Below are 72,089 nucleotides of genomic sequence, written 5' to 3' on the forward strand. Positions count from 1 at the left end.
CTTATTAACTTCATTGTGGTGATGTGTTATAAAATGCAAATTGCAGAAAGGGGGCAGTAATCTGTTAATAAATATGTTAATTAGGCAGAGTAAATGCCATACTGCATGGTGGGGAAAAAAATTCACTGATTGTAAACTCCGTGCACAGCAGATTTCAGAGGGCAAAATGTAGTTAATAAAACTACCTTTATGTTTTATATTGCTGCTCTTTAGCATAAACAGCTAATAACCAATTTACATTAATGGTGTGGGCACAAATGTAAATTAGCCCCTTTTTGGTTTATATTACTGCAATGCAATCCTAATGCTAAAGCGCTGCATTGGCGATTTCATTAAGGGAAAGATCTGAGAACCCAATACAGTCCTAGGGCCCACCTCAAGGAATTTTAACATGAAACCAAAATGACACTGCACATCCTTGTTCACCACGTGGGAATTTCCAGAAAGGGCTCTGCTATCAAATATTTTTCCTATCCATGGCTACGTCCACAACCCCGAGCTCCTGTGGGTGTTCAAAATGTCCCGCTTGCCAAAAAAATGCCTCCCCAGCCCGAGGCTGCAACAATACGGTCTTGTACAAGTGCAGTCTGGGCTCCTACTTGACTTTCTTTGCTCGCCGACGGGTAGCAGCCCTGACTTGACAACAGACAAAGAGACCCTTGTATCACATGGACTTTCTCAGGTCCAGGTGGCTGGAGGAGGAAGAGAGGAGGACCTTCAGGGCCTTCTGAGCCTGTGCTCCCAGTAGCCACAGAGATCGAATGCAAATGCGAACAACACGCATTTGTGCTCCCTGCGCCAGTGGAAGTTTTCCATTTCTGGCCTCATTCATCTGCGACCTCTCCTCCTCACAGGCTCTTTCTTTAGTCATGCTGTGCAAGCAGCTACTGTATATACCAAAAGTTAATTTTACTACACACTTCAGTGTGTCGCCAGAGGTGCAATAAATCACGAACCAATTTCCAATTTTGTTATGCCCTACTTGATAAGGATGTGAAGCATTCTTTTCCCCCGATATACATGTTTTTAAACATGAGGTTGAGAAGGAGGGACACGTCTCTGGACGCGCAGTGAAATTTTAACCTTCCTTTTCCAAGAGAAGTTGACCCCGGCAGGTCCTATTAGAATAAAACATCAACTTAAGCTTTCTTTAGTTTGGATCTTGGGTCCAGAAGCTGCCTACAGGTCTTTATGTTGCAGAACACTTCTTAAGAAAAGCTGTGAGGTGGGTTGTTTTTTTTTTTTCTTTTTGCAACTTCAGCAAATGAATTTTTCAGATGAGGTACAAATTGTTGGGACAGTTTTATTCTGAATTGGCTGCATGTTTTTAAAGGCACAGAGTAAGATTTGTATGCGTTTAAATTTTCATACAATCTTTCATACATTCTTGGAGATGGATAAAGAGACTTGAGTATTCCTTCTACAACTTTTAATTTGAATATTTCAGCGTTAGCCCATTGCAATTGTGAAGTAAACTAATGCTAATATGGGGTGCCTGGGTGGCTTGTTGGTTAAGCGTCTGCCTTCAGCTCTGGTCATGGTCTCTGGCGAATCTTTCATACATTCTTAGAAATGGATAAAGAGACTTGAGTATTCCTTCTACAACTTTAATTTGAATACTTCAGCATTAGCCCACTGCAATTGTGAAGTAAACTAATTCTTATGTGGGGTGCCTGGGTGGCTCATAGGTTAAACGTCTGCCTTCAGCTCAGGTCATGATCTCCGGGGCCTGTGATGGAGACTGAGCCCTGCCGCCACCACCCCAGTCGGGCTCCCTGCCCAGTGGGGAATCTGCTTCTCCCTCTCCTTCTGCCCCTCTGCCCGCTTGTGCACTCTCTCTCTCAAATAAATAAAATCTTTTTAAAAAATAAATAAACTAATTCTAATGAGTTTTTTGGGGTTTTGGTGGAGAGGGGGCTGGGAGCTATTGCATAGTAAGTGAGAATTCAGAAGTTAAAAGATAACAATTAGCCTTTCATGCTAATTCCTTTGCTGCTTTGTCTATATGCACAGTAATGATTGAATATATTTCTTGAACTTATTTTGAGGTTTGAATAAGATTATACATCACTAATTGGCCATCACCACAGTATAAAAGTTTTAGGCAGTAATCATTGCTGGATGCTAAAACTACTAGTAGGCGAAAGTTGGATGAGAAATAGAGGACAGTTGACCCTTGAACAACATGGGTTTGAAGTGTGTGGGTCCACTTACATGCAGGGTTTTTTAATAAACACAGTATGGTACTGTAACTGTATTTTCTCTTCCTTATGATTTTCTTAATAACATTTTCTTTTCACTAGCTTACTTTATTATAAGAACACAGTATGCAACTATATATATATAACATAATACAGTATACAACTTATACAAAATAAAATACATGTTAATCAGCTGTTTATGTTATGGATAGTTTCCAGTCAATGGTAGGTTATTAGTAATTAAGTTTTGGAGGAATCAAAAGTTATACGTGGATTTTTGACCATGCAAGGGTCAGCACCCCTGACCCACATGTTATTCAAGCATCAACTATACTACATAGTCTTAAAGAATGCCCCCACTAGACATTTATCCCTGGGCTGCAAGGCTGGTTCAACAACCACAAATCAATCAACGTGATACAATACATTACAAATGTACAATACAAAAGAAAGAACAAGAATCATATGGTCCTCTCAATAGATGCAGAAAAAGCATGTGACAAAGTACAGCATCCTTTCTTGATCAAAACTCTTCAGAGTATAGGGATAGAGGGTACCTACCTCAATATCATAAAAGCCATCTATGAAAAACCTACAGCGAATATCATTCTCAATGGGGAAAAGCTGAGAGCTTTTCCCCTAAGGTCAGGAACGCGGCAGGGATGTCCACTCTCACCACTGCTATTCAACATAGTATTAGAAGTCCTAGCCACAGCAATCAGACAACAAAAAGAAATCAAAGGCATCCAAATCGGCAAAGAGGAAGTCAAACTCTCACTCTTTGCAGATGATATGATACTGTATGTGGAAAACCCAAAAGACTCCACCCCAAAACTGCTAGAACTCATACAGGAATTCAGTAAAGTAGCAGGATATAAAATCAATGCCCAGAAATCAGTGGCATTCCTATACACCAACAACAAGACAGAAGAGAGACAAATCAAGGGGTCGATCCCATTTACAACTGCACCCAAAACCATAAGATACCTAGGAATAAATTTAACCAAAGAGGCAAAGGATCTGTACTCAGAAAACCATAAAATACTCATGAAAGAAATTGAAGAAGACACAAAGAAATGGAAAAACGTTCCATGCTCATGGATTGGGAGAACCAACATTGTGAAGATGTCAATGCTACCTAGAGCAATCTACACATTCAATGCAATCCCCATCAAAATACCATCCACATTTTTCAAAGAAATGGAACAAATAATCCTAAAATTTGTATGGAACCAGAAGAGACCCCGAATAGCCAGAGGAACGTTGAAAAAGAAAAGCAAAGCTGGCGGCATCACAATTCCGGACTTCCAGCTCTATTACAAAGCTGTCATCATCAAGACAGTATGGTACTGGCACAGAAACAGACACATAGATCAATGGAACAGAATCGAGAGCCCAGAAATGGACCCTCAACTCTATGGTCAACTTATCTTTAACAAGGCAGGAAAGAATGTCCAATGGCAAAAAGACAGTCTCTTCCACAAATGGTGTTGGGAAAATTGGACAGCCACATGCAGAAGAATGAAACTGGACCATTTCCTTAAACCACACACAAAAATAGACTCCAAATGGTTGAAAGACCTAAATGTGAGACAGGAGTCCATCAAAATCCTAAAGGAGAACACAGGTAGCAACCTCTTCGACCTCAGCTGCAGCAACTTCTTCCTAGAAACATCGCCAAAGGCAAGGGAAGCAAGGGCAAAAATGAACTATTGGGATTTCATCAAGATAAAAAGCTTTTGCACAGCAAAAGAAACAGTCCACAAAACCAAAAGACAGCCGACAGAATGGCAGAAGATATTTGCAAATGACATATCAGATAAAGGGCTAGTATCCAAAATCTATAAAGAACTTATCAAACTCAACACCCAAAGAACAAATAATCCAATCAAGAAATGGGCAGAAGACATGAACAGACATTTTTCCAAAGAAGACATCCAAATGGCCAACAGACACATGAAAAAGTGCTCAACATCGCTCGGCATCAGGGAAATCCAAATCAAAACCTCCATGAGATACCACCTCACACCAGTCAGAATGGCTAAAATGAACAAGTCAGGAAACGACAGATGTTGGCGGGGATGTGGAGAAAGGGGAACCCTCCTACACTGTTGGTGGGAATGCAAGCTGGTGCAACCCCTCTGGAAAACAGTATGGAGGTTCCTCAAACAGTTGAAAATAGAGCTACCATACGATCCAGCAATTGCACTACTGGGTATTTACCACAAAGATACAAGTGTAGGGATCCGAAGGGGTACGTGCACCCCGATGTTTATAGCAGCAATGTCCACAATAGCCAAACTGTGGAAAGAGCCAAGACGTCCATCGACAGATGAAGGGATAAAGAAGAAGTGGTATATATACACAATGGAATATTATGCAGCCATCAAAAGGAATGAGATCTTGCCATTTGCAATGACGTGGATGGAACTGGAGGGTGTTATGCTGAGTGAAATAAGTCAATCAGAGAAAGACATGTATCATATGACCTCACTGATATGAGGAATTCTTAATCTCAGGAAACAAACTGAGTGTTGCTGGAGTGGTGGGGGGGGTGGGAGGGATGGGGTGGCTGGGTGATAGACATTGGGGAGGGTATGTGCTATGGTGAGCGCTGTGAACTGTGCAAGACTGTTGAATCACAGATCTGTACTTCTGAAACAAATAATGCAACATATGTTAAGAAAAAAGAAAAAGAAGATAGCAGGAGAGGAAGAATGAAGGGGAGTAAGTCAGAGGGGGAGATGAACCATGAGAGACGATGGACTCTGAAAAACAAACTGAGGGTTCTAGAGGGGAGGGGGATGGGGGCATGGGTTAGCCTGGTGATGGGTATTAAAGAGGGCACGTTCTGCGTGGAGCACTGGGTGTTATGCACAATGAATCATGGAACACTACATCAAAAACTAATGATGTAATATATGATGATTAACATAACAATAAAAAATTTAAAAAAAAAAAAAGAATGTCCCCACTAGAAACTAGAATGATACCCACCCCAAAATTGGGACTGGTTAGTCTGGCAAGCACAGTGAGAGTGGAGTAGGGAGATTTTAATGGGCAACATGCATTCCTTGAGTCTCACAAAAATAAAAAATGGTGTTAAGTTTTAGAAAAAAGAGGAGGATAAGGAGGAAGAAGAGAAGAAATGCTCCAATGCATCAAAGATCAAAGAAAGTCAAGCAACAAGGTTCTCTTCTATGACCATGGAGACAAAGTACAACCCAGCTACACGTGAACTTGTATTTTCATTTACACTCAACTTTTTGCCATTCAAAGATGCACATACACAAGGAGGTCGGATGTCTTCAGGTAAAGAAGAGAGAGACTATGATGCAACAGAAAGTGCACAGGGTTCAAAGCGGAAATCTTAGTTTCAAATCCCAGATCTACCTCTTGCCAGAATCACATCTTTTCAAAGAAATGGCTGTTGGTAAGTAAATCAATAGAATTCCAAAACCTACAGATTGCCTATTATACACATATATTACCCTAGGACAAGTCCTTCTATTATTTAAAAATAAACTTTAAGAGAATACATTTACAGTCACCTTAGAGAACAGTTTGGCAATAGGTAGAAAAGTTTAAAATATGTATATCCCATGACTGAGCAATTTCATTACTAGGTATATACTTCACAGAAACTCACACACGTACATAAGGAGGCACACACAAGATTTCTCATTATAGTATTGTTTGTGGCAGCAAAAACTAAAAACAATCTAAATTATCCATCAAAAAGAGAATTAACATATACATTGTGTATGTTCATGTAACAGGATATCGTTCAGCTATGAAAATGAATAAACTATAGCTATACATATCCTTATGAATGATGGTTATAATACTGAGTGAAAAATCATGTCACACAAGAATACCCACACTATGGGGGCGCCCGGGTGGCTCAGTCAGTTAAGCATCCGACTCTAGGTTTCGGCTCAGGTCGTGATCGCAGGGTCATGAGATCAAGCCCTGGCTTGGGCTCTGCACTCTGTGGGGAGTCTGCTTGAGAGGCTCTCTCTCCCTCTCCCTCTGCCCCTACCTCCTCTCTGTCTCTCTCTCTCTCAAATAAATAAAATCTTTTTTAAAAAAAAGAATACCTACACTATGATTTCATAGACAAATTGTTTAAAAGCATTACTATATAGTGCTTAGGATATAAATGTATTAGAAAAGTATAAGAAGTAAGCATAGAAACCAAATTCAGAAGAGCAGTTAGCTGTTGGAAGAAGATGGGAACCAGGAAGGGGCATTTAAATGCTCAAGTGACAGGGGTAGTAAGGGTAAGGATGTAGAGATACAAAGAGCATTTATATTTATTGGCTTTATTTATTAAATTGGAGGGTGGAAACATACATGTTTGTAGCATCATTCTTCATACTCTTTTGTGTGTCTTAAACATTACCTAAATGCTAATTACCTAATTTTCAAACAAAACTATATACATACAAATACATGTATAGAAAATTTCTGGAAGGAATCAAAAGAAATTATTGGCAGTGTTTGCCTTTAGAGAATGGACCTGACACCTGGGGTGGTGGCAAGATTCACCTTTACTATTACAGATTCACTACTGTTCAGTTTGAATTGTACTATTTGAATGCATTACCATGTGAAAGTGATATTCTCATAATAATGATAATTTATCTAACAACTTAGCAAACATGGGCTACTTGATAATATCTACATGTGGCTTTTGTGTTAAGGATGGTCTAGGTCATTACCACGTATATTTAAGCAGTTGAGGAGCTCAACTCCTCTTCTCAGGAAATGTGATGTGAACTCCGCAGTGTGTTATGGGCCACAGACTTCATGAACTCAAGGCACACCATTACTGCATTTCCCCCTAAGGGTCATATTTTGTAATGCCTCCATAAAATCCCATGTATGTGATCTTACAAACCTTCACAATAGTGGAAGAAAGATTCCCAGTACGTTACTTTGGGATAATGACCATTAATATTTTGGGCCATAGAATACAGCCTACTGCCACTTAAAATTCAGGGCAATTCAACACATATTTATTGAATTTCTACCATGTTACTTACAGGCTAGGGCAGAAACATGAATAAGACAAGTTCCTGCCCTCTAGGATAGAAACTTGTATTCTGTGAAGCACTTGTATTCATCTTGCTTTATCTTCAAAACTCATCATCTAGGTTTATTGGGTTTGGGAGCAGATACTAATCATCATTGCTTTCTTTCTTCCTTCAACCCATCAGTGCCTTTCGATGTTATCTCCATTGTTCTCCAGGTGTGAGAAAATGTTCACACTATGTGAGCAACTCATAAAGACTAAGCAGATGTGCACAATGATTAGTATTGCAATCAAATAAATCTTACAACCAAGTTGATCTGGCACACATTTGATGATATGCATAATCATTATCATGCAACCTGGTAATTAAGGATAATTGGTAAATAATTCATGTAAATTACTGTAATTGATGCAGTTCTGCAGTTAAGCCAAGATTTCTGGGGTCAACTAAGTGGAGTTCGAAGAGGTTAGTTGACCCAACTGAAAAGCCCCCAATCAGCTAGCACAGGGGAAACTGCTCTTGCCCTATCAGGAGCTCCCACTGTCTCATGTTTCCCAGGAGCCCCACGCTGACAGCTGAGCCCACTCTCCCAGGGATTCCCAGCTCTGACACTTCTGAAGTTTGCAGTTGCACTTGGCTTCCTTCAGGGATTGGGGTTTTCTTCCATTTTAGAAGGAGAAAAGATCAACAATATTAGTTCAGATCTCAGGCTTCATGCCAAAAGCCTGTAAAAGCAGGAAGTAGGATTAACTCTACCCTCCAGCACTGGAGGGACCAGAAGTGGGTTTTCTGAGGGCTGTGACAGTAACTTTCTTTTACCACTCCCTTTTTTTTAAAGATGTATTTATTTGAGGTGGGGAGGGGCAGCGAGAGAGGGAGAGACTCTCAAGCAGACTCCACTCTAAGTGCGGAGCCCAATGCTGAGCTCAGATGTGGGGCTCGATCCCAGGACTGTAAGATCATGACCTGAGCCAAAACTAAGAGTTGGATGCTTAACCAACTGAGCCACCCTGGTGCCCCACCACTCCCTTCTGAAGGCCAGGCCCACAACGGGGGAAGGAACATGGTTTTTTTAAAAAGGCCTCCTGCCTAAAGTTTCTCCCCTGAAATTCTCCTGATTAGAGCAGGAAGACTAGTACCCTGGGAATGCAAAGGGGGCCCTCAGTCAGTCACATCTCCATGGTTTTGTTTACTCATCTTGGTTTCCCTTCCCCAGCTAAAAACAGCAGTAGGAGCTCTGATGGGGGTGGGAATCATAACTGAGAAATCATTCCAGAGCAATGGAATGTAGCAGAGAACAGGAGCCAGGACAAGGCAAAGTGGTCACCAGGTACCTCCACAGCAAAGAACCAAAGAGCCCAAACGGTAGAAAAGTAACTAAAACTTTTCTTTTAAGAGAAAAACCTTTTAAGAGAATGTATTAGAACACATAGTCAGGAATAGAGTGATTTTTGTCTTGATCTTGTGGCCCAGGCTTACCTCCCTTCTCAGCTCAGGGTATAATGAAAACCCCTACAAGTACCGTTTGCTGAACTAAGAAAAAGCCTCAGCAGGCCTTGTGTCCCAGCAGTGCTGAGGCCAGTGCCGGCCTTGCAGCTATCCTAATGCTCATCTGCTAGTCTTGGTTATTATCCCACATTTGGTTAATCTCTCCACACGGGTAAAACATCCACATGTGCGCTCAGGATGTGTATTCTAGGAATACTTCAAGTGCCTAGTGCCTCTGGGCTCTTTGCACTGATGATGCCAAGTCATTTGCCTGTGTTTTTGATGCCTAATGGAATAACTACAGTGAACTCAAGTCCATGGGAAGCCCCCAAGGAAAGGAAAACCACTGTAGTAATGTTGGAGGTCATAGGACTAGAACGCTGGAAAGGTATTAGGGAGTGGGTCCAGTGGCGGGTTCAGAAGAGATGAGCTCCATTAGACAGACATGAGTGTTGTCCCTATATGAGAAAACACCAGAACCTGTTCCTATAGTTTCCTAATCATGGACAGTAATGGGTCCACACAGAGCTACTAAAGATTCCTAAAGAGCATTTCCAGAACAGTAGCTCTGTGGGATGTTAATAGATTCGGCGATCAAATAAATTTTGAAGCCTCTAGTTCAAATAAATATAAACACATTTTCATATTACAGGACTTCTCAGAGCCTTTGATATGTTAATATACACTGTGAAACCCAAGAAAGGAACAGGATATGCAGTGTTTCCCAATCTCACATGGTAAAATTATTTTGTGGTATACACATTCACATTTTCTCCCCATCCTGCCCTTTTTCCCCTTCCCCCATTAGAAGAGAAAGGTTCTACTCTTTCTTGCCTCAGGGTAGAGACATGGCAGAGCTTCTTGATTTTTGTTTCCAAATCAAACAGGGTTAGAGGAAAGAGAGGTTTGGGGTGGGGGTCGTCTCAAGAGCAGAGACACATGCTCCCTATTCCCTCACAGTTCCCAAAGTCAGATCTCTCACTGGAGTTTCCAACCTCACCAAAGACCACGTGCCCCAAGCACAGCACAGCAGTAGCAGGGAGCCCAGATAAAAGGACTATGCAGATAGTGAGCACTTCCACAGACAGCAGTGTGGATAGACGTCACACCAATGCCTAAGCATTCTGTAAGACCACAGAATCCTGGCACAACCCCTTGGAGAGAGAAGAGGAAGGAACTCCAAGTATGTCCAAGTATGTCCCATCAACCTGGAGGGATGGCAGATAAGAGTTAAAAATCAGGTTGATTCACAGAAAATAAGGAAATGCAATATTTCCCTGTACCACTGTTTGTGCCCTGAGATTCATACCTGCAACATATATTTGCCTATGGAGCTTCTTTTTGGTGAAGTATCTCACAAGACTAGTTCCTTGCAAAACACAAGTAAGAAGATGCTGAAGTAGATTACCCCACTTACAAGAGACAACCCCTGATCAATATTCTTGATTCAAGGATTGTTACCTTTATTGAAAAGCTGTGGTGTCTGAGTAAATCAGGAAGAGAATATCCAGAATCATTTTTGTTAACACCCTAAATGCCCAGAGAGAAGTTGTAAGCCCTTCAAGGAAACATGTTTATAGGAATTGTGATGCCTGAAACCCCATTCTTTGAAAAAAATAATGTGAATGCTTAGTAAACAACTGGAACGTTTAACAATAATCCTAGGAAATACCAAAAAGATGCACAGTGGAAGGGAAGGAAACATTCAAGGACAAAAGTTGTTCCTTCTGACAGCTCACTGAGCCAGCTCCCCTCAAGTCCGTGAATGCCGACACAAGGAACAGAACTCACTCTGTGCTGGTGAAGGCTTTTGGCTTTGGCTGCTCCATCATTCATGAGCAAGCGGAGATTAAATGAGATGAGTCTCAGAAGGCATTTGGCAGAGGACCTGATATAAGGCAAATACACTTGCCCGTGGTGGTTGTAGCGGCTGATAGTGGAACCACGTATAACCAAAACGGTAGGTGGATTTTCTCTTGTAGCAAACTTTCAGGGGACAGGGGCAGTTATAATTTAGGTATGTTGAAACTGGAGTGTTGTTATAATTATAGGAAGAGGCAAGGTATGTGAGCTGGTAGCCCACCAGCCCAATTCAGACCCTAAGTACAGGAAGGAGAGCTTCTAATTAAATTTCTACCTTACAAGAAGCATTTCAGGGTATTAGGCTATCATTACTAATGACTTCAGATATTATCACTCATTTGTCAGAAATAAATCTTCCTTTGGACGCCTAGAAACTGCAAATGCAGAAGAGGTTCTAATAAGATAAACTTGGATGTTTTTGGATGACATCCCAAGCCTATACAAGATATGACAGCATAAATACCTCTGACCCAGTAGCTATAGAGCTGATACTTTTAAAAAATTATTTTATTGGGATACCTGGGTGGCTTAGTTGGGTAAGTGTCCAACTCTTTGGTTTCAGCTCAGGTCATGATTTCAGGGTTGTGCGATTGAGTCCCAGGTCGGACTCCACGCTCAGCATGGAGTCTGCTTGAGACTTTCTTTCCCTCTCCCTCTGCCCTTCCCCCACGCTTGATCAATCTCTCTCTCCCCTACATAAAATAAATAAATCTTTAAAAAAATCAATTTCTTGCTCTTTGGAATCTCTCAAAAGTACAGCATTGTCTTCCCCTTTTCCAGATTCAAATAACTCCTAGAAAATAATCCTTCTATAACTGTAGATCCACTGAGTATTAATCCTATTTTTAATAGGCATTTTCCCCTCTTTTCCCACCTTCTCTCACGTCCCCCAGCAGTTTTTCCTGCTCTAACAAGCCCCCATTTCCTGCTCATTTCCATATAGGGCAGCCGTCTAGAATGAAGTGGTGAAGAGAGACATTGCTCTCTCAGAAATCTCCCTCCCACACAAGGTGTGTGAAAGGCAGAATGGATATTTTTAGCTTTTAAGTCTCTTTATCAGAAGTCTCTCATTATCTAACTCATCTGTTCTGAGGAACATGCACCCACATCCATAACTTTATGGCTTCCTTTGGAACCCAAAGTAAGTTTAAAACATCTTAATTTTCTTCTGTGACCATTTCTCCTCAAATTTGACAGCCTCAGAGTCCTGCACAGATTGTCTACAAAACAGTTCAACTACTAACTCTTTCTTTGTACAGAATCTCAGCTAAAATACTGGGTTTAATTTAATCTTATCTAATATTTGTTCCCTTGAACACTGACTACTTTGTTGAAAATCAAACATGTAAGTTGGTATTAGATGATCCTTTATGAAAAGGCAGGAGAGCATCGCAGCCAAGAGATCAGACCAGGTCTGGGCACATCCTAGACCCACCACCTACAAACTGAAGACCTGAGCATGTTACCTCACCTCCTTGTGCTTCACTGTCCACATCTCTAAAATGGGAATCTGAAAGGACCCACCTCAAAGAATTGCTGTGGGAATTAATCATGTGCTAGTAAGGGCTAAGTAAAATACTCAGAACAGTGTCTGGCCCAGAGAGAGCACTCACATTTCAGCTGTAGGAATATTAATACTAGTTAGAGTGATTGTACCTATAATAATATTATTAATAATAATAGCAATAATAATATTCCCGAATGCATGCAACTACCAGTTATTCTATGGGTGTTTGTGTAAATTGTTCTGTTTTTTATACAGTTACTAATTTTCATTAGTGTAGACTGTTGCTACACCCCTGAATTGATTCTGCCTGAAAAATGCCAATACTTCAAATCTCCCCATCTTTACCTATTTGCTTCTTGGTTTCCATGACAAGAACATGCACATGTGAACAGCAAATGCCAAAAGCCCACACCTCATAATGAGAATGTAGCTTTACAACATTCAGCACAGGCCTTGAGAGAGGATTCTACCTCTCATTCATTGACTTTAGGACTTATTTCCTGAGCATGCATTGCCCCTCACAGTAAGGTTACCTGTGCTAATTATCAATGCGATCATGCCATGCACTGTATGCATCTCCATAACAATTCTTTCTTGCAGAGGCTGTCCAGTGCTTTGCTGAGCATAACACAATGGAGGCCAAGTTCTGTAGACTTATCTACTAATTCTCCTCCTGTGAATAAGGAATTAATTCAAAATAAGGGGGAAATTTTTATGTGTAGTAGAAATTTAAAATTCTCTATATAAGTAATAATATATTAATAATAATATACGAACATTTGTTGCCTGTGTAACCAGCCATAGGAAGACAAATAAATGATGACGCATCAACTTGACAAACCATCATGGCACAATTGTAAAATAAAGATGACTCTGTAGCAACATAGAGTTGTGCGAAAAAAGCAGAAAACAATTTTTATCTAGTTTATTCTTTATGAAGGAAAAAATGGGAAACCTAAATGTCAACAGGGGAACAAACACACTATAACACATACCTGCTAGCAAAATGAGGCAGCCCCATTGAAAAGAATGTCTATGTACTAAATGGGCAGAAGACATGAACAGACATTTTTCCAAAGAAGACATCCAAATGGCCAACAGACACATGAAAAAGTGCTCAACATCGCTCGGCATCAGGGAAATCCAAATCAAAACCTCCATGAGATACCACCTCACACCAGTCAGAATGGCTAAAATGAACAAGTCAGGAAATGACAGATGTTGGCAGGGATGTGGAGAAAGGGGAACCCTCCTACACTGTTGGTGGGAATGCAAGCTGGTGCAACCCCTCTGGAAAACAGTATGGAGGTTCCTCAAACAGTTGAAAATAGAGCTACCATACGATCCAGCAATTGCACTACTGGGTATTTACCACAAAGATACAAGTGTAGGGATCCGAAGGGGTACGTGCACCCCGATGTTTATAGCAGCAATGTCCACAATAGCCAAACTGTGGAAAGAGCCAAGACGTCCATCGACAGATGAAGGGATAAAGAAGATGTGGTATACACAATGGAATATTATGCAGCCATCAAAAGGAATGAGATCTTGCCATTTGCAACGACGTGGATGGAACTGGAGGGTGTTATGCTGAGTGAAATAAGTCAATCAGAGAAAGACATGTATCATATGACCTCACTGATATGAGGAATTCTTAATCTCAGGAAACAAACTGAGTGTTGCTGGAGTGGTGGGGGCGTGGGAGGGATGGGGTGGCTGGGTGATAGACATTGGGGAGGGTATGTGCTATGGTGAGCGCTGTGAACTGTGCAAGACTGTTGAATCACAGATCTGTACTTCTGAAACAAATAATGCAATATATGTTAAGAAAAAAAAAAGAAGAAGATAGCAGGAGGGGAAGAATGAAGGGGGGGAATCAGAGGGGGAGATGAACATGAGAGACAATGGACTCTGAAAAACAAACTGAGGGTTCTAGAGGGGAGGGGGGTGGGGGGATGGGTTAGCCTGGTGATGGGTATTAAAGAGGGCACGTTTTGCGTGGAGCACTGGGTGTTATGCACAAACAATGAATCATGGAACACTACAGCCAAAACTAATGATGTAATGTATGGTGATTAACATAACAATAAAAAAATTTTTTAAAAAGAAAGGTAGTATTAAAAAAAAAAAAGAATGTCTATGTACTGACTTGAGAAGGTCTCCAAGATATTGTCTCCATCTATACTATTAAGTGGAAAATGAAAGACCCAGGTCAATATGTGAAATAAGATCCCATTAAATCCAGCTGGGGTATGTGTTTACACGTGTGTGTGCAAGTGTATATGTAAAAACACAGAAGGTCTGTAAGGATACACACTCAGTGCTAATAGAGATTACATCTGGGGAGCAAACTTAACATAAAATGGTTAAGGAAGACTAATGTCTACTCTATATCCTTCTGTATTGTTAGAACTTTTCACTATGAGTGTTATTATATTTTTAATAATTTTAAAACTTTGTATTATTATTATATCTAGGTTAAAAAATAGATGTGGACTGGGGTGCCTGGGTGGCCCAGTTGGTTAAACATCTGCCTTCAGCTCGGGTCATGATCTCAGAGTCCTGGGATTGGGCCCTGCACTGGGCTCCCTGCTCAGCAGGGAGTCTGCTTCTCCCTCTCCCTCTGCCTCACCCCCCTACTTGTGCACTCTCTCTCTCAAGTAAATAAATAAAATCTTAAAAAAAAAATAGATGTGGATTGGAGAAAAACGATGTTTGTGTACAAGACTGTTGACACTTTTTTTCTGTATTCTAGTTTATTTCCTTCACAGTTAGCATATTATTGGATGGGAAAATAAATTAAATCATGAGAAATAGTAATGGCTACTAGTTATTAATTGCCTACTGCACTGGATGCTATTGGTGCCCATTCAGATCTTTACCAGCTTGTATTCCCATCCCTGGGCTGCAGGGAGTACCAGCAGATAACTCACATGTGGCCTCATCTCCAGGAAGCTACCCCATAACCCTTACTCCACTCTCAGAGAGGACCTCATGAAATGACTAACTCGGGAATACTAAGGCCAGCCCCTGGCCTCCAAGTGGAATCTATTCTGTGATATAATTTATGATCCCATAGGGATCAGGCAAAAGCTGATATCCACTGAGACCACATCCTGACTTAGCTTTTTTCCCTGCTGTATTAGTCAGGGTTCTCCAGGGAAACAGAACTGCAAGAGAAAGGGAGGGAGAGACTTTTATATTATAAGGAATTGGCTTATGCAATTATGGAGGCTAAGAAGTCCCAAGATGTGCAGTTAGTAAGCTGGAGACCCAGGAGACCAATGGTCTCAGTCCATTCCAAGTCTGAGTCTGAAGTCAGAAAAAGACCAACGTCCCAGCTCAAAGACAGTCAGGCAGAGAGAGCAAATTCACCCTTCTTCCACCTTTTGCTCCATCCAGGGCTTCAACAGATCTGATGAGGCTCACCCCCATTGAGGAAGGCAATCTGCTTTACTCAGTTACCAATTCAGATATTAATCTCATCCAGAAGCACCCTCACAGACACACGCAAAATAATGTTAAACAAATATCTGGTCACCCCGTGGCCTACTCAAGTTGACACATAAAATTCAACATGACATCTTGCCCTGTTCTTTCTACTCTCACATCCTTCTCCTTAGAATACTCCCACAGTAAACCTCTTAAACAAAAATCCCTCACAAGCTCTGCTTCTAGGGAATGACTTAAATCACCTACAGTGTGTCAGGAACTTAAACATCAATCTTCATTCGTCAATCCTTCTGGCATAAGACTGTACAGAACAGTGAGACGCAAGCTATCATAAATTAAAAACAGACTTTGTAATAAGATACACCTTATCTCAAGATCTAGCTTTGACATCTATATATATATATATATTAGCTGAATAACCTTAGGCCAGCTACATAACTTATCTCAAGCTCAGTTTCTTCATCTATAAAATGGGGCTATTTATTTAAGTATTAAGTCAGTACTTAATTGACTTGTAAGGATTAAACTGGTCCCTCAGGGGTACCTGGGTGGCTCAGTTGGTTGAGCAACTGCCTTCGGCTCAAGTCATGATCGCAGGGTCCTGGGATCAAGCCCCGCATTGGGCTCCCTGCTCAGTAGGGAGCCTGTTTCTCCCTCTCCCTCTGCCGCTCCCACTGCTTGTGCTCTCCTGCTCTCTCAGTCTGTCAAATAAATAAATAAAACCTTAAAAAAAACTTTATAAAAAAATAAAAAATAAAAATAAACTGGTCCCTCAATAGGTATTTGTTGAGTGAATAGGAGACAATGCACACAATACTCCTATATTGGCATCTGGCGCAGAGTGAAACTTCAATAAATACTGTCTACCAATGCTCAGATATCAGTTAAAACCTGCCCCCTTGAAATCTACATCAGCTTGGAAAGAATAACCAAAACCTATGAAAATCCGTAGTCCTTACCAGCTTTCTGCAAATTCCCAAAGGCTTCCATGCTCATGGTTTCTGTTTCCTGGGCACCTGTGTCACCTCACTCTAGACATAAAATCTAGGGGAGCACTACCCCCCTCCACTTGTGTAACACACACACAACTTAACTGCCATGAAACACCAGTGAGCTCAGCCGACTTTATCAAAGATTAGGACAGGGAAAGGCAGATCATGGAAAATTGAGACCATCATAGCAATACACATACAGAGAATCAGAGTTCTTTTAAATGTCCTCTGGCCCACCACCATTGCCTTGATGCTTCCCTCCTTCTTGCTGGCTCCTCTCCTCCTTGCCCCATTCTTTTCCCTCTTCTACAAACAGTGGAGTTTGGGGGGCCTGGGTGGCTCAGTCGGTACAACTCTTGATTTCGGCTCAGGTCATAATCTCAGGGTCGCGATCTCAGGGCTGTGAGATCGAGCCCCACGACAGGCTCAGTGTTGAGCATGGTACCCGCTTAAGATTCTCTCTCTCCCTCCCCCTCTGCCCCCACCCGTATTTCTCTCTCAAAATAATAATAATAATAATAATAATAAAATAATAATAAAAACAGTGGAGTTCTCCCAGTACCCACCTACCTCCCAACTCTTGTTCCCACACTTTCACAGCAAAATCTAAAGCACTAGGCAGGAAAGAAGCTTACCTTTATCCAAACCCACACTCCTTAGAAAAGAATGTTCATTTTAAAAATGAAATCTTGGTTCCTCTATGGGTAAATCCCAATAAGGACAAATTTTTAACCTTATTATACAAATGAGAAAATTGAGACTAATAGAGGTTAGATTCCTTGCCCAAATCAAAGGGCACAACTAGGATTTGAACCCAGGTCTGCTTAATTCCACAGCCAGTACTCTCAAATACTGCACTAACAAAAATAAAATACCAAGAAGCCATTTGGCAATTTGCAAGTCTGTGGTCATAGTTCATACCCTAACTTCAGCCAGCTGTCCCTCAGAGATATGCCTGTGCTTTCAAGGGACTTGGGCAGAATAGCATGAATTATTCAGCACAAACCATCAGAACCATTACAGAAACAATGCAACGAACATAATCCACCATCTTCTAGAAAGGCTGTTTTTCATATTCATTTGAGATGCCATATTCTTTTGATTTCATTTCTTCAGACCAGTTGTTTGCGCATACAAGCTCTTAAAGTCTCTTCTACATGGAATTACAGAATGTATAAGTCAATGCATAACAAAATAAGTGCTCAATGAGTATCTGGTGATTAACTAAATGAATGACGATGTTTCAGTAGTTTGCAGCAGATGCTGGGTAGTAGGGAGTGCCATTGTTGAAGGGATTTTAATCCCAATTTCACTTGAACCCAAAGAAGGTGAATTCATTCTTCTGCACAATGGTCCTACCAACTAAAATTCATGTTTATCTTATCGCTCTTCTGTGAGGATTAATTTATTCCAAAGGAGGGGCCCCTGGGTGGCTCAGTCGGTTAAGCGTCGGCCTTCAGCTCAAGTCATGATCCCAGGGTCCTGGGATCCAGCCCGGTGTTGATCTCCCTGCTCAGTGGAGAGTCTGCTTCTCTCTCTCCCTCTGCCTCTTTCCCCGGCTTGTGCTCTCACTTTCTCTTTCAAATAAATAAAGAAAATCTTTTTAAAATAAATGTATGCCAAAGATAAAACATTTTTCTTTCTTTCTTTTTTCAATGAAATTCCTTAGTCTTTGAGTTATTTCAGGCCCTAACAAAAAAAGAAGGAATGTTCAAATGACGAGCTGAAAGCTTCAGTAGTATTAATCTAAGATCATCGGCTTTGAAAACATTAGGAAAGAAGCATTTTTACCTCGACAAAATAAAATCTGAGAGTCAACCCCAATCTTTACCACACATTGTATTATACTGTGTTTAGAAGCAATCACCACAACTCTGGAAGCATTTGCAATAAGAGAAACATTCAAAGGCAAAAATTTAAATTTTGAGGGCCCAAGATGAAATTTCATAAAGGGTCCTCCCCTTAAGGCCGCTGCTCCCTAAAATATCCTGAGTGCCCATCACACCCTTTGGTGAATTTCCTGAGAACTACAAGAACCTTTTAGACAGTGACCGGCTTAAAAGAATTTTCCAATGACATTCAGCCTGTTTTCATCTCAAATGTGCCACAAATCAGCAGTGTGGCTTTGAATAAGTCATTAAAGGGCTGGAAGCCTCAGTCTCCTCCTGGGAAAAATGAGAGGCTGGCACTTGCGCTCTCTGGGGCTCCTACTGCTGATATTTCATGATCCAATCAAACTCAAAAAGAAAATGGCCAACTGTAACACGTAGGCTTGAGAGTAGGTCTAAAGGCACATTTCTCTGAAATTGGAACCAGTGGGGGGAGGGAGGAGGGAGGAAGGTCAGCATTTCTCCATCCCTAGACTCAGGTTCCCTCCTAAACCGCATAGGGTGGGTCCTGCTCAGGGAGCAAGGGCAGAAGCTGCCCCCCAGGCCGTGTGTGTGCACAGGCAGAGCAGCCTCCACCGAGGCCTCCTCTTAACTCACTCTCCAGAACCATCCGGGCTCCTTTGGTTTTTTTGGGGGGAGGGGGTTTGTTTGGTTTTTTTTTTTTTTTAAGATTTTTATTTATTTGACAGACAGAGACACAGCAAGAGAGGGAACACAAGCAGGGGGAGTGGGAGAGGGAGAAGCAGACTCACCGCTGAGCAGGGAGCCCGATGTGGGGCTCAATCCCAGGACCCTGGGATCATGACCTGAACCAAAGGCAGATGCTTAACCGACTGAGCCACCCAGGTGCTCCTGGGCCCCTTTGAAAGGAAAAGCAAGAGTTGGGTGAAAATGTTCCTCCAGGTACTAGCCTATCTGATGAGAGAATGGAAAGCACAGATCCACCTGTGACCTTCTCACTCATTTCTCTCATCTGAACAACAGCAAAGCCATCCTTAAAGAACTGAAAGAACTGCCCCCCTCCTTATAAGGACTTGTGAGAGAAATCAACATGGGACTTTAAGGATGTTTATTGGTAAACAGGCCTCAGAAGATACTGAGTTGGAGTCAGATGATACATCCGTAATTTTGAAGGTTTTTCTAAGGCGTGTCATACAGACCTTCTGCATACTCAGCCTCCACAGTCTCTCCTGTTGGCCTTGCCATCACTCTTTCTTCCTGTTTTGAACCTGGGTGCCACAGATAGACTGGGGCACACTCAGAAGTCCAAACTGCACAGTGGACGAGCCCAGCCTCCCTCGCCTTAGACTAGGACGTGGAGAAGTCAGGAGACCAGACGGGGAGCAATGGAATGGTCACATCCACCCCTCATGCTGCTTTTCATCTCACGCAATTTGGGGCCAAAGCAAGGAGAGTCAGACACCCTGCTCCCACACTTCAAGCTCTCTTCTAAAATACCAGGAAAGACCTCTTGAGGGGGTGACATTAAAGTGGGAGCCTAACTAATGAGGAATCAGGGCTGGGAAGTGTAGGAGCGGCACATACCGAGAAGTCTAGAATACTTAGGAAACGTAAAGAAGAGCAATGTGGCTGGAAGACAGCGTGTGGAGTACAGCAGCTCTAAATGAGTTAGGAGAGGTGGACAAAGGCCAGACCAAACAAGACCCCTGGCCTTGCTGGTTTCGCCTGAATCAGGCCACTAGGACAGATTGGAAAGCAAGTAGTTTATTTGGGAGCAAGCAGAGAGGGAGCAGAAAAGTGAGACAGGAAGGGAAGGCAGGACAGGGTTCATTTGGTTTACAGCTGTGGGCAACTGGGGCTCTATCCCATGGGGGACCTCTGCCCGAATGCACACAGCACACCTCTGAGGTCTACCACCCAAAGCCAAGAGAGTTGGAGCATTTATCCACCAACACTCGTCCATCATTGGTTGAGACCTGCTACTGGGGCATTAACTCCCAGGGGCTTCCTGGTGAGCCCTCAGACTGAGAGTTGCAGGTGACTGCAGTAGAAAGCTGCCCAAGGACACAGGTACAATAAGTCCCCAGGCCTTGTGGGCAGGACACTGGCAGCACTTGCTATAGCCTTGTAGACAAAAGTAAAGACTTTGGATTTTATTCTAGGTGCATAAGAAGCCACTGAAGGGTAGTAGACCAGCCATCAACACTTTCCAGTTGACAACTTACAATGGTTGTTCTTACCACTGGGTAGACATGGTTTGGAGGCAGGGTGGCAGCACAGTGGAGGTGCCATTTATTCTAAAGCTCAGTGTAGCTCAAGGTCACGTAGTTCTCCCCAACCTCTCTCATGGATGCCAACCCCCAGCATCTGCTGACCTTATCTACCCTTTCAGCCATCCCTTCCTTGTGAGAGAGGCTTTACCCCCTTCCCTTTTCTTGCCCAAAGGTGCTTAATCCTCTCACCTTTGACCATTCAGATTCAGGCTCTTTCAGAAAGACACATTGCCCCAGCTTCTTCCTCACCTAACTGACCCATGAGTTGTCATTTACAAGAGGATGAAGTGCCACCTCACCTCCCAGCAGCACTCAACATCCACCATCAAATGGAGGACATGAGGAAAGAATGACACTTTCAAAAACACTCAAAGCTATATGAAGCCAGACAGCCTGGGTTCAAATTCTGGATCTCCCACTTACTTCCCACGTGACCTGTGACAAGCACTGAGTCTTTAAGATGGGGATAAAATTTCTTCCATGGAGAGCTGTGAGAAATAAGTGAGCTATTATGGTATCTGGTACAGAGGGGCGCCTGGGTGGCTCAGTTGGTTAAGCAACTGCCTTCGGCTCAGGGCATGATCCTGGAGTCCCGGGATCGAGTCCCGCATCGGGCTCCCTGCTCAGCAGGGAGTCTGCTTCTCCCTCTGACCCTCCCCCCTCTCATGCTCTCTCTCTCTCTCATTGTCTCTCTCAAATAAATAAATAAAATCTTTTAAAAAAAAGTATCTGGTACATAATAAGTGGTCAATAAATAAGTGTTCATTACTATCATTATTTTTAATGTACAATGAATATTCAAAAGTGCCCTTACCACAGAGTCACATTTTGGGGTCAGAAAAAAAATAAAGCTGAAACACACACACACACACACACACACACACACACACCTTCATTTATTCTGATAATCTGTCTGGTTTGGAGTAATCCAGGCCAAGGTTTTCACCCATTATCCTGAAAAATTACACATTGGCTGTATTCACTGTTCCCTGAACATCTAAGAAATCATTTGACTTATTGCCCGGGCACTTCAGAATGTCAGCACAAAGAACGCCAAGCAAAATTTAAGGAATACTAAGCAAATACCTGATATCACAAACTAGGAGTTCTCTGTTCTTATTTTAAAGCTATTTTATAGGGATAAAATAATGATTGGGCCTGGAAATTTAAGAGTTATGGGCAAAAACTATGACTATGTTGTAGAGGATTGGATCCCACCCGCTCTTCCCCATTTATGTGAACAGCATGACTTTTGCAGCAATTAAAAGTTAATGGCTTGTCAATGAGGAGCTCTTCCGTCAAAAAGATAAATTAGAGACAATTTGGGACTTGTGTGGTTTTGACATCCACCCATTCCCTAATGCCCACAATTAAAAATGGACCAATCAAATCTCACATTCCTCACTTATTTAAACAGAAGTGGAAAATTACTATACTGACCCACATACAGATTGACCTTTTTAACAGGTATAATATCTGAAAAACTAGTGAGAGAAAAGAGCGGCTAACTCCACTACTCCCCTTTTCCATGCCACACCCACAATTACGAAGCTCACAGACAGTGTGGAGACACTTCCATTGAGCAGTTTAAAGAGCACAGAACTTGGAGCCAGGAAACTCCCATCTCCAGACCTCCATTTTGTCATCTGTAAAATGAGTGTTGAATGACGGATACGAAGTCTTTGGATTTAAATATCTACGGTGTCAGATGCTGCTAAGGCAAGTCAACCAATGTTTCCCTGCCTAAAAGGAAGGGGAGGGGCTTCTAAACTTTTCCAGAAAGGAGCAATGGTGATGGAGAAGGAGCAGGGGCAGGGCATGGACGGAGAAAGACACAGTAGCCATTCTTGCTCAATAGCTCTCTGGAAACCACCATGAAGAGTGACATGGAAGGAATGAGGAGTAAGTGAGGTGACACACTTCCTACCCCTACTGGAGAGATGAAGAGAAAAGTCGATGCTCTCCACAACTCTAAAATACCCAAGCTTTACATCACATACTCAACTTTCAAAGGACAGATGATCCTTGAACCACACGGGTTTGAACTGTGCAGGTCCATTTACATGCAGATTTTTTTCGATAAATATAGCACAGTTCTATAAGAGTGTTTTCTCTTCCTTATGGTGTTTTTGATAACATTTTCTTTTCTCTAGCTTACGTTATCATAAAACAGTATAAAATACATACAATACACAAAATATGTGTTAGTCAACTGTTTATGTTATCAGTAAAGCTTCTGGTTGACTGTGCGCTATTAAGAGCAAAATTTTTAAAGAGTCAAAAGCTATACATGGATTTTTGACTCTGCGGGGGGTCGGCACCCCTAACCCCCACATTGTTCAAGGGTCAAGTGTATTTTCAAAATCATTTCAGATTTGTCAACACTCTAAGCATCCTTCTGAATATTTAATAAATTTTAGCATCTTCTCTTAGAGTTTGTATGTCAGAGCACAATACCTCTCTTGGTGTTTTATTTCAATGAGTGTTCTGCCTCTGCACACTCCAACATTACAAGGACTGTGGGGTTTAGGGACTGTATTTAACCATTTCTTCTACCAGCTTCATGCTCATGCAGACCCACTATAGTCTTTTGTCAATTCCATACCCCGCACCAGAAAAAAAGCAGAAAGTCCTAAAAGTTCGGAGGGACGGTCATCTTTAGCAAATTCTGTCTTCTCCTCTCTCAACAAATGCACAAAGACAGGACACATACAGAGGTGTCGCCAATGTGTGCCTGAGCGGTGCTTGTCAGCCACACTGCAACATGATTATGTCAGCTGTCACCATGGGGGTTTTGTTTCTGCCGTAATGAAGTTAATATAGGGCAGAGGTGGTCATACTTGAGAGTGCATAGAACCACCAGGAAGATATTAAACCACAGACTGCTGCTGTCCCCCCCGTTTCTGATTCAGTCTACGACAGGGCCTGAGCACTTGCATTTCTCACAGGTTCCTGGGTGCCTCTGAAGTCAGCAGTCCAGAAACCACACTCTGAGTACCACGGGTGTGGGGAAATCTCTGAAATCCAGTAAGGTGGATCCTATGCATCTCTGGGATCAAAAGAAGTCAGAGAAGGAAATCTGGGTTCATTTTATCTCTTCCTTAAATTCAGATCCAATTAACATTTACCGAGTTATGCGAGGTGGGGGATGAAATGCTTTCACACACTTCTGATTCTCACAACAACCACGGCTATTGCTGTTGTCATCCTCATTTTAAAGAGAAGCAAACGGAGACCACAGAGAGATTAAGAAACTTGCCCAAGACCACAGAGCCCGCAAGAGGAGGAGTCAGAATTCAAGTTCAGGTCCACCGACTCCAGGCCTGCCCGGTGACTTCAGTGATGCCATAACTTCCCATTCTCAGGGAGCTGCCAATGGCCTCTGAGCAGAGGTTGTGAATGGCAGTGACAGAGGACAGGGAGCTACTGCAGGAACTGCCGAGGGAGGAGCCTTGAAGGAACTCTCTTCACATGCACATCTGGCTAAGTGGGCTGACAGACCAATTCCCCTCCCTGTACCTCAGCTCTGCCAACTGTGGAATGAAAGACCAAAATAGTTGCCACCTACCCTTCAGCTTGTTCCCAAGAATGAGATAAGAGCTCTCAGCTATTATATAAGAAGCATTTTTCTTTCCAACCCCTCAGCTTGCTGAGTAGTCTGAAAGGCTCCAAATCGTATAAAAGATGGGGTTCACCTTTACTCTCTTGAACTTATTGCAATGGTCACCCTGTTCTCCTATCCTCTGATCTTCGCCCCCTCCTCTGGCCCTAATATCAACAAACTGGGAACTCAAAGTTCAAAACGAGTTCCTAAGATGACACCTGCATTTCAGAAACTCCATTTGTTCCTGCAGAGTGACTGACTGGAGAATTCTTCTGATAGCTCAGTTGGACACATTTTGAGGTGTTTCTCCAATTCCACCCCCACTCTGTACCTCACAGGCCCTGAAGGCATATGCTGTAAGGCGCTGCCTGCTGAGGAACTGGCAGGAGGCCTGTCACACCTATTCTGTAAACTTAGAAGGGCTGTGTCAAGAGCCTCGTCTTCTTAGAATTAAGACTCTTGCGGAGTTGAGTTGGTCTCATCTCATGAACAGAGAGAAATGCTCGGGTTCCTCATTCACCAACGACCAAACATCGCAGAGAATACATAAGTGCTCCAGAGTCAAAGTGAGCAAATAAAAGATTGATTTCCTTTTGTTTCCTTTTCTTGGCTTTGTGTTTCAAAAATAGGTCCAGCTTCCCTTCTCCCCAATCTCTTTGTGGGTGTTTGTTTGTTCATGCAATGGAGTGACACCCAGAGAGCCCTACCCTTGCTCTAAAGTTCTGATTGTAATGGACACGGTGGGTGAAGTGTCATTGTGGTTATCTAATGATCAAGGACAGCATGCCTGAGTGAGAGAGCAGCCAGGTCACCACATGGCTCATTTGGCCTCTCCTCTCACTGCCCTGCCAGTGACAAATTGATCTGTGAAAGCCCGTGGAGATACTTTGAGTAAGAAAGGCACTTTATATCTGCTTACAGCAAATCCTCAGAGGAACAAAAACAAAAACCCATTTCATGCACAAATTTCCTGCTTGAGTCTCTCCATTCACTTCCCCATTAGCTAAGTCTTCAGCACCCAAAGAATTAACTAGACCAAAAAAAAAAAAAAAAAAAAACCTTCTAATGGCCAGTTCCGGTCAAACGAAGAGATTGGCACACAAAGAAAAGAAACCAGAATCCATGGTAAAAATGAGGAAAAGAAAAGTCGGCAGTAAGGAAGGAAAGAGGCTCTGTGGCCTTTAAGCCACTAATTTAAGACAATTACCAGATCCCAAAGTCAACATGTTCTGTTTCTACTACTGACCAGTAATGAGGATAACTCATGAAAAGCCAGAAGCCTATAGTGAGGCCTCCTGGCAACTTCACCTAACACAAGAAATTCTAATAGACTGATTTTTTACCTCCAGCAACCGATCTAATGTTTCTATACATAGACTGAAAAGTCCTGTCAGTCTCTTGTAAATCCATCCTCCCAAAAGCGCCAAAGGGTTGATTTAAGATGTCTTGCTGCCCAACTGGGGATGAGACTTGCATTTGGGCTTTGCCATCCAGCTTCTGCCTACGGTGCATTTGCTTTTCAAAAAGAGTTTGCCGGGCCTGCACAAAGAGGTGAAAGGACTATTGATAAGAATACTGAGCTTTTATCAAAAGCTGCTTCTTGGAAGTGAACTTGGCCCAAACTCAGAGTTCTTCCCCTGTTGCTGACTGATCCCAGGGTCCCCTTGGGTAAAAGCCAGTAAAGTCATTCTTGGGCTTTTTCACATGCACATGTTAAGCTCTTGGACAGCTGGGAGAAGGATGCTAAACTCAGGGCGCCTGGGTGGCTCAGTCGGCGGAGCGACTGCCTTCGGCTCGGGTCATGATCCTGGACTTCCGGGATCGAGTCCCGCATCGGGCTCCCTGCTCGGCGGGGAGTCTGCTTCTCCCTCTGACCCTCTTCCCTCTCGTGCTCTCTGTCTCTCATTCTCTCCCTCTCAAATAAATAAGGAAATAATCTTAACTAAAAAAAAGGAGGCTAAATTCATTCCTTTATTTACTCAGTCGGAATTTATTAGGTATCTGAAATGTTCCAGACTAACAAGTAGAACTTATTTTTTCATCACTAGTTGTCATGTCCGTTCATGTAGAAATAAGTGGTCCATTTTTCTCGAAGCAGGATGCCACAGGATAGTGGATGGAAGATCTACTCTTCTCCCTTCTTCACAGCCTCTAAGGTAAGTTCCATGGGGGTAAGAGTTCTGGATCATTGAGCCAACTGCTAACTACTTTGAATTGCTTTGGTAACTCCTATTCCATTGGCTTCAACCTGATAAAACACAGGATAACACATAGCTTTTCAGAACTACCTACATCCAGAACGCATGTAAGTGCAACCTCACTTAAGACATTTTCTAGAATACCTACCTATGCAGCAGAGAATTGTTAAGTGACTTCTAAAGGCACTTGAAGGTTATCCTCCCACCTATTTCTGGGCTTTCTCAATCACCACAGGTAACCAAGCAGACCCAACGTCAGAAACCTATCAAAATAATATGGTTGATCTTTTTAAATCTTTTCATAATTCAGTCAAATAGCCATCATTCCTGTTCCATAATGTGGGTAAGTTTTCTTGTCCAGCTTCACAGGATTCAAATCTATCCTTTATTGCTATATAGACAAGGCAATACAAGTATAATAAAAAGAAGTTGTATTTGAACAGGCCTTAGTAATTTATAAAACATCATATAGTTAACAAAAGCATTTTCTCATTTAATAAAAGCACTTTAACATTCACTGAGCAAATACTTACTAACCCCCAAATAGATTTCCCTGGTGCCTAGCGCGATACTTGGTAGATGAAAAATAAGACATGGTCTCTCCCCTCAAGAAATCCAGAGCCTAGTGGGTAAGAAAGACAAGTCAACAATAACTACAGTATGACATAAGCCCAATAGAGAAATATAAAGGTTCAGTGACAGGAGAAAGATAACAGGCATTAAGTACTCAAAATTAAAAGATATCAGAGATATCTAGGTATGTGTGCATAGATAGAAACATAATAAGGGGCGCCTGGGTGGCTCAGTCTGTTAAGTGCCTGCCTTTGGCTCAGGTCATGATCTCAGCGTCCTGGGACCCAGCCCCACGTTGGGCTCTCTGCTCAACAGGGAGGTCTGCTTCTCCCTCTCCCTCTGCCCACCCCCCTTCCCATTTGTGCTCTGTCTCTCACTCTCTCTCTCTATTGTATGGTGACTAACATAATTAAATAAATAAATAAATAAATAAATAAATAAATAAATAAATAAAATTAAGATATTAAAAAAAGAAACATAATATAATATTTTTGACGATGGTGGGTTTTGGAAGACTCAGGCATTTCTTGGTTGGTGAGAATTAATGTCCTTTCCTGTTATGGTACCAATTCCCAGCTATCCCTGAAACATCTCTCTTCATAGCCCAATAGTCCAAGGGTTCACCGTAGAACCAATATACACCCAACTATAACAACAACAACCACAGAATATTAGCAGTGGCTGATTATTTGCTAACAAGTCATGTGCTGAAGAATTGACAGCCAGTGGCCACTTAGAAATGTATCTGAATGTCACGAAAGAAAAAAAAAAGAAGCCCTCTACTCAAGCCTGCTTTTGATTAGTTGAGCACCATTTGTGTGAACAGGAGAGGCAACAATAATTTTGAGGAGGGTGAGAAAGGCAGGCAGGGAGGAAGAAACCAAACACGAATTGAAAGCAGATGACACAAAGGCCTTGGCTCATGTAGTTCCACAAGAATGAGCATTAAGTTTCTTGCAGAAGGACGACTATCAGAAAGGGAAAAAAAACGGTTGTAATAAATCCTGACAAGAGCCAACAAAAGAAAATGTTGGACAATTTGTTGGACAAGTATTTAGTAAGGCTGATCCACCTCACTGCGTTGCTGTAAAGAACAGCTAATAAAAAAAATTATCAAGGACACTACAAACATAGAAGAACTAACCAATAATAAGAACATTAATAATAAGGGAGGGCCTAGGAATGAAACCAGTTCCATCAAGACCAAAGATATTGAGCAACCCACACAGAAATAAAGAAAACAGATATGACCGCCTGGAGGCGGTCCAAACAAACAAGAACCAAAATATTTTTTGCTCTTAATTTTTAAAAAGAAGACAAGTTTACAGGGTGTAAGACTATAAATAAACATTGGCCAATGGGCTCTTGCTTTTCCCCGGAGACAGCTCCCTTTGAAATGACTTCCTGGACAGAGGGCATGAGGGAGTTGAAGGCTCCTACTCTCCTCCCCAGAGCTCATGGTCCAGGACAGGAAGGCTTTCCTCCCTAGTCTCGACAATTTGGGATTGGAAAAAACACTGGAAGGAATCCAATGCTGTGGTTCATTTCATTCTTTCATTTCCTGCCTTTGCCAAATGCTAACAATTACAAACAAATGTTGTCTTCGCAAATACTTTCTTCTAGATGAACATTCTGCTCATTTTGGTTGCTTATGTGTATGTGACTTGAGAAACACTTTCTAAATCCCCAAGGTGACAGGATTTCCACGTAATGATAATGATTATTTAATGCCATCATCACAATGGGCTGCCTGGGCAAATGAAATGCTTGCTGGGTCTGAAGCATTCACTCAAGTGAAGTAAATTTAACACTTTCCAGGGTACAAGATTTCCCATTGGGACCCTAAAGAAGGTAATTCATTACCCAGGCATTCTCCACCCTCAACACAAGTTCTTCATTTGCTTAACAGACTTCTCAGCCAGTGTGGGGATGTCCAAGAGAGATAAGAATATGCTGAGAAGGTCCGGACTGGGTGGGTATCTTTGGTCATCTGAAGAGAGTCCGCGGTGATAATAATCCTCCTAATATAACCCACATGAATGTGGTCCATCTTACCTTTCAAAGCACTTTGATGGCATAAATCAGCTCCTTTGATGCCCACAATAATCCATGAGGTATGCAAAGCAGGTATTATTATAGCCAGCACCTGGCTATGGCAGCAACAACGGCATAGACAAATAGCATAGAGTAAGCCGAGAAGACACAGGGAAGCGAGAAAGGGTACACCGGGAAGAGGGGCTAAACCCAAAAACCAAGAGCCTCAGAAGTATTGAGTGTCTGGGACCAGGGGCCAGGTAGAATGAGGACACACACTGGCACCCGCATGGAGAAATGTGAAGAGGCTCAGGTGTCCAATTGGGCAGACTAGGTTTAAAAGACTACTGTTTCTAAGACGAAAATTAAGAAAGATGGTAACTAAAAAGAACCAAGGGTCTGCTATTTGCCAGGTGTTTTTCCGTAAGATATTAATAGATTTAATCTTCACAACTGATCTATGCAACATAGATATTATGAACCCATTCTTTCCAGATGAGAAAACTGAGGCTCAAAACAGTGATGTTATTTGTCCAAGGGGCCACATTTGCTAACAGAGAAGATGAGGTTCAGGGTCCAGGAGAAGGAGAGAGCAACAGAGGGCTGGGGGCTCTGGCCAGGAATGACCAGCAATATGTTTAGGGCAGCAACAATCAGAGAAGGAGGAACAAAGACTTCGGGAGCCCTGGATTCTCTGTGTACTTCCCACCCTGGAGGTTTATCAGAGGCTGGACTCACCGTGCCTGCTGAGGTGGGGAGCTGGGGTAACAAGCGAGATGACTCCTGGCAATTATCCCCCTTTTGCTGATGAGGAAACTAAGTCCCAGAGAGGAAAGGTCACAAAGAAGCTGGGGAGAAGTTGCTTTTCTTCTGCAGGACCAAGGGGAAGGGACAATGTCTGAAAACGCAGAAGTCTGGGAGGATCACAGAAGCTGGCAAGAAGTCTGCTGCCGGTGAAAGCCCCGGACGATGGAGGGAAGTAAAACAGGCAGGGCCCAAGGAACAAAAAAGGGACTTGGGGTAGTGGAAAGGAATATTCTCTCGCTTCTTTGCTGCAGCACATTGGACAAGATACTTCTCTGACTTTCACCTGTGAAATGGAGTGATTCTGTGAGGATTAAACACTTATAAAAGTCTGAATGCTATTTTTAAGCATTTGAAAGAAGTTGAGAGAGATAGGGTGGTCTCTGGGGACAGTAATGCAACAGAGAAGAATAGCATTTGGATTGGGAATGATCCCCTTCTTTGCATTTCATAAGATATTTTTATTCAAAACCTACATTGTCCAATCCTCATGAATTCACCCCATGTCATAGGCAAGACTTTCGATTCTAGGAAGCACAAAGAAAGCCATTTCAGTGACCTTTTACTTCTGTAAGACTTACATAACATGTTTCTTCTAACAAACCATGAACCATTCTGCTTTAAACAAAGAAGATTCCTCCTGGAGGGAGAATTAATCAAGGGCAATAACAACATTCTCCCTGAACCTTACTACCACATAAGGGTCACATCCAGTAATAGTGCATGAAGACTTCAACCAAACTGCCTAAAGCCCCTCTAAAATTGATTTGCCCAAGAGAGCCCATACACGTTCATCCCTGCAGTTAACTCCAGGCAGCAAAGAGAGCCATTTCCAAGGAGGAGTTGTGCCAGTTGTGGGCAGTGTCACTGGGAGAACGACCTGCACAGGTGCTTAGAAGTTTTCACCTGACAAGTCTGGGATAATTCAGAGAACCTTTGAGTTAGCGAGAACCTTGTAGGCCCCTGGTCTAACTCCCAACTCTAGCCCCCCTTGTCAGTGTCCTCCCAGAGCTAACAGGGCTTCTTTATACAGATCTGGGTTTGGGTAAATTATTTCAAGAAGTGCCCACAGGACTCTTGGATATAAATTCAATAGTACCAGGAGCCACTAAATGACTCATTCAAAACGTCTTCAACTTCTCTAATCCTCCTATTCTGTTATTAGTTTTGAATGCCCGTATTTTATAATAATGTGTTCTTACACACACCACGTGCCAGCGCCACCACAAGCCACTTGGCCTCCTGGACAGTCGCTGGGCCACACATCCTCCTCCCCATCTTCCTCCCCACCAGGCCCTCTCCACAGGACACAGCACGGGCTCACCTTCCACACACAGACCTCGTGTGGGCTCAGGACACTGGCCACAGAGATGACCTCTCCTCCTGGCCCTCCCCGTTTGCCAAGCGAAGACGGGGCAGGGCTGAAGCCTAAAATCAGACCAGCTAGACCTGCACTTAGCCCTGGCCCTGCCCGTCAGCCTCAAACCCATCTGGCAGCATGGCTCCATCACAGGGCATAACAAGTGGACATTAGTTTACTTTAGATTTGCGACGGAAGGCCGCCCAGCTGCCACCAGCTGGGGACAAAAGGAAGACCCCAACAGTTATAACCAGGCTGCAGCAAAGCCCAAGAACCTGAAAGGGGCTCCGAAATGAAACTTTTGACCTCCCCACTTTGCAGTTGCCTGTGTGATGCGTGGTGCTTCCGTCATGGAGTTAGGTGGGTCTCCGTGCTGCTGCTAAAGTGGGAAGCAGACCATGTGCTCTGACTCCATCTCATAGGTTGGCCAGGAAAAGGTCACTAAAAACAGATTTGTTTTAGCATTTCAGGTCAGGGGCGCCTGGGTGGCTCAGTGGGTTAAGCATCTGACTCTTGATTTCTGCTCTGGTCATGATCTCAGGGTCATGAGTTCAGGCCCCACATCAGGCCCCACACTCAGCAGGGAGTCCACTTGGGATTCTCTCTCTCCCTCTCCCTCTGCTCCTCTCCCCCCAACCCTGCTCACTCTCGCTGTCTCTCAAATAAATAAATAAATAAATCTTTAAGGAAAAAAAAAAGTTTCCGGGTCAGCACAGGCTATTAAAATGAAACAAAGCCAGGACGCCTGGATGGCTCAGTCATTAGGCATCCGCCTTCGGCTCAGGTCATGATCCCGGGGTCCTGGCATCGAGCCCCGCATCGGGCTCCCTGCTCAGCGGGAAGCCTGCTTCTCCCTCTCCCACTCCCCCTCTCTTGCTGTGTCTCTCTCTGTCACATAAATAAATAAAATCTTAAAAAAAAAAAATGAAACAAAGCCAGAGCTTGCTCCTCAGTGAGTTTTCGCTTTCTCTATCTCAGAATTAGGATAAGTCTTAGTTAACATTTGCTTCAGGTGACTTAGTTGTCATTAAAGTGGAGTAGGGGGGGCACCTGGGTGGCTCAGTCAGTTAAGCGGCTGCCTTTGACTCAGGTCATGATCCTGGGGTCCTGGGATCGAGCCCCACGTCCGGCTCCCCGCTCAGCAGGGAGCCTGCTTCTCCCTCTCCCTCTGCCTGCCACTCTGCCTACTTGTGCTCTCTCTCTCTGTCAAGTAAATAAATAAAATCTTTAAAAAATAAAAATAAAAAAAAGTGGAGAAGGAGGGAAACTCAGGGGTTATCTCTGCCTAAATGCCCCCAAAGTAGCCATCGTTTGGCTGGGCTTAACTGACAACTGGAATAGTGTTTTTCTTCCTTTCAGGAGGAGTGGTTCTCCACACGAGAAATGGGGAGAAAGGCCCAGAGAGGCTGGGGACGCAGAAGCCGAGAGAGCCCAGCAGCAGAGACCATTCTCCTTGGTTTTACCGCAAACAAGAGGTAGTTTTCAGAACACAACCTTAGAATAAGCTGTATCGGATCTCCAGGTTGCAGGGAACTGGAAGGCCTGGCTGGAACTCTCCCCAGCAGAATGAGCAGCTGGCTAAGTTGGTAACCTGCAGTTCTCTCCTGCCCCCCAGTGCCCTTGGCTGCCCAAAGTCCCCGCTGTGCCCCAGACTCCAGATCTTTCCTCCAAGTCACCTTCTTCTGTGTCCTATTCCCTCAGGGCAAAGCACTGTATTTTCCAAGGTAACACCTAGCTAATCTAATATAATCTAATCTGAAAGAGTTAGTGAGTATTATTGGATTAATGTGCTATTACTCCTAGAAAATACAATTTGCATTCTGGAGACACACAGCCTTACATTGAAGGAGTGGGACTTCCCATCACCCTGGCAGGCTAGGAAGGTAGGCAATTTTGCAAGGGCTGGGAATTTGAACACCAAATTTAAAAACGTGCAACAGCCTTGCCTATTCCTACAGCTGGGAAGGTTTTGAGTTCCATTGTTTAAAAACTGCCAACCCTTGGCTCCACGTACTCTTTTTCTAACTTTTCCGCACCTCCTCAGTATTGATGTTCAGAGGCCCCAGGCTTTCTTTTGACCTCAAATCATAACAGTGTTTGGTAATGCCTAGACTGTACTTCGTTAGTGGGGATTTTAGTACTTCTTTAAAAGAAGAAAAAATACTACCTCCCCAATTATTTAAAGTAATCATGCCTTATATTTAATTCTTTTTATTTCGGCCTGTTTTTGGCCAAAATAAGCCTCTTCAGAGATATGCAAGAACTCTTAGAAAAAGGAGCTATATCCATACTACATGTCTGTATAATATATGTTCCACACATCTGTGTATTTATGCTACTTGTGTATATATGTTCTAAACCAATTAGACACATTGTCTCACTCATCACAACCCTATGAATTAGAAGCTATTATCCACATTTTTTTCAAATGAGAAAACTGAGGCGCTAAGTCCAATAAATTAGACAAGATAACATAGCTGAACGTGTTGGAGCTTCCTCCAAACACAATTCCAGGCCAAAGCTCTCCCTCTTAATCACTACCTTCTCCTACCAGATATGGGAAGGAGAGGGTAGGGGAGAAGCAACAATATTTCTACCATCTTGAGCTTTCCCACCTTGTAGGGCAGAGTCATTAATTCTCAAAGTATGCTCCCCAGACCAGCAGCATCAGCATCCCCCAAGAAACTTGTTAAAAATTGCCAAATCTGGAGCCTACTCCAGACTTAAAGAATCAGAAACTTGGGGCGCCAGGATGGATCAGTTGGTTGAGCGTCTGATTCTTGATCTCAACTCAAGTCTCGATCTCAGGGTTGTGAGTTCAAGGCCCACGTTGGGCTCCACACTGGGCATGGAGCCTACATTTAAAAAAAAAAAAAATTAGAAACTGGAGGCAGGGCCCAGCAATTTAACAAGCATTTGCACATCATTTAGAGGCATACTCAAGCTTGAGAACCACTGGACTAAGCCACCACTGTAGAATCTTGAAGTTTGAGGAATGGATCAGCAGTAACTGCTTTTTAATATATAATCCTTGAATCATTCCTTTTTGTTAGAAATGTGCACATAATTGTATTGTAACTCTAGAGAGATATGAACAAATGAACATTATTGGCCCGTGCTTGACAGGTGTGTAACACCGTGAACGGAAATGAGGTAATCAATGCAAAAAAATAGTTTCTCAAAATCTATAAGGTAGTCTAATAAAATGGCGTTTAAAAGCAGTGTAAAGAGTGCTCTTACATTTAGAAAGGGGGAAAGGTTTATCTAAATTGGCTATACCAAATTGGCTTCCATGAGTCTGCTCCCTGTTTATACAAAATTACACGGAACACCAAGAAAAGCACCTCTAGAGTTCATTTGACTAACATCTATAAACAGCTTGCCTCACCCTTTCTTTTCATTCTGTGCTGCTGATTTCTTTTTTTTTTAAGATTTTATTTATTTATTTGTCAGAGAGAGTGAGAGAGCACAAACAGGGGCGAGCAGCAGGCAGAGGGAGAAGCAGACTCCCTGCTGAGCAGGGAGCCCGATGTGGGGCTCGATTCCAGGACCCTGGGATCATGACCTGAGCCGAAGGCAGACGCTTAACCAACTGAGCCACCCAGGCGCCCCTGTGCTGCTGATTTCTTAAACCAAAGTAAGACAGAGAGGCCAGCTTCGGCCTGGGAAAGCCCGCCAGTCTGAGGCCTCCCCACTGCCTGTAGCTGGAAAGCCTCTGCCAGCAGGACAGGAAGAGCCCGGCACGCAAGTGCCCCATGCACACCAGCGCTTAATGACTCGGGGCTCAGAAGAGGCCATTCTTGGGGAAGCAAGTTCTAGACTCAGTTTCTCAAATCCCATGAGTCTTCTGTTTTCTCAGAGCTTATTCAGTATTAGCCTAGGTATGCCCTAAATAAAATAGGAAATGCGGGGACATCAGTATATCTGAACAAGAGAAATTATTTGGATCTGTTCTCAAACTGGGCCAGAAGTCAGCAGTAGAGGGGAAATTTCCTCCCCGGGACTGACTCCATGATCTCAGCCTTCTCAGACTGGGGTTAAACCATTCACACCCTGCGGGGATGGAGTTGTTCTGGTAGAAAACAAAGTTTGGAGTCTGTAATGACTGGCAGTGCAATTCCAGCTGGGGAACCTGTTAGCACCTAAGCAGTCGTTCCTACCTGTGTGACTTTGGCCCTGTACTTCACCTTCTGGAGTCTCAGTTCCCAGAACGGCTTTTTTTTGTTTATTTTCCGGGGGGTGGGGGGTGATTATATGGCAAACAGGACTAATTTCTACCAGGCAAGAATGAAGAGAAATAGGGCATAGTGGCCTCTACTGCCAGGCCTACCTCAGGAGATGCTAAATTAATGTCGGCTCTTTTCCTCTTCCCCTTTAAAGTGCTGAGGTGGATTTTCACCTGACTCCATGGGAGCATTAGCCTCAAAGAGCAGTCACGGGTTATATAAACAAGGCTTTCTAAACAGGGGTTAAGTGCCCTGTTAACAGGTCTCACAAGCATATCCCAGGGAACCTGGTATAGGAGTGAGTGGTTTCTCGTCTAGAAGTAGAGAACAAGGCTGGGATGCCTCACATCCTAGAGAGGAAAACTATAATCCCCTAGTCTGGGTCAGATCACAGACCTTCCCCTAAAGCCCCTGGGGAACCCGCTTCCTCTCCACAACTCCTCACAATTAAACACACCCAAAAAAGTGACAAAGGCAGCACTAAGTTAATCCCTAAATATTCAGGGAAATGACACATCACCCAACTACACAGAAGGGAAACACCACACTCCGTGTCTGGGTATTCAGTTGAAAACCTTTCCCAGAGACCTTTTTATTTTTCCCGACAGGAGGGAGCCCTCTACTGGCAAGTTAACACTCTGCTAGGAAGGGGCTTGATTCTGGGAGAGTCGGCGGCCGTCAGTCCTTAGAGGGTGTTTCTTCCCTTTAGGTCAGCAAATCTGTAAGTTATTACCAAATAGCTAAGTTTGCATCCATGGTATCAACAGATGCAGGTATGAATTAATGAAGGCTGACGGTATAAAACCTAAATCCCATATGTAAAACTCCCTCAGCCAACTTGATTATGGTCTACCACAGAAACAGAGGGGATAGAGAGGTATAAGAACTCTCTGTCCTCTCCTTCCTGGTACATGGATAATTTTCTAGAAGTGGTACATGGCTCTGCCCAGTATTTGGGCTGTAAAGACATATAACAGTTTGGAAGAGACTGCAAACAATCTAAATGGCCACAAGAAAAAAAAAAAGAAAAAGAAATAAATAAACGGCCACCAAGAGCAGATGAGAAAACAGGTTATTGTCATGTATTATAAAACAATGCAATACTATGCAGCTTTAAAAAAAACAGTGAGGAAGCTCATTCTATACCCCTATGGAAAGATTTCTGTATCCTTATTTTTTTCCCACATCTTTAAGTTTAAAAAGAAAAGTCAAAGCATAGAAACAATATATATATTATGCTATCATCTGTGCCAAAAGGTATCTATTTGTATTTGCTTCCACCGGCATAAAGTAAAATATTTCTAGAAGTTTGAACAAGAAACTAACAACAGTGGTTACATTTTGCAGGGATATGAGACCCATAGGAATGGTGAACAGGAGTGAGGAGAAACTTTCACTTTGTTATATATTTTGACCTTTGATGTGAAAGTAAATAGTTTTTCAAATGCCAGCCTGGGCAGACATGAGGTTTTCCCTTACTCAACACTTTTGTAATGGTTAACTTTCAGTTATCACCTATTAGGTGCCAGGCGCTGTGCTAAGCCTTACATGTACTCATTCATTTAATCTTCCCAACCGCTCCTTGCGATCAGAAGTGTTCCTGTGATCCACATTCTAGAGACAAGGAAACTAAGGGGCAGAGCGGCTAATTTATTTGCCCAAGCTGACACAGACAAGGCTTCCAGGCAGGCCAGTTGCAGAGTTCCTGCACTCAACACTGGCTGTGCAGCTGCCCCAGGGAAAGTTTCTCCAACACAGTCAAGCTGGTACCAGGGAGCGTTGTTGGTTAAAAACCCAGGAAACCTCATTAAAGGTTTGGAGAAGGCCTTTACTTGTGCTCTCAAATATGAGATTCCCTTTGACTGGACAAACACATACACTGTTACTCCCACAACTACACTCATATAGTCTCACACTTAACACACCCACAACCACAGCCTCATATTCCCATAGTCACACATACACATTCATCCATTCTCACACACATACATTCTCACACACTCACGTACACTCTTACATGCTCAAATGCACTCCCACGCATACATTCTCACACACTCATAAGCTCATACGTTTTCTCACACACTTGCACACTCACTCACACTGACACACATACAGCAATGGCCTTCCCTGGCTCCAGGCTAACCTCTTCTCAGTTGCCTGGCACAGCCCCAGAATGCTGGTACGCTCCAGTCCAGGCTTTTCTGGACCTCTCCCTTGCCAATTCTCAGGACTCTTCTGTCCGCATAAGCCTTTCCCAAATAAAATATGGGGACCCCTTGTTCTATCTCACCCAACCCATTTATAGTCCTGAAGATGCTCCATGCTGTCCAACTCAATTTTTCACTTAGCACCGCCCCCCCCCACAAGGAGGATTTCCTCTTCCTCAGGACCTTAAGAAGGAAAGATTGTTTTTCCATTCTACTTAGGCTTCCAGCTCCCCTGCTTGCCCAGTGAGTGAAGAATTTCATGCAATTTGATTTTTGACAAGAAAGAGGTACAACCCTCCATCTATCTAGGAGAGCACGCACCCTCCTAGGACGAGCGCAAGCACATTTCTTCACCAACCCTAGAGGACACACAACCACAGAGAGACCAATATTTTGTGCTGCCAACAAGCCATTTAGTGTCCCTGGAGCACTGACCTGCAAATGTTCTAGATGCAAAACCATCTCAAAAGGAGAATGAGATACAGCATTTGACATGTACTCTTTTAATTCCTTTTTGGGTTTGCTCCCACTTTAAAGCACAACAGTTTTTAAACATTATACTGCTGCCTCAAAACTCCTTGTTACCCTGCTGTTTTAAATACTGGAGGGCAAGATACTTTCTATGTGATACATCATCTCACTATACAGTGATTAAAATGATATCCCAATTCCAGGCACCCTTGTGAAATTTTTTCCCTTTATTATAATTAATAACATTAGAAAGTCCTTCACAGTCATTATTCCACTTAATCCTCTGTGACGGTGATATTATTATTCCCACTCTGCAGATAAGAAAGCTGGGATCGCAAGTGGGAAAGTAAGTGGTCCAAGTTCATATTGCTGGTAATTAGTAATATGAACTAGGAGCTGAAGCCAGATTTGTCTCACTATAAATCCACACCACATTTAACTATCCTTTGGGGCCCATCTCAAGTTCTCCATTCTCAGTGGTTTGAACTCTCAGCTCTTGCAAACCAGAACAAAGCAAGCAACATTTTGGAGTATCAGCTCTCTGCACAGCACGACCTTATGTGCTGCTGTTCATTTCATGCCTTTGGGATTTATTATTGCTTTGTGTTATTACTTCATGTATACTCTAAGTATTAACCAAATGGTTAACTCTTTACGTTCAGAGAGTATGTCTTTTCCATTTCTGGGCCCCCATACTGAGAAGAGTCTTTTGCACATTTCAAGTGATTTCTAGATGCTCATTGATGGTGACTTGTTACCTCTCTAGGATTTCCAAACAATCTCTGCATGAATCAGGCCTCTTTTTCTCTAAAGACGTGTGGACAAACATGTTTCTCACAGCATCCCTTACAAGAGCAGATAGGAAGCAACCCAAATATCTCATAAGGGAAGAGTGGTTAAACTATCTGCACAAGGAAAAGTCACACAACTCTTTAAAATCATGTTTTAAGAGACTATTGAGGGCGCCTGGGTGGCTCAGTTGGTTGGGCGACTGCCTTCGTTCGGCTCAGGTCATGGTCCTGGAGTCCCGGGATCGAGTCCCACATCGGGCTCCCTGCTCGGCAGGGAGTCTGCTTCTCCCTCTGACCCTCTTCCCTCTCGTGCTCTCTATCTCTCGTTCTCTCTCTCTCAAATAAATAAAATCTTTAAAAAATAAATAAATAAACAAACTCAATATTTTAAAAAAAAGAGAGACTACTGAATAACATAAGAAAACATTTACCAAACATTATATTTTTCACCAAGAGCAAAGAAAAAAACCTTAGAGAAAATACATCAAAAATGTCAGCTTTTGGGTGCCTGGGTGGCTCAATTGGTTAAGCGACTGCCTTTGGCTCAGGTCATGATCCTGGAGTCCCAGTCCCGCATCCTGGTCCCTGCTCAGCAGGGAGTCTGCTTCTCCCTCTGACCCTCCCCCCTCTCGTGCTCTCTATCTCTCATTCTCTCCCTCTCAAATAAATAAATAAGATCTTTAAAAAAAAAATGTCAGCTTTTGTGGTGATCTTTGGGACCACCCATTTCAATCCTGTGAGCTTCATTTTTATCTATAAAATCGGAGCAACGTTGGTTTTCCTCACAAGGCTCTTGTAAACAGTTTAAGCTTTTCCAATAAGAAGTGCTTTGGAAATTAATAACAATGGTACTAAATTATGCAATAAATGCTTATGTGATCTTTATGCAGTTTTCATAAAAAAGACTTCAGAGGGAATAATGCCTTGTCAACTAATAGTGGAAATTTTAGTGGAATTTGTATCTGCTAAAACTCTACTCTTCTTTCTTTTAAAAACTAAGCCTGTACTTATCTTATATTCAGTGAGTTATTATGAAATGATTCTCCATTGATGGCTCGAGGAAAGAAGAAACCCATCTACATCAATAACCTAAATAATTCAGCTCTTTTTTCTTTTTCTTTTCTTATTTTTAGTGAATAGGAACTAGACTTATCAGAATAATAGCCTTAGGGCTCCTCTTAGCTATTCACCCAGTCACTGTGGCCCAGAAGGATCAGGCCTGGCAAGGAATTCCTCATCAACATGCTGACGTGCCACTGCAGGCTTAGTACAGGGTAGGGGTAGGCCCTACAGGCATGGCGACAAGGTCAGCCAGTCTTCTTACCTGGTGGGAGCACCTCCAGGATCCAAACGCCACACCAAACAGCCCTTACACACACAGCACTGGCTACCACGGGCAGGTTCCATTTCAGGAACCCTTAACTTGGAACCTGGTCCCGCCCAAGCTCCCCAGGCTGACGTATCCCTCTCCATCCCTCTCCTCTTTCAACCACCCTCCATCATATTCAGCTCCAGCCAAAGCACCAGGTGAGAGTCAGTCTTGAAAGAAGCTCCCTTCAATTCTACACATATGCAATTCAGCACCTATGCTGTGCCCAGCATCATCTGTGCCCAGCATCTCCACACTTTCCTTCAAAACTCAGGTCATTTTTACAACGGCTTTCCCTCCTCCCCACTTCATCTCCTATCCATCCAAGTCAGTCATATAGATGACTTCATTGGTAAGTGACTAATATCCACATTTTTCACCAAACAGTTGTTTAAGCTTTATAAACCAGGAGGAAAAGAACCAATCTCAGTCACCTGGTAACACATGAGCCACGCAGAAGCCTTTGGGAAAAGCCAAACTTCCCAGATGACTACAAGTCCCGCTCCTTAAAGCATCAAAACTTTCAGGACACAGTTTTCAGTGGAAATCCTTGTCCCTGCAGTCTATGCACTCTGCGTTCTCCAACAGATTACATTGAATTCTGACCATCTGGTTGACGGCTCATCCTCACGCACAGCAGTGACTGCCTCCACGGAGGCTGTACTTTGGGTAAGACTCTTTACCCATAAGTTTGTGAGCCCCACACTGCTATCTTCTGGGGTTTTAGTTTTTCTGTTCTTTTCCTTTGGGAAGCTCAGTTTCTGCTTCTCTCCAGCCTTCCCGGCTCCCTTTCCTAACCTACAGCTAATAATCTGTTACGTGCTCAGAATCTACTAACAAAGCTTGTGGGTTTCCGGGCACAGTAAGAGTGGGGTCTGGGGGCCTCTCCCACACCTCAGTTCATCAACTTGAGGCTGCCTGTTCTGGCTGCTCTGAGCCCTTCAGCCACCACCCAGTTCTGACCACGTTCTAGGTAGGTGATTCAAGACGGACATTTCCAAGAGTTGAAGCTTTCACTGCATTGTGGTCCACACCTGCGACCTATACTTAAAGTAATAAACTCTGCCAGGACCCCTTGAGAAATGAGAGCGTGACTTGAGAAGTTAAGACTAGAAATTTAAAAAAAAAAAAAAAAAACAGAGCAAGAGGAAGATTCTTATATTTACTTTTCTTTCCTAGGTGACCGGTTGCTCCAAATTTTGAAATATTTACCTCCTCCCTTCAACCCTGGTCCATAACCTCAATCCGAGGGCAAAAAAGACCACCAAAGGACATGATGGAAAATTGGAAAAGTTCATTTAGAGCTAATGTAATAAAGGGAGATAAAGATGACTCCAGACATGAGTGGGCATAATGTATTCTGAACTCATTCAATCATAAAAATAAAATTTTATTTTGTTTCAGGACTAAACCGGCTGAAAGGGCAAGACGTGTTGCTAGGAAACATACCTCCAGGTTTTCAGGCTTCACGAAAACCCTTCTTGAGGGACGCAGAGCTGTGTTTCTCAGTTGTCTCCTCAGACTCTTCAGAGCTATTTGCGTTTTCATCATGCTACCAAAACGCCTGGCGCCAACCCTGACACCTTGTCCCTCTGATAACATTTCCCCAGGTCCTGCTACGTGCCTGGCTCTCCCCAGGGCATGGTCACCGCAATCCTCCCCCCGGGGCTTTCTGTTTCCCCCTGAGTAAAGATAACCAGGGGGTCTCTAGAAACCTGTTGTTACAACGCTTCCTAACTGCAGGTTCTCAAACTGGCCCTCGGTCCCGGGGGCTGGGGAGACACGGAAGAGGTGGTAGGTGACCGGCGTCGCCCCGCGGCGCTTACTTACTTCCGCCGCTGGTCCGAAGCCGCCGCAAGACCAGGAGCTCTCCGCACCTGCGCACTAGAAGCTCTCAGGTTTACATAGAGGACTTCACTGGGTTTGGTCACTTCATACCATCCAAATGGTCCCAACAACACCTTCCTCTCTCAAGGCCATGTCCTTGAAAACGGCTCCCACTGTGGCAACCGTGGGGAGCGTACATTCCAAGGACAGGGGAGGGGGTGAGGTGCCTCCCATTGCCCGGATCCAGGTCTCGGGTCAACCCATGGTCACGTCCTCTCCATGACCTCCTCCAACACTAACAAATGAACAAAAATATATGTATAAGCTTCTTCACTTCAGTATTGTTTAAAATAGCAGGACTCTGGAAAGAATCTAAATGGTTTAAAACAGAATACTGATACAAAAAAAATACGATGTGGATTCCATAGTTACTGACCCACGAGTATATTTGGTTTATTTTAATAAATGAGAAAAATATATTTTTAACAGACCAGTAACTACAGCATAATCATTTTTATAGTGAGATATTATTTATAAACATATAAATGCATTTTCAGGCCTACAAGAATATACACCAAAAAAGGTGATAAAGAAATGACTTTTCTTTCAATTTTTGCTCATCCCTGAACAAAAGAAATAACTGTCTTGTCAGTCACTACAAACCTTCCTAAAGTTTGAAAGAGCCTCTTCCTAAAACCAACCGCATTAAATCCAAGAGACAGAGACAGAGGTCCCTATAAACCAAGCAGTCTGTCCCTTTAACCGCTATGCATACTGTCATATAAAACATGAACTGTTGAAATGTCATGCTACCCAGACTGAAACAACGGAAAGGCTTTTGGAGCATAATTGCAAATGCTACTAGAGAGCAGATTATGAACACAATGAGTGTACCCTTGAGAGACTTGTCCATAAATTTCCAGCTGCAGAACAATGGGACCTCAAAAGCCCGGAACCTCTCAGAGAAGATGGCACTAACTAAAAAGGATCTACATTATTTAGAAACCTCAGAAATGCTAAGCTAGAAAGTAAAGCACAGATACCCAACTGAATGTAATTGACATCTATCAGCTGGATAGTCCTGTATTATGTCTTATATAAGTATTATAAGTCTTATATAGGATATAAGTTAAAATAAAATTAAAAAGACATTAGGATGGGGGCACCTGTGTGGCTCAGTTAAGTGACTGACTCTTGATTTGGCTTGGATCATGATCTCAGGTTTGTGAAATCGAGCCCCCTACCAGGTTCCGCGCTCAGCACAACCGGCTTGGGATTCTCTCCCTTGCCCTCTGCCCCTCCCACTCCGCTTACACACGCACGCACGCACGCACACATGAGCGCGCGCGCTCTTTCTCTTGCTCTTCGGGGGAAGAAAGACAGTAGAATGGTTGGTAAATAAAATCATAAATATTGACTTCCAGTCAAGATGGCGCAACGAGTTCATGCTTTGATTACCCCCTTCATGCTCCAAATATATGGTAGTATGTAGTTAAATATGGAAAGAGAAAAGGTTTCTAGATTTGAAAACAAGATAAACAACTCCATGGAACAGAAATGCAAAACTGAGAGGTAGGCTGAAGCTATGGCTATGCTGGCCAGAAATTCAGCTCTTTAGGAGTCAAAGGGTTTTAAAAAGCTCCACAGATGATGAGGAAGAAGGCTCACTACTTAAGGAAGTAGACTGAACAAAACATAGCTGACTTCTGTCTTGAGCTATAGTAATGTTTTTCAATTTTTTTCTCTATTATCCCCCTAAGAAGAAAAATTTAACTTTTCCCAAAAGAGAGAAATTAAATGCTAAGGAATAAGATTTTTAGGAATAAGGTTGAGATTTGAAGAGCCATTGTAATATCTAAGATTTTTAGCCTTCCAAGAATCAATTTTCACCTTATTGGGGGCAATACTGCCCCTGTTAAAAATACGTAAGCTATCTCTTTAAAACCACAGCCTTGATAAGAACTGAGCCAAAACTGCCCACTGGCCATTTGATTGGTTCTTTGGTACTCCTCCATCACTATAGGACAGAAACCCCAAACAGCAATTTAAAGCCTAATTACAGATTAGGGACCTGGAGAATGTTTGGTGGGAAGGGTACCACAAAAATGCTGGACAGAGAGGCAGATGGGGTGAGTGGGAGAAAGAAAGAGGAATAAGAAACAAAAAAGTCTTATCTAAAATTACTGGTAAACCCAAATTCCAAAAACAATAATTGGTTGCTAAGAAAGAAAACTAACAAAATTAACAATCATGCATCCACTCTGGAAAATTAATTTTATAGAACAGCTTAACAAAGACTTTAAATTAGAAACATGGAATAGTTGCAAAAAAAGAGTGCAGCATAACCTCCACTTAAAAAGGATACAAAATTTTTCAACGAAGACAGGCAAAAATGAAACAAGAATAGGTGGATATTTAATAAAAGCAAGTAGAAATTAAGAAAGGAAATATACAGTGATTGAATTTAAAAATACAATAAACAGGACTGGATTGTTCTCCCTTCCAGACAGAGATAGATGATAGATAGGTAGATAGGTAGACAGACAGAGAGATGAGTTTATTTAAATGAGCTGTTAAGAAACATAGAAGTAGAGGGACGGGGGCACCTGGATGGCTCAGTTGTTAAGCATCTGCCTTTGGCTCAGGTCATGATTTCAGGCTCCTGGGATCGAGTCCCACTTCGGGCTCCTTGCTCAGCAGGGAACCTGCTTCTCCCTCTGCCTGCTGATCCCCCCAGCTTGTGCTCTCTCTCGCTCTCTCGCTCTCTCTCTGACAAATAAATAAAATCGAAGAAGAAGAAGAAGAAGAAGAAGTAGCAGCAGCAGCAGCAGCAGCAGCAGCAGTAGTAGTAGTAGTAGAGGGGCACCTGGGTGGCTCAGTTGGTTAAGCATCTGACTTGGCTCAAGTCATGATCCCAGGGTCCTGAGACCAAGTCCCACATAAGGCTCCACCCTCAGTGCAGAGTCTGCTTGTCCTTCTGCCTCACCCGCTGCTCTTGCTCGCTCACTCTCTCTCAAATAAATAAATAAAATCTTAAAAAAGAGAAACAATAGAGGTAGATTGAGAGATTCCAACATTTTAACAAATAGGAATTCCAGAAGAATAAACTGAAATGAAAGATAAGGAAGCAATATTTGAAGAAATTATTGCTGATAATTTTCCAGGATTAAAAGAAAGAAAATCTGGTGAATCATCAGCTCAGTATAATCCAAGTACTAAGCAGAATAAATACAAATAAAACCAAACTCGGACACACTAAAGTGAAACTATAGAAATCTTTAAATCTAGCAGAGAGAAAAGATAATCTAAAACAGAGAGACAACTGTGACAGCAGATTTCTTGCTAGCTAATGTAGATATCGAAAGTTAATGAAATAATATCTTAAAAGTGCAGAGAGATGGTCAGCTAGAATGTTAACATAAGGGAGAAAAGCAGTGAGGAGTATAGGAAAACTGTATTATCCTTGCTAATTTTCTGTAAATCTAAAATAATTCCCCCAAAAAGAGTTTATTTAAAGAAAAAAGTGCAGAGAGGAAAAAAATTTCAGCTAGAATTTTATAGCCAGCTAACCCATCTGCCAAAAACATAAAAATAATTATTGAAGGATACACATCAGCAAGAAATACATTGAACAAAAGAGAAAGTTGTAGGATTACAAAAAAATGATGAGCCTGGAAATTGATTGATTTCTTTGCTTGCTTCTTCCTTCCTTCCTTCCTTCCTTCCCTCTCTATTTCCATCATGAATAATTCAGTCCACAACTTATTAGGTGGGGCCAAGCAAGATAGGCATCTGGGAGCTGTGAGGAATGAAGCGGCCACAATTAAGCATGGGTTGTGGAAGCTTGAACAAAATGAGATCATCTGTGCAGCCTAGTATGGGTTGTTCAAGCTAAAGCAAGGGAAGAGGGTGTCCACTTAGGAGAGAGGTAGCAATAGCCCAGCACAAAGTATCAAAATCCAAGTAGAGTGAGGAGATCATCTATGCAGGGGGAAAGAGTGGTGGTGGAGAGAAACTGTTGTAATAAGTAAATATATTGAGAAGTCATGTTCTTCACTGTCAGAAAAGAAAGTTACATGTAAAGGGAGAAAACTAGAGTGAACTCTGTGATGGTTTGGAAGTGCAAGTATTGATATTAGCTCATGGTTTTCAACATGTGTGTGGGGATGTAGGTATACATAGCTCTGTCCCCTGAGAGGGTCTATGAAGATCAACACCCTAAAATTAATAATATACCTAGTACCCAAACCTTGGTTTCTGAATACTGTTCTTCACTAAAAGGAACCAAGGCTTCAAGGAGATATGGCTACTTTCAGGGCTAGGGCAAGGAAAGCCTAGAATAAATACTATGTTAATCTAGAAATTAAGTGTTCATTTTGGTGGGAATGAAAACTGGCATAGCCACTATGGAAAATAATATGAAGATTCCTCAAAAAATTAACAAGAGAATCACCATATGACTCCACAATCCCACTGCTGGGTACATATCCAAAGGAAATGAAATCAGTATCTCAAAGAAATATTTACACCCCCATGTTCACTGCAACATTATTTCCAATAGCCAAAATATAGAAACAGCCTAAATGTCCATCTATAGTGGAATATTATTCAGCCATTAAAAAGAAGAAAATCCTGCCATTTGCAACAACATGGATGAACCCGGAGGGCATTACTCTGAGTGAAATAAGCCAGATAGAAAAATACAAATAGTATGGTCTCACTTATAAGTGGAATCTAAAAACATCACACTCATAGGAACAGAGAGTAGAATGGTGTTTGCCAGGGACTGGGAGCAGAGGGAAGGTGTGGGCAGGAGTGGGAGAAATGGGGAGATCTAGGTTAAAGCGTACAAACTTTGAGTTTAGGAGGAATAAGTTCTCAGAATCTTATGTACAACATGGTGACTATAAAGTACTGCATTCTATACCTACAGTTTACTAAGACTAAATCTTAAGTGTTCTCACAAAAAAAAAAAAAAAGGTAGCTATGTGAGGTGATGGATGTTTTAATTAACTTGATTGTGGTAATTTTCACAATGTATGGAAATATCAAATGATAATGTTGGACACCTTAAATATATACAATTTTAGTTGTCAGTTATACCTTAAAAAAGCTAGGAAAAAAATAACAAAATAAAGGCAAAACTACCAGCAAAGAAATCTTAAACATTATCTATATATCTTACTAAAAATACAGGTATGGTATTTTGGAAACAAATATATCACTATAAAAGGCTTTCTATGTAAGAAAAAATAAATGCAATTATAACACCAAAGAATTTAAATAAAACCCTAAAGCCTAAAAGAAAGCACTAAAAAATGATGGAAGGGAAAGGAAAATAATCTCTTCAACAAATGGTGCTAAGAGACCTGGATATCTGCATGGCAAAGAATGACATTGGACCCCTACATCATACTATATATAAAAAATTAACTTGAAATGTATCAACAATTTGATAGCACTAAATGCAAGAGCAGAAACTATAAAACTCTCAGAAGAAAACATAGGAATAAATTTTCATGATAGTGGCAATGGTTTTTTAGATATGACACCAAAAACACAGCAACTAAAAAAAAACAGATAAATTGGACTTGATCAAAATTTAAAACATTTTGGGCATCAAAGAGAGTATCTATCAAAACTAAAAGTACAACTTGCAGAATGGGGCAAGATATTTGCAAGTCATATGTCTGGTAAGGATCTAGTATTCAGAATATATAAAGAACTCCTACAATTCAACAATAAAAAGCAAACAACCCAATTTTTAAAATGGGTTTAACAGTCATTTCTCCAAAGAAGATATATAAAGGACCAAACAGGCACATGAAAAGATGTTCAATCATTAGTCATTAGGGAAATGCAAATCAAAACCGCAATTAGATACCACTTCACACTTACTAGGATGGCTATAATTGAAAAAGGAAAATGAGTGTTGGCAAAGAAGTGAAGAAAATGGAACCCTCATATACTGCTGATAGAAATGTAAAATGGTGTGGCACCTGGGTGACTCAGATGGTTAAGCGTCTGGCTTCTGCTCAGGTCATGATCCCAGGGTCCTGGGATCGAGCCCCACATCAGGCTCCTGGCTCAGCGGGGAGCCTGTTTCTCCCTCTGCCTCTGCCTCTCCCCCTGCTCATGCTCTCTCTCTCTCTATCTCTGTGTCTCAAATGAATAAATAAAATCTTTTTAAAAAAATGTAAAATGGTGCAGCCACTGTGGAAAACAGTTTGGAGGTTGCTCAACATGTTAAACATAAAATTACCATATGATCCAGCAATTCTACTTGTGGGTATATACATAAAATAATTGAAAGTAAGTGTTCAAACAAAAATTTGCATATGCATTTTTATAGCAGCACTATTCATAATAGCCAAAAGGTGGAAGCAACCTGAATGTTCATCAACAGTTGGATGAATAAACAAAATATGGTATATCCATACAACACAACCACTAAAAAATGAAGTACTGATACATGCTACAACATGGGTGCATCTTGAAGACATTATGCTAAGTGAAAGTAGCCAGACATAAAAGACTGGCTATTGCATGATTCCATTTCTATGAAATATCCAGAATAGCCAAATCTATTGAGATAGAGAGCAGATTTGTGGTTACCAAGGGCTAGAGGGACAGGGGAATGGGGAATGAATGTCTAATGGGCACGGGGTTTCCATGTCAGATGATAAAAATATTTCTGGAACTAGGTAGTGGTAGTAATTGCACAACATTGTGAATGTACTTAATGCCACTGAATGACACACTTCAAAAAGGTTAAAATGGTAAATTCTACACTTTCTGTACTTTGCCACAACATAAAAATTAAGTGAGAATACGTTTGCAACCACATGGATGGATCTAGAAAGTATAATGCTAAGTGAAATAAGTCAGTCAGAGAAAAACAGATACCATATGATTTCACTCATATGTGGAATTGAAGAAACAAAACAGATGAACAAAGGAAAAGAGAGAGAGAGACAGACCAAAAAACAGACTTTTAACTATGGAGAACTAATGATTACCAGAGGGGAGTTATGTAGGGAGATGGCAGAAATAGGTGAAGGGGATTGAGAGCACACTTATGATGAGCCCTGAGTAATATGTGGAACTGTTGCATCACTATGTTATACACCTGAAACTACTATAGTACTATATGCTAACTGCACTGGAATTTTTTATTTTTTTATTTTTTTTAAAGATTATCTATTTGACAGAGAGAGAGAGACAGCAAGAGAGGGAACACAAGCAGGGGGAATGGGAGAGGGAGAAGCAGGCTTCCCGCCGAGCAGGGAGCCCGATGTGGGGCTCGATCCCAGGACCTGGGATCATGACCTGAGCCGAAGGCAGACGCTTAACTACTGAGCCACCCAGATGCCCCTGCACAGGAATGAGAAAAATAAAATTATGGAGATGTGTCTAAAGGGCACAGGAACCGGCTTGAAGCACCTCCCACTGGCCTATCTGGGAAAAATTGAACATGAAAATAAGTAGTAACAGAAATAGATTATATACCTTGAATAAAAAGGAAATCCATGAGGCCAAACCAATATATGAGCCCAAATGGGGAAAAAAAACAAATTAGTTGGCATTTCCTTTTCTTACAGTGAAATGCCAACTAATCTTTGCATAAGGAATGATAGAATTAGAAAAATCACCATGTTGTAACCATCATAGTAATAATCAATTCAGACAAGAAACATCAACGGGTAATAGCCAGTAAAATTTGATGAGGAAGGAGATATATACAAAGTCTTAAAGTACCTCCCCACAAAAGGCTTATTAACTACAAAAGGAAAATGAATAATTTTATAGTGGAAAAACTTGATACCACATTTACCAAATGATCAAAGTTAACATCACCAGTAATGGGACAAGCCAAAATCATGTGCCACCTGATAGGATGCAGTGAAAACACAGCACCTCTGTCATTAGTTATGTGGATAAAGTTGGCCAAATGACTCACCACTTTAGACCTCTGTTCCTTCATCTTAAACAAAGGAAGTAGACTAGATAATATCTAACTTCATTCCAGTTCTAAATTCCTACTCTTATAATACTTATTGCACTAATCTAAATATATGTCATCACGTTCGGAACTTGGGGAAGTAGAAACTCTTCTCTCAGTTTAAGTGGCTGATGTTCTTATATAAGCAAATCAGGCAAAATGTGCACAAAATGACATACACAGTAAAACTTATGACCTTGGGCTAATTTCATAGGGAGTACTGGAAAAGTCCAAATTAGAGAGTTTTTAAAACCATAATATTCATTCCTTTTAAGGACATACCTGAGTTCAAAATATGTAAGTGAGTGCTTTTATAAATAAATGCTTGAAAAGATTTCTTTTTCCCTTAAGAAAGTTGAACATGCCTCCTCCCACCTTGTAAACACTAATCCAGGATCATAGCAAAACCTGTGAGGTATAGAAAATTCTGCAGACCTTTCAGGCATGGCCCTCACACATTCCAATCACCAAGAGCATCTTCAGGTACAGGACAGAAATCTCTACTTGGCCATAAGGCACTGCTTTCAGAGGGTAAGATTAATGTCATTTAGTTAAGCAGGGGAGAATGGTTCTGTAAAAATAACTCAGGCCCTCACAGGGCAATTCAAGTTACCCAGCAACCTCATAAATAAATGCAATTGTATCAATATTGAACTGGCAAATCAGAAAGGATGAATACCCAAATTTTACATCAACATGGATGGGACTGGAGGAGATTATGCTACGTGAAACAAGTCAAGCAGAGAAAGTCAATTATCATATGGTTTCACTTATTTGTGGAACATAAGGAACAGCATGGAGGACATTAGGAGACGGAAGGGAAAAATGAAGAGGGCGGAAATCGGAGGGAGAGATGAACCATGAGACACTATGGACTCTGAGAAACAAACAGGGTTTTAGAGGGGAGGGGGGAGGGGGATGGGTTAGCCTGGTGATGGGTATTAAGGAGGGCATGTACTGCATGGAGCACTGGGTGTTATACGCAAACAATGGATCATGGATCATGACATCAAAAACTAATGATGTACTGTATGGTGACTAACATAACATAATAAAATTTTAAAAAAAAATATTCAACTGGCAAACCATCAAAAAGTGAAGTCTGAACTGATCTTATTAGACCATTTGGCTTCAGCTATCAGCTTTTATGCAAACAGAAACACATTAATTGGTTAATTCATAATCTTTTAAGATTGGGAGAGCCAATTTGCTATAATTATTTTTACTATCCCTTCAATATACAGAACCAACTACATAAATTCAAACTATCAGAGTTACTAAAGGTCCTGGTAAAGAATGAGTTACTAACTCATGTTGGGCTGGGCTTTTTTTTTATAGTATTATTAATCCTTCCTACACTAAAACCATTAAAACAGTAACTTCGAGGTACATACCTCAATATCATAAAAGCCATCTATGAAAAACCCACAGTGAATATCATTCTCCATGGGGAAAAGCTGAGAGCTTTTCCCCTAAGGTCAGGAACATGGCAGGGATGTCCACTCTCACCACTGCTATTCATCGTAGTACTAGAAGTCCTAGCCTCAGCAATCAGACAACAAAAACAAATAAAAGGCACCCGAATCAGCAAAAAAGAAGTCAAACTCTCACTCTTTGCAGATGATATGATACTTTATGTGGAAAACCCAAAAGACTCCACCCCAAAACTGCTAGAACTCATACAGGAATTCAGTAAAGTAGCAGGATATAAAATCAATGCACAGAAATCAGTGGCATTTCTATACAACAACAACAAGACAGAAGAAAGAGAAATTAAGGAGTCGATTCCATTTACAATTGCAAATCATAAGATACCTAGGAATAAATCTAACCAAAGAGGCAAAGAATCTGTACTCAGAAAACTATAAAATGGGCACCTGGGTGGCTCAATTGGTTAAGCAACTGCCTTCGGCTCAGGTCATGATCCTGGAGTCCCGGGATCGAGTCCCGCATCGGGCTCCCTGCTCAGCAGGGAGTCTGTTTCTCCCTCTGACCCTCTTCCCTCACGTGCTCTCTATCTCTCATTCTCTCTCTCTCTCTCTCAAATAAATAAATAAAATCTTTAAAAAAAAAAGAAAACTATAAAATACTCATGAAAGAAATTGAGGAAGACACAAAGAAATGGAAAAATGTTCCATGCTCATGGATTGGAAAAACAAATATTGTGAAAATGTCAATGCTACCTATAGCAATCTACACATTTAATGCAATCCCTATCAAAATACCATCAACTTTTTTCAAAGAAATGGAACAAATAATCCTAAAATTTGTATGGAACCAGAAAAGACCCCGAATAGCCAGAGGAACTTTGAAAAAGAAAAGCAAAGCTGGTGGCATCACAATTAGGGAATTCAAGCTCTATTACGAAGCTGTAATCATCAAGACAGTATGGTACTGGCACAAAAACAGATACATAGATCCCTGGAACAGAATAGAGAGCCCAGAAATGGACCCTCAACTCTATGGTCAACTAATCTTCAACAAAGCAGGAAAGAATGTCCAATGGCAAAAAGACAGTCTCTTCAACAATTGGTGTTGGGAGAATTGGACAGCCGCATGCAGAAGAATGAAACTGGACCATTTCCTTAAACCACACAGAAAAATAGACTCAAAATGGATGAAAGACCTAAATGTGAGACAGGAGTCCATTAAAATCCTAGAGGAGAACACAGGCAGCAACATTTTCGACCTCAGCCGCAGCAACTTCTTCCTAGAAACTTCGCCAAAGGCAAGGGAAGCAAGGGCAAAAATGAACTATTGGGATTTCATCAAGATAAAAAGCTTGTGCACAGCAAAGGAAACAGTCAACAAAACCAAAAGACAACCGACAGAATGGCAGAAGATATTTGCAAATGACATATCAGATAAAGGGCTAGTATCCAAAATCTATAAAGAACTTATCAAACTGAACACCCAAAGAACAACTAATCTAATCAAGAAATGGGCAGAAGACATGAAAAGACATTTCTGCAAAGAAGACATCCAAATGGCCAACAGACACATGAAAAAGTGCTCAACATCACTCGGCATCAGGGAAATCCAAATCAAAACCTCCATGAGATACCACCTCACACCCGTCAGAATGGCTAAAATTAACAAGTCAGGAAACGACAGATGTTGGCGGGGATGCGGAGAAAGGGGAACCCTCCTACACTGTTGGTGGGAATGCAAGCTGGTGCAGCCACTCTGGAAAACAGTATGGAGGTTCCTCAAACAGTTGAAAATAGAGCTACCATACAATTCAGCAACTGCACTACTGGGTATTTACCCCAAAGATACAAATGTAGGGATCCGAAGGGGTACATGCACCCCAGTGTTTATAGCAGCAATGTCCACAATAGCCAAACTATGGAAAGAACCTAGATGTCCATCAACAAATGAATGGATAAAGAAGATGTGGTATATATACACAATGAAATATTATGCAGCCATCAAAAAAAAAAGAAAGAAATCTTGGGGGCCTGTGTGGCTCAGTCATTAAGCATCTGCTTTCAGTTCAGGTCATGATCCCAGGGTCCTGGGATTGAGCCCCACATCGGGCTCCTTGCTCAGCAGGAAGCCTGCTTCTCTCTCTCCCACTCCCCCTGTTTGTGTTCCCTCTCTCACTGTGTCTCTCTCTGTCAAGTAAATAAATAAAATCTTAAAAAAAAAAAACAATGAAATCTTGCCATTTGCAATGATGTGGATGGAACTAGAGGGTATTATGTTAAGTGAAACAAGTCAATCAGAGAAAGACATGTATTATATGATCTCACTGATAAGAGGAATTCTGAATCTCAGGAAACAAACTGAGGGTTGCTGGAGTGGGGGGGGTGGGAGGGAGGGGGTGGCTGGGTGATAGACATTGGGGAGGGTATGTGCTATGGTGAGCACTGTGAATTGTGCAAGACTGTTGAATCACAGACCTGTACCTCTGAAACAAATAATACATTATATGTTGAAGAAGAAGAAGAAGAAGAAGAAGAAGAAGAAGAAGAAGAAGAAGAAGAAGAAGAAGAAGAAGAAGATAATAGGAAGGAAAACATGAAGGGGGAGAATTAGAAGGGGAGACGAACCATGAGAGACTATGGACCCTGAGAAACAAACTGAGGGTTCTAGAGGGGAGGGGGGGTGGGGGGATGGGTTAGCCTGGTGATGGGTATTAAAGAGGCCACATACTGTGTGGAGCACTGGGTGTTATATGCAAACAGTGAATCATGGAACAGTACATCAAAAACTAATGATGTAATGAATGGTGACTAACATAACATAATAAAATAAAATTTTTTTAAAAAGTAATTTATCAATGTAAAAAAAAAACAGTACCGTCGAATCCCTTAGGCCTCCTTTCTCTCCTTCATCATCTATATCTAGTCAGTCACAAAATCCTGCCAATTCTTTCTTTTCACGTGTCTCTCGAATCCCATCTTCCCACGACCGCCAGTGCAGGTCAGGCCTTAACCCCGCACTTGGTTTATCACAACAGGCACAGATCATCTACTCTGGCTCCCCATGTTTTTCAAAACTTGCTAATCACCCTGATGTGGTCACTATCTCTCCATCTTTGTATCCGTGCAAACCTGCCCAAATTCTTGGTTTTTTTAACCAGGTTCATGAGACAGGGGCAAAATCCAAGGTACGGTCCTACAGCCCTTCAAGTTCCCACTAATCTGTTTTTGACACGATTTTGGTGCACACAGTCCAACCCCACCTACCTGTACTGCTATCCAGCCCACACTGTTCCATATCCCATTCATCCCTTACGAATGATTCTATTAAATTACTTGCAGAAACTCTAGAAACCCATGTCTTCAGAAGGTCCCCCACTAATAACTCCCAGGTCTCACTTTGCTGGCAGCCTTTCCCCTGCTAGCCTTCTAAAAAATGGAGCACTCTGGGGGCGCCTGGGTGGCTCAGATGGTTAAGCATCTGCCTTCGGCTCAGGTCATGATCCCAGGGTCCTGGGATCGAGTCCCGCATCGGGCCTCCTGCTCCTTGGGAGCCTGCTTCTCTCTCTCTCTCTCTCCCTCTCTCTCTCATGAATAAAGAAAATCTTTAAAAAATAAATAAATAAATAAATAAAAATAAAAATAAAAAATGGAGCACTCTGAACTCAGCCCTCAGCATCCCTCTCCTTTCTATTTTCATTCCATCTCAAGATGATCTCATCCAGTTCTGTAAATATTGTTACACCAACAACTCCCGAATTTGTACCTCCAGCCTTGCTCCTTCCTGAGTTCCTGATTCAAATATCCAGCTGTACACTCATAATTTTCCCTGGGAAATCATATAAAGCATGCCCAAAGTCTCACCCCATCTCGGTAAATGGTTATCACCATCCATCTAATTACTCCAGTCAAGAACTTTGAATTCACTTGCCTCCCAACATCCAATCCAACAACATATCTCTCTATCTCTCTGAAATATATCTCAAATCCAACCTCTAGAACCACCCTATTGCTGCCACCCTAGTCTGAGTCATTAACATTTCTCACCTGGGTTATTGCCATAGACTCCCAGCTCATGATGAGGTCCTGTCACTTACTCCAATATTCATTCAGAGTAACAGACCTCATGGAAAAATAAAGATTATGGGGCACCTGGGTGGCTCAGTCAGTTAAGCATCCAACTCTTGGTTTCAGCTCAGGTCATGATCTCAGGGTCATGAGATTGAGCCCTGTGTCAAGCTCCATGCTCAGCGCAGAGTCTGCTTGAGATTCTCTCCCTTTTCCTCTCCCTTCCACTCTGTCCCTCTCCCTACTCACACGTGCTCTCTCTCTCTCTCTCTCTCTCTAAAATAAATAAATAAAATCCATAAAAAGAAAAGTAAAGAACATTAGCTTGACATGATGTACATTTGATGAAACCCTATTGCTGTTAGAAATGACCACTTTGTTTCTTATTTTCTTGTTCTTTTCTCTGTCCTTTCCTCTTTCAATAAGTACCTCCCTCCCTTTTTCAGACTGCTTTTCCTTCTCTCTCCTTCTTCTCAATTTCCTTTCTCTCTTCCTCTCCCTATTATTTTACTGAACAACTAGGCACATAGTATAGCAGGAAAATGCTAGGAGTTGGAAGCAAAGGTTTTATTCCTGTGGTCTGCCATGGTGAAGGAAAGTAATTATGACGAAGCCAGTTTATATTTCTGGCCCTCAGCTGTCTTATCTATTAAATAAAGAGATTATAGTGGATGGTCTCTGAGGTCCCTTAAAGTTCTAGAAATCTATTCAAGGCATGTATTGAATAAAGTGCTATGTTCCTTGTTCTTTAAAGTAGGTAAATTCAATATTTTATATTTCCCTGAAGGGAAAAAAGCAAATTAGTTTTTTTTACAAGGACATCAATTGATCCTTCTCTACCAGGGGTCAGTGGTTCTCAACAGAAAAAATGCACCTCTCCCTGGGTATAGTGTAAATGTTCGATGTTTCTGTAGTTATTTTTGTCTTTGGGCCTTCCTTGGGACAAGCAGTTTCCAAGAAGAAGCCAATAGGCCACTTAATATGAAGACCATTAAGTTGTGTTCCAGACTCTGTGCTAAGCTTTTTTTTTTTAATCCTTGAAACAAGTCTACATAAGGTAGATATTATATTATCATCCACTTTCACAGAAGAGGAAACTAAGGTGCAAAGAGGTTAAGAAATTTGTCTAAGGGCATACAGCTCATGGATGGTGGAGCCAAACTTTGGACCCAGATCTATCTGACTTAAAAGCCCATGATCTGCAAGATTACGTATTCTACTTCCTTCCAGAGATACTGTCGGAAGTCTATCCTTGCAGGTGTCTATCTTCTCTTGGACTGACAAAACATGTAGCCTCTGTTGTCCTGGAAACCACACTCTACCCTCTACCTGACCCAATAGGATCAACTACACTGCAGGAGTTTTAAGAGCAAAGACGTAATTTCTTATGGTCCTGGTACTAGCCCTGTGGGCATTCAGTAAATGCTGTTGACTGAGAAGCCATGGTAAGAAGTAACTTGCCATCTAGGACTGCCTAATGTAAATTCTAGCATTGTAAAGGAAAAGGTTAGGATGAGGGAGGGAAAGATTGTGCAAGGACTGGAGATACAGTTAGACTTCCCAGAAAGTCTCATTTCTATGACCTCATTATCGTTTGCAGAAAAAACAAAGCAATTGATACCCCTAGAGAATTACATTAGAAAATGAAAAAACGTTTTAATTAAGACTCTAGGTATTTAAGTGAAATATCAGGTCAGCACATTTGTGGAAGAATTTCACCGGCTTCAAGGGCGCCTGGATGGCTCAGTCGTTAAGCGTCTGCCTTCGGCTCAGGTCATGTTCCCAGGGTCCTGGGATCAGGCCCTGCATCGGGCTCCCTGCTCTGTGGGAAGCCTGCTTCTCCCTCTCCCGCTCCCCTTGCTTGTGTTCCCTCTCTGGCTGTCTCTCTCTCTCTCTGTCAAATAAATAAAATCTTTAAAAATAAAATAAAATAAAAAGGCTTCAAAAGGTCTTCAGAAGTAGGATTTAATTTGCATGACCATCACCTGAGCAACATCAGAGCAGAATCAACTCTCAGGGAGTCTTTTGTACCTAAGGAATGTACGGGTTTTCTGGCCAAGAAGACCAAATTGGCAGAATCTCTAAAACTCTGTTCATCCCCTGTCACTAAGAGAACTGTTTTGGGGAAGATAGAAGACCCTTGCTGAAGTAGGAGGCTAATGAAGCACCAAGATGTCTTCCTGGGGCACTGGTTTGGTGCAGATACAAAGGCAAAATTTGTAGCATTGTGTGTTGTCATTCAAATGTCCACAACCCATCCTTGGGATTGGTTGTCTAAATTTCCTTAAAACAAAGAGTTTTAGATGGACAAAGAGATCCAGACTACCCTTTGGGATGTTCTCCACTTAGAGAAATGTAACACTGGTGAGGCAACAGAGTGAGAGGCATCAGTAGACAGGAACAACAGGGTCATCAAGCTGGTGGGCAGGAACTCCCAATGGAGGCCAACCAGCCCCAAAACAAAGATCAGCACTGGCAATAGCAGAACAGATAGATGTTCGAGAGGTTGAGAGTCTCAATGGAGAACATGTGTGCCAACCAGAACCAGGTCAAAAAAGGGAGAGAGCTTGAAGGTAAGTGGAAAAAGTAGGGAAAGGTTCACCTCCCAATGGTTTTGCCTGGTAAGTGCTCAAGGTGAAATTTCTTATGACCATCACCCTCAGCTTAATTTCGCAAGCCAGTCACCCTCATTCCAAGTGGCATGACTTGAAAAAAGAGAGTAAGAAATAAGTAATAATACTATATCTGCTGATGAAATACTGATTCTGGATATTTCTTCCCTTCCTTATGCTTCCATGGTAAGAATATTTCCCCAACTTGTCTAAGAGATGACACCAATCCAACCTGTTTCTAATTTACAGACATACTTTGTTTTATTGTGCTTCACTTTATTGCACTTCACAGATACTGTGTTTTTTACAAATTGAAGGTTTATAGCAACACTGCATTGAACAAGACTATCAGCACCATTTCTCCAACACCATTTGCTCACTTTGTGTTTCTGTGTCACATTGTGGTAATTCTCACAATATTTCAAACATTTTTATTGTTATTATATTTGTTTTGGTGATCAGTGATCTTTGATGTTACTATAGTAATTGCTTTGGGGTGCCACAAACCACACCCACATATGATGGCAAACTTAATCAATAAATGATGCGTGTGTTCTGACTGCTCCATCCACCAGCCAATCTCCCACCTCTCTCCTTCTCCTCAGGCCTCCCTATTCTCAGAGATACAACAATATTGAAAGTAAGCCAGTTAATTACCCTACAATGGCCTCTAAGTGTTCAAGTGAAAAGAAGAGTTACACGTCTCTCACTTAAGTCAAAAGCTAAAAAAGATTAAGCTTAGTGAGGAAAGCATGTCAAAAGCCAAGATAGGTTGAAAGCTAGGCCTAGGCCTTTTGCATGAAACAGTTAGCCAAGCTGTGAATGCAAAGGAAAAGTTCCTGAAGGAAATTAAGTGCTACTGCAATGAACATATGAATGATAAGAAGGCTAAGCAACCTTATTGCTGATACGAAGAAACTTTTAGCGGTTTGGATAGAAGATCAAACCAGCCACAGCATTCCTTTTAGCCAAACCCTCATCCAGAGGAAGGCCCTAACTCTCTTCAACTCTGTAAAGGCTGAGAGAGGTGAAGAAGCTACAAAAGAAAAGTTTGAAGCTAGCAGAATTTAGTCCATGAGTTTTAAGGAAGGACTCCATCTCCGTAAAATAGAAGTACAAGGTGAAGCAGCAAGTGGTGTTGTAGACACTGCACCAAGTTATCCAGAATATCTAGCTAAGATAATTAATGAATATGGCTACACTAAACAGCAGATTTTCAATGTAGACCAAACAGCCTTTTATTGGAATAAGATGCCATCTAGGACTGTCATAGCTAGAGAGGAAAAGTCAATGCCCAGCTTCAAAGATTCAAAGGACAGGCTGATTCTCCTGTTAAGGGCTTATATAGCTGGTGACTTTAAGTTGAAGCCATTTCTCAACCATTTCAAATATCCTAGGGCCCTTAAGAACTATGCTAAATCTACTCTGTGTATGCTCTATACATGGAACAACAAAACCTGGATGAGAGCCCATCTGTTTACTAGTTTACAGGTTTACTGAATTTTTTTTATAGATTTATTTATTTATTTGAGGGGGGAAGGGCAGAGGGAGAGAATATCCAAGCAGACTCCCGCTGAGCATAGAGCCTGATGTGGAGCTCAATCTCGTGACCCATGAGATCATAACCTGAGCCAAAACCAAGAGTCAGACCCTTAACTGACTGAACCACCCAGGCACCCCAGTTTACTGAATATTTTAAGCCCACTATTGAGAACTATTGCTCAAAAGAAAAGATTCCTTTCAAAATATGACTGCTCATTGACAATATACCTTGTCACCCAAGAGCTCTGATGGAGATGTACAATGAGATTAATGTTTTTATGCCTGCTAACACAACATCCATTCTGCAGCCCATGGATCAAGAAGTCACTTTTACTTTCAAGTCTTACTATTTAAGAAATACATTTTGTAAGGCTATAGCTGCCATGGACAGTGATTCCTGTGATGGATCTGGGCAGTCAGCCAAAAACCTTCTGGAAAGTATTTTATGAGCCTTTGTGATTCATGGGAAGAGGTCAAAATATCAACATTAACAAGAGTTTGAAAGAAGTTGATTCCAGCCCTCACAGATGACTTGGAGGGATTCAAGACTTCAGTGGAGGAAGTAACTGCCGATGTGGTAGAAACAGCAAGAGAACTAGAATTAGAAGTAAGCCTGAAGACAGGACTGAATTGCTGTAATCTCACGGTAAAATTTGAATAGATGAGGAATTGTTTCATATGGATGAGCAAAGAAAGTGGTTTCATGAGATGGAAACTACCCCAGATAAAGATGCTGTGCAGACTGTTGAAATGACAACAAAGGATTTAGAATATCATACAAATTTAATTGATTAAGCCTCAAGTTTGAGAGGACTGACCCCAATTTTGACAAAAGTTCTATTGTGGGTAAAGTGCTGCTAAACAACATCTCATGCTACAGATTAATTGTTCGTGAAAGGAAGAGACCATCCATGTGCAAACTTCATTGTTGTCTCATTTTAAGAAATGACCTTCAGTGATCACGACCCTGATCCATTAGCAGCTATCAACATCGAGGCAAGACCTTCCACTGGCAAAAAAGATTATGACTCACAGGGGTACCTGGGTGGCTCAGTCGGTTAAGTGTCTGCCTTCAGCTCAGGTCATGATCTCAGGGTCCTGGAATTGAGCCCCACATCTGGCTCTCTGCTCAGCAAGAAGTCTGCTTCTCCCTCTTCCTCCCACTGGTTCTCTCTCTCTCTCTCTTTCTCAAATAAATAAATAAAATCTTTTTTAAAAAAGATTATGACTCACTGAAAGCTCAGAGAATGGTTTTCTTTAATTTAAATTCAAGTTAGTTAACATATAGTATATTACTAGTTTCAGGGTAGAATTTAGTGATTCATCAGTTGCATATAACACCGAGTGCTCATTACATCAAGTGCCTTCCTTAGTGCCCATCACTCAGTTACCCCATCCCCTCACCTACCTCCCCTCCAGTTTGTTCCCTATAGTCAAGAATCGCTTATGGTTTGCCTCTTTCTCTGTTTTTATTCTATTTTATTTCCCCTATGTTCATCTGTTTTGTTTCTCAAATTCCACATATGAATGAAATCATATGGTATTTGTCTTTCTCTGATTGACTTATTTCATTTAGAATAATACACTCTAGTTCCATCCACATCATTGCAAATGGCAAGATTCCATTCTTTTTTATGGCTGAGTAATATTCCAGCATATTCTAAATCTGCTGCAGTTCCATCATATATATATACATATATATACTACATCAGAGGATTTTTTTTATTTTTTTAAGATTTTTTTTTTTATATGAGAGAGAGAGAGTATGAACAGGGGAAGGGGCAGAAGGGGAGGGAGAAGCAGAGCCCATTGCAGGGCTCAATCCCAGGACCCTGCGATCATGACCTGAGCTGAAGTCAGATGTCCTTAACCAACTGAGCCATTCCGGTGCCCCAAAGGATGGTTTTTTTAATTAAGGTATGTACATTGTGTTTTTAGACATAATGCTATTGCACAGTTTATAGACTACAATATAGTGTAATCATAACTTTTACATGTACTGGGAAACCAAAGAATTCATTTGACTCAGTTTATTGCCATATTTGCTTTATTACGGTGGTCTGGAACACAACCCACAGTATCTCCAAGGTATGCCTGTATGTTCTCTAGTCAACTCCAACACACAACTAAAAGAGAAGAACTCAACCAAAAATAATAGTAATAATAATGACAACAGACAAGAAATTCAGGTAAACAAACATAGTCTTTCTTTCTCTTAACTCAAGAAAGGTAACATTATTGGCTCTACCTACCAAAAGAACATTAAGCACTCTATCCATCCCACAAAACTCTCATTTTTTTCTGCCTTCTTTTCAAAACTAACTTTTAAATTCCAATTTTCTTGAAAGTATATCGAGACGTGACATTCTAAGCAATCACTGAGAAGTGTAGAGTATAATAGCTGCAATTAACTCTGTTTATATACCAGACAGACTTACATTTCACTATAAATATTCCACATGAAAATCTTTGAAAGAGGGCCAATTATGCTAAGAGGTTTATCTGTATGGCATTTGTCAAAAGAAAAAAAATATGCTGCAATTCCTATTTGAAAAAAAAATTATTTCCTGGCATAATGCAAGATTGTACACTTACCAAAGGGGAAAATGAGGAGGAGTCTTGAGCTAGAATGATAACGTGTATCTACTTTTAGCTGTAGGCCTCTGCACCAGCCCCCCGACCCATCCTGTCATAAAAACACAGAGCACGTGCAAAAGGGTGCTAGTTCATATCTTCTTAATTCCAACCCTAGCACGGGTCACTGAGGGAACATCAGTGGAAACAGAAAATTTCCCTATCATATGTGCTCTGATATAAAAAAAACAATCCAGGGGCGCCTGGGTGGCTCAGTCGGTTAAGCGTCTGCCTTCAGCTTGGGTCGTGATCCCGGGGTCCTGGGACCGACCCCTGCATCAGGCTCCCTGCTCCGCGGGAAGCTTGCTTCTCCCTCTCCCACTCCCCCTGCTCGTGTTCCCTCTGTCGCTGTCTCTCTCTCTGTCAAATAAATAAAATCTTTAAAAATAATAATAATAAATGAATAAAAAACAATCCATTCTGTTTCTAACCTTATAGCTCAAAATGAAATGACCATTTGAAACTAAAGACTTTTCGCCCTTATAATTCTTAGAATGTGTTAACATTCCTTTTGAACTTCCTCCCCAGCTGGTCACATACTGTTTATCTTAGTTTTTCGGGGGAGGAAAACAAAACTTTTTGGTGTTCTTGTTTGCTTTTCTCTCCTTTTTGCCCCCAAGGCTCTTGATTACAAATGTGGCCTTCAGTCTAATTTAGCAGAAGAGTTTGCAAACATTTTTCAATACTAGCTACAACTTTTTTTTTTTTACAATTTTTTTAAGTAGCCTCCATGCCCAACATGGGGTTTGAACTCACAACCCTGAGATCAAGAGTCACATGCTCCACTGACTGAGCCAGCCAGGTGCCCCACTAGTTATAATTTCTCTGATCTGGTCCTTTTAGAGCCCTGCAATCCCACTAATCTAATCTGAAAAATCAGTCTCTTTGACCAAAGTATTTCTGAGAAAGACATCCATGCATACAGCCAGATAGTCCTTGGCAATAGGAAACAGGATTTTATTCATGGGCCAGGCCCTACCAGTAGTTTCCAGTCAGCAACTGTTCTGAGAGGTTATAGCTTCTGTGCTGGCTGGTCAGTGACCGAGCCATCTTAGCTGCTAAATATTAACACCCTGAATAGGAGTCAAAGAAAATCTTGATCAAATTCGGCTTTGAAATCCTTCAAGAATAAAACATACCAACCAGATAACTGAATTCATTAGCTCCAGGGTTAACTTCAATGGAGCTTCCTTAATAGTCCGACAACCTAACTCCTCTACTTAAGAAATGAATGGTGGTTTTCCCATCAAAACTTCACAGCAAAGCTTTGGGCAAGACTTGCCTACAGGTACTACCTTTACCACCTCACCTTCCATTCCTTCTTCCAACAAACCCCCCACCACGGCATCTTGTCTCCCACTAGCATCTCCTCCCACTGCAGCCCTGAAAGCGCTCTCGGGGAGGCCGCGCATAAGCTCCACATTGCTCACTCAGTGGGCCTTTTCTGTCTGGATCTCAGTTGATTTCCCTGCAGTATTTCCCCTGTTGACTCCTTCCTCCTTCCTGAAACTCTCTCCTCCCTGTCTGCTACAAAATTTTCTCTTGATCTTTCTCATATCTCTGTTTCTCGGCCTTATAACCTTCCCCTTTCTCCACAAACCCCTAAAGCACTGACATTCCCCAGATCTTTGCTCTGTCTGCACCCTCACCTGTGATCACATTCATTTCTGCCTCTCTACCAATACGCATCATTGTAAATGTACAAGACTGAATTCAACTTTTCCTTTAAATCTGGTGCTCAGCCTACATCTCCTAGTTCAGCAAGGACTCCCCCAACCAACCAGTCATCCAAAACAAAGGCCTGGCCATTATTCCTGACTTCTAATTCCCCTCTAATCCCCATATTCAATAACTCAGCCAGTAATTCGAGTCTACTTTCCCTTCTTCGTATATCCTGAATCTTGCACACCTATCCTCTCTCCACTAACACAACTTCATTTCAACCCCTCATACCTCTCCCATTTCTCCACCATAGAAACATAGATTGGCTTCCTAACTGGTCTCTTTGTTTCCTCTTTAGCCTCCAAACTAATGCCAGAATCCTCTTTCAGAAATGACTACACACACACACACACGTACATATAAGGATTTGCTTTCATTTATAAACTTTCATAGCTCTCTGTGCATAGTATCATGCTAACACTATCATACATACTATAATCTAATGTATTGAGAGTTATTTGTCTGTTTTCCCAACTAGACTATCAGCCAGTTGAGGGCAGCTTCTAAGTCTTAGTGAGCTTTGCTGATACCATGCCTAATATAGTAGGTGCTCAATTAATCGTTGTTGAAAGAATGAACTGGAAAACCCTACTGATACTCCGTAAGGAGAATTTAAGAAATGAAAGGGTTAAGTTTGGAAACGGGTATGGAAACAGGTTGCCTCTCTAGGATTTCCTGATGGAAGGAAAAACAAAGAATATAACTAACACAGGGCATCTTAACCTTTGCTGGACTATGCATCCTTTTGAAAATCTGATGAAAATTAAGGGTTCACTGTACAGGAAAAAAAATGCCTATACACACATACAAAATTCTGCGTACAACTTCAGGGATTCTCTCTACAGATGTCCTAAGGATCCATAAATCCAAGGTGTCATAGGAAAACATGTGGGACAGTTCAGGTGGGTGCAAACGGAATGAGAATTTGTTCCAGGAAGTAAGAAAACTTTCCCTACTTCACACATTGCACAAAACTATATATCAGATTCATTAAAGAGCCAAATAATTTTTTAACTACAAGATATTAGGGAAAATATTTTTATAATCCCAAAGCAGGTACAAAATTATTAAGCCATAGAGGAAAGGACTGACAGATTTGACTACATAAACTTCCGAACAAAATAAGGCACCATGGGTGAAGAAAAAAGACAAATGTCAAAATATATAAAGTATGTGAAATATACAAAATAAGTATATATAAGTATGTCCAGAAAATACGTAAGGAGTGACTCCATGGCAATAAAATAACAAATACCACAATAGAAAAAAAATGGACAATGGACAAGAATAGATATTCCACAGAAGAACAAATGAAATCACCAACTTTTGGAAATGCTCAACTTTTATCAATCAACAGAATATAAATTAAAACAACTAAATCATTCTTTTTCATCCACCATTTTGGCAAAAATTAACAAGACTGATAATATCCAGAGTTGTTGAAGATAGGGAAAAAAACGGGTACTATTACATACACCGATGGTGGGAATGAAAATCAGTACTCCTTTAGAAAGACAATTTGTCAACATCTGTCAATATTGTAAATACCCATACAGTTTTACCCAGAAATTCCACCAGCAAAGCCTCTATTCTAGAGAAATGTTTGCACTTGTGCATAAAGAAGCATTAAATAAGGATATTCACTGCAGTGTTGTTTATAGTATAGAAAGCTTAACGTCCACCTAGAGGAGAGCCAAGTTACAATTTAAAAGAATGCAGTTGACCTATCTATACTCTCTAAGACATTGATAAATGACAAGAAGATGTGTATGTGTGCAATGCCATCCCATTGCATTTTTAAAAACCTGCACACTTGAATATACATATAGTTGGGTGTGAAAGGTCTGCACGTAAAGAAAACACCAAACAGTTATTACCTCTGGGGAAGGTAGTGAATTCAAGAGGGATGAGAAGACAGTATGCTTACTCTTTATTCTGTATTCTCAGATTGTCTGACCATTTTGCAACCAGGACAAATGGGAACAGGGCAAATTTTTTAGAGAAACATTCTGTCATATTGCCCAAGTCCTTTGTTCTTTCTGGCCTCTGGAACATATCACAATTTTGCCTCCTTTCTGTTGTTCACTGACATTTCATTTAATCCACAAATTGTATGCTCTCTCCTAGTACACACCAGGACCTGGTTCCTCTGGGTGGCTGTCACCAGCCTCTCCTTAAGGGGGGCAGGGAGCCACATTACTCACCAACTGCAAATTCATGACAACATCAAACAGAAACTGGAAATGTTGACCTTGTGTTCTGTTATGCCATTTATTCTGTTCTCTTCGAGAATTTTGCAGACGAAATCATGATTCTGTATAAATGGGTAGTGTTCAATGACAGGTCTATATTTGGTTGTAAGTTAAATGACATTGCTTTCAGAATTTAGCATGTGGGCTGTGAAATATGTAAGTTTATGAAAATGTTCTCATAACCAAATGGGAAATAGAAAAGATAAACCAAATTGCTTCTAGTAGAGATCACTGTGGTAAACTGCTATTAATCCCTCTTCATCCCAGGAATTAAGTATTCATTTCCCCTCTGGATTTCCTCAAGATAATCATGTTCTAATCCATAAGAGTTCTTTCCTCTCTCACCTCCAATTGCCAGGTTGAGTTTGTGACTCTTGAGATAGATTTTACCTCCACCCCCCACACTGATCCACCCCACCCACTATTCTGTTAAAACTGTGGCCTCTTAATAAATTTAAATATATACAGGTAAGTGTTCCAAAGCTACTTTTCAATCAGACTTCCCCAAATATCATATTCTTCCACTAAGGAAATCTGATTTAAATCTTTATTATTTTCAAAAACTAGATCTATTTCATGTAAACAAGAAGTATTACAATAATATACATGGGGGTTATGTCTCAGCATTAAGGGGAATGTCAGTATTAGCATTTCCATTTATGAGGAGAGGACAGAAACATGGAAAGGCTTAAGTCCCTGGAATTCACAGCAAAATCTGAACCTGGAAATTTTACCAGGTTCATTTTTTCCTTTCTTATGTACAAAACTAATGCCCATACATGGCTCTAGCATATTCCCATAGTAATCACTCCAAACAGCCCACAGTCTCAAGACAGTCCCTGCACTGGGGCTCAGGTGCTCATTGAAATAGCCTCTGTGTTCTGGCAAAATACAGCTGACAGCCCCGGGAAGACTGAACATAGAACTCAAGGCCTTTCACCTTTGATTCTCCTCCTGGACCTGAGCCTTTTCAGGGCGGGACGCTGGAGGCAGTGCATTAACATAAAGCAAACAGAAATATTCCTTTCTCCATATTTAATGCCAGTTGGATGATTCGCTTTCCCAGTCTACCCCACAAACATAGCTAAAATGTGCCCTGCCAAGAGGCACGTGTGAGGAAGATGCGCTCTCTGCATCATCTCATCCTAGTTCATGTTCATCCACGGTGCTCAGACTACAGAGCGATTTCTGTGAATTGGGATCCATTTTGCAGAGTGCAGCTTCATGCATGCTTCATTTAAATAGGCCACTCTGTGCAGTATATGTTATTATAAGTAATGCTCCCACACACTACGGATTTTAATGCATCCTAGAAAGCAAATTACTGTCAGTGATAAGTTATATGACATTCCTAACCAAATTAGTTGGTTATTCATCTGAAGACCAACAAACTCAGCCTCCATTGAACTGTGAAGGAAGGGGAAAAGCATCAAATGATTATATAGACATTCTATAATTAGGGGTTGGGACATGACTCCATTGGAATCCTTGCCTGAGCATGGGTAAACTGCAACAGGTCTGGAGAGGTCACTTAGCTCCTGCCTCAGCCTGCTGCAGACTCCAGGGATCCATTAGCATAGTCCAACAGAAAGGAAAAGATAGAGACCAAGAAAATGAGTGTCTTGTTGCACATTTGACAGCTACATTTTTCCTAGGGCTACTCCGCTGGAAGTAGAACAAGATGTCAAGAATAACTTAGAAGAAGTTTAAAAAAAAGTCCTAGGAATATGTAAGAAAGTTGCCTCTGATGGGAATAAATGAAGCAGGAAAAAGACAGAAGGGCAGCATTCAATGAGATCAGATCACCCCTCACCTGGCGGATACAGGCTACTCACCTGCTGATTCCAATGCAGTCGCTGGCAGATGAAGGAGAAAACAGGGTTTGGGAGCTCTACTTTTTTTTTATCTCCATGCTTCTAATTGTTCTTAATCCACACTCCTTAGATGGCTTAAGCATTAACAGGCTGAAGCTATGCTGTAGCATAACACTGGGTTAATTATCCTCTTTGGGTTGCAAAGGACAGAAATACTTTCACTTAGGCTACCTCAGGTAACGAGGGTTCGTTGTTCAGCTATACGGGATAATTAATGTGTGTGGCTTCTCCTTTCTCTACCTGTCCACACCTACGCTCCCCATTTCCTAAGTCCCCCAAGCACAATCCACCTGGCTGATCCTCTCCATATTTCTCACTTCAAATTCCAGAGATTGTCTGTTTACCAATGTAATTACTCTCACTGGTCAGAACTTTCCCTGTTAGTCCATGCCACAAGCTACCTACCAGCCTATGAGCTCGCTGCCCCTGGGGTCAGGTGTCTACTTCCAGTCCAATCAGATACCCACTGAACAAGGTGGGCGGCTTCTTTAAGCAAGAGTTTGGAAACAAAAGTAGCTTTCCTTGGAAAAGATGCTGAGTGTCTCAAGCGCATGTCTATGTCAAACTGCCACCGAATACTTAAGTAGAAATAAACCATTCATGTGGAGGCAAGAATATTTATAGGAGCAGGACGGTCTTCATGAGCTTATGATCTGTGCAATTGCACAGGATCCCTGGGCTTAGAAGGGCCCACACTCAGCTTAATGCTCCACTGTGGCCATCTCGACATTCCTTTTTTTTTTTTTATGTTACGTTAATCACCATACTTACATCATTAGTTCTTGATGTAGCGTTCCATGATTCATTTTTTTTGTATACAACACCCAGTGCTCCACGCAGTACGTGCCCTCTTTAATACCCATCACCAGGCTAACCCATCCCCCACCCCCTCCCCTCTAGAACCCTCAGTTTGTTTTTCAGAGTCCATAGTCTCTCATGGTTCTTCTCCCCCTCCGATTTCGCCCCCTTCGTTTTTCCCTTCCTACTATCTTCTTTTTTTTTTTTTTAACGTATAATGTATTATTTGTTTCAGGGGTATAGGTCTGTGATTCAACAGTCTTACACACTTCACAGCGCTCACCATAGCACATCCCCTCCCTAATATCCATCACCCAGCCACCCCATCCCTCCCACCCCCCACCACTCCAGTAACCCTCAGTTTGTATCCTGAGATGAAGAATTCCTCATATCAGTGAGGTCATATGATACATGTCTTTCTCTGGTTGACTTATTTCGCTTAGCATAACACCCTCCAGTTCCATCCACGTCGTTGCAAATGGCAAGATTTCATTTTTTGATGGCTGCATAATATTCCATGATATATATATACCACATCTTCTTTATCCATTCATCTGTTGATGGACCTCTTGGCTCTTTCCATAGTTTGTCTACTGTGGACATTGCTGCTATAAACATTGGGGTGCACATACCCCTTCAGATCACTACATTTGTATCTTTGGCATAAATACCCAGTCATCTCGACATTCTTAGTAATTTTTTAGTGAGGACCCTACATTTTCATTTTGCATGGGGTCTTGCAAATTATCTAGCTCTTCCTAATACGAGTTTTTATTATAAAAAGTGAAGGGAGTTTCATAGAATCAAATAATTTTGGATCCAAAGGTTCTTCTGAGATCATTTACTCCAAATACTCATTTGACAGATAAGAAAACCGAGGTCAAAGAAAGGATAATTGGTTTAATCAAGATCCCACAGTGAGTACTGGCAATGTCAGACTGGAAACAGATTCTTATCACTCTGCGTCCAATCTTCTCATTCCTCCCTGTGGCGGGCTTCCCAGCAGAGAGGACCGCCTGACACTTAGTCTATTTTGCCAAAATATTTGGTAAGCTACTTAGAATTCTCATAAAATGAGGCTGATGTAAAAACATAAATGTCGATCTTTCCTTGTTCAGTCTTACAGTTTATTTCTTCACCTATGACCTCCTCAGAACAAATTCCACTGACAATCCCCAAAATCCAAAATGAAACCTGGGTGGTGGGGTGCCTGGGTGGCTCAGATGGTTAAGCGTCTGCCTTCAGTTCGGGTCATGATCCCAGGGTCCTGGAATTGAGTCCCGCATCGGGCTCCCTGCTCTTTGGGAACCTGCTTCTCCCTCTGCCTCTCTCTCTCTCTCTCTCTCTCTCTGTCTCTCATGAATAAATAAATAAAATCTTTAAGAAAAAAAAAGAAACCTGGGTGGTCTAATAGAAACTCTGTGGAGGATCATTTGGTAATAGATATCAAAATTACACTATTCAAACCCTTCAACCCAGCAATTCCGTTTCTACTCATAGTCTCACATATGCACAAGGACTACTGCATGCCAAGACTACTCATTGCAGTGTTGATTATAATAGCAAAAGATTGGAAACAACCTAAATATCCATCAACAGGAGACTGGTTGGGAAAAAAAAAAAAGATGATACTACATTCATGCAATAGGATATTATGTAGCTCTTAGGAAAGAAGAAGCTAATCTGTATCTACTAATATAGAACAAGGCCAAAATATTGTTTCATGAAAAGCAAGGTACAAGACAGTATACAACATGCTTCTTTTTGTGGGGGGAAAGTTATTTCATTATATATCCTATAATTACACATAGACACGTGTTGGAGGGATTTGTATATGCATGGAGTGTGTCTGGGACATATGCAAAAAAAGAATGAGACTGCCTCTGAGCAAGGGACACAGGGGACTCAGGGAGAGGAATGTGGGGGAGATTTTTATTCTCTATTCTCTATTCTCTATTCTCTGCCCTTTGTTCCCTTAAAATTTGTACTATGTGCACATATTATGTTTTCAAAAACTAATCAGTTAAACTAAATGAGTGTCTGAAGAAGGACCCCATGACACCGCCAGTATTGTACCCCACCTACAACAATGAAAAACACACTCTTGCTATCATTTTTACTAAGGCTTTTTCTGGGCTCTTGCATTGAACTTGCAGACAAAGGAAATTACACGAAGTTAAATTAGTCTGAAAAACAATTCTCTCTCCTTTGCCTCCTCTGCTCTGCATAAAAAGAAAAATCTGAAATGATTTCAAAACCTGTATGATCCATTGCTTGTTTAGTCATTGGCACGACTGCAACACAGGGGAGAAAAGGAGGAATGCTCCCAATCTTCCTTTGGAAACTGGCCAACATCATCTCGAAAGGGTCCCTCGGACATTATCCACTTATATGTTCTCAGTGCACCCACCATCCGGGTTCCGACACACTTTAACAAGAGTTTTATTTTGAACCAAAAGCACAAAGGCAGACCGAAACCTCAATACTGCCATGGTTTTAGCATTTTAGGATTTTCCTCAGATGGGCAGAAGAGGTGAGCTTAATCCTCTTGATAAAGCCACTTCCCTTGGGAAAACTGGGGTTCTTAGTTAGGAAACAAACACAAGGGCATGTTTTCCCCCCTCATATCCTCTTTGCTGGTCCACTTCCACACAGCCTACATATATACAACCCACATGTGGTGGATCAAAGATGGCCACGAATTCTTTGACACTCCTCTTCTTGGAAAGTGAGGTCTGTTTCCATTCTCCTTGGCTCTGGGCTGCCCTGTGACTGCTTTGACCAATGGAATAGGGCAGAATTGGTGCAATACCAATTCCAAGAGCAGTCTTGAAAAGAACTGACACCTTCCTCCTTGTTTTCTTAGAGTCCTAACCAAGGCACTGTATAAAGTCCAATTGCTCTCCTAGAAAGAGCATGTGGAGATGTCCTAGGATGACATGGAGATGGAAAGGGGCCTAAAGTCACTCCCATCAGACATCAGACTGTGGGTGGAACCATCTTGGACACTTCAGCCCATACCAGCCAC

General features: G+C 41.7%; 1 long non-coding RNA gene across 3 annotated transcripts; it reads right to left on the minus strand.

The window, feature by feature from the left end:
• Positions 1–26,258: 26,258 nt before the first annotated feature.
• Positions 26,259–42,318, minus strand: LOC113929336. 3 transcript variants are annotated; one of them, XR_003522163.1, is made up of 4 exons: positions 41,753–42,109; positions 27,006–27,090; positions 26,617–26,731; positions 26,259–26,518 (listed from the first exon to the last, which is right to left on the minus strand). It is a non-coding gene; the product is annotated as an uncharacterized LOC113929336 (long non-coding RNA). The 3 variants fall into 3 exon arrangements; XR_003522165.1 differs by lacking the exons at positions 27,006–27,090; positions 41,753–42,109 and adding an exon at positions 42,134–42,318; XR_003522164.1 differs by lacking the exon at positions 27,006–27,090.
• Positions 42,319–72,089: the final 29,771 nt, after the last annotated feature.

The sequence above is a fragment of the Zalophus californianus genome, chromosome 5 (assembly GCF_009762305.2).
Source record: "Zalophus californianus isolate mZalCal1 chromosome 5, mZalCal1.pri.v2, whole genome shotgun sequence".
Taxonomy (NCBI): Eukaryota; Metazoa; Chordata; class Mammalia; order Carnivora; family Otariidae; genus Zalophus; species Zalophus californianus.